The sequence below is a fragment of the Silene latifolia genome, chromosome 4, assembly GCF_048544455.1.
Source record: "Silene latifolia isolate original U9 population chromosome 4, ASM4854445v1, whole genome shotgun sequence".
NCBI classification, from domain to species: domain Eukaryota; kingdom Viridiplantae; phylum Streptophyta; class Magnoliopsida; order Caryophyllales; family Caryophyllaceae; genus Silene; species Silene latifolia.
In genome coordinates, this window is record NC_133529.1 from 97,876,708 (window position 1) to 97,948,796 (window position 72,089).

The 72,089-nt window shown below is 41.9% G+C and overlaps 1 non-coding gene and 1 pseudogene across 1 annotated transcript; one reads left to right on the forward strand and one right to left on the reverse strand.

Annotated features, from left to right (window-relative positions):
• Positions 1–6,996: 6,996 nt before the first annotated feature.
• LOC141654032 (small nucleolar RNA R71) lies at positions 6,997–7,103 on the reverse strand. The gene has a single exon (XR_012547614.1). It is a non-coding gene; the product is annotated as a small nucleolar RNA R71 (small nucleolar RNA).
• Positions 7,104–7,160: 57 nt separating this feature from the next.
• LOC141651813 (uncharacterized) lies at positions 7,161–34,271 on the forward strand (annotated as a pseudogene).
• Positions 34,272–72,089: the final 37,818 nt, after the last annotated feature.

The following is a 72,089-nucleotide window of genomic DNA, read 5'->3' on the forward strand; positions in this document are numbered from 1 at the left end:
AAGGTTAGCCTCTCATAAGTTTTTCTGTTATTTAGATGGATACTCAGGGTTCTTTCAGATACCTATTCATCCGGATGATCAGGAAAAGACTACTTTTGCTTGTCCTCAAGGTGTTTTTCCTTGTCGTAGAATGCCTTTTGGTTTGTGCAATGCCCCAGCTACCTTTCAAAGGTGCATGATGGGGATATTTTATGAATATATAGAGTCTATTATAACGGTCTAGACGATTTCAGCGTCTATGGGAGTGATTTTGCTAACTGTTTGTCTAACCTTGATAAAGTGTTGCAGCGCTGCAATAAGGTTAATCTTGTGCTTATCTGGTAAAAGTGTCACTTTATGGTCAACGAGGGAGTTGTCTTGGGGCACTTAGTTTCTGATAGGGGCATCGAGATTGATAAAGCAAAAGTGCTAGTTATTAAGCAATTATCTCCTCCTGTTAATATTAAAGGGGTGAGGAGTTTCCTTGGACATGATGACTTTTATCGCTGGTTCATCAAGGACTTTTCTAAGATTTATAAACCACTTACACAGTTTTTATTAAAGGATGCCCCATTTGTATTTACTGATGAGTGTCTTTCTTCTTTTAACAAGTTGAAACAGACCTTGATTTCAGCACCGATTATCCAGCCTCCCAACTGGGAGCTTCCATTTGAGATTATGTGTGATGCTAGTGATTATGCACTAGGAGCGGTGTTGGGCCAGCGGAAAGACAAAGGTTTTAGTGCGATTTACTATACGAGCCTAACTCTGGATGTGGGTCAAGTGAAGTACACTACCACTGAGAATGAGTTGTTAGCTGTTGTTTATGCGCTGGAGAAATTTCGATCTTATTTGATAGGTTCACAGGTTACTATTTTTACGGAACCATGCAGCGCTGAGACATCTTCTTGCTAAGAAGGAAGCTAAGCCATGACTGTTAAGGTGGATACTCCTTCTCCAGAAATTTGATCTGCAAATCAAAGACAAGACGGGCGCCGAGAATGTAGTAGCTGATCACTTGTCGTAGTTACCGCAGCAGGAGGGAAAGGATCCTTTACCTATTGATGATTCTTTTCCTGATGATTCTTTATTTTCGGTTGCTACTAACACAAATGTTGATTCGTGGTATGAAGATTATGCTAACTACGTTGTGGGTGGTGAGCTGCCACCTAACCTGTCTTATTAGCAGAAGAAGCGATTTATTCATGATGTGAGGTGATACTTCTGGGATGATCCTTATCTCTTTAAGGAGTGTGCTGACGGTCTTTACAGACGGTGTATTCCGCAGTGGGAGACCAAAGCAATCCTAGAGGGCTGTCATTCTTCCTTTTATGGCGGTCACCACGGTCCGTCGCGAACCGTGGCCAAGGTACTTCAGTCTGGTTTCTTCTGGCCTACTTTATTTGCAGATGCTAAAGTTTTTGTTTCAGCTTGTGATGCCTGCCAGCGCTCATGAAATATTTCTAGGAGACATTAGATGCCCCAAAATGGCATTTTAAAGGTCAAGATTTTTCATGTCTGGGGCATTGATTTCCAAGGACCTTTTCCCTCTAGTAAAGGTAACAGGTATATTTTAGTAGCTGTAGACTATGTGTCTAAATGGGTAGAGGCTATTGCTTCACCTAACTGCGATGCCAAGACCGTGATTAAATTGCTTAAAAAGATTATTTTCCCCCGATTTGGTGTCCCTAGGGTCGTCATTAGTGATGGGCGAATGCATTTTAAAGAAAAGAAACTTACAGCTTTACTGTCTAAAGTCGGTGTCCAACATCACAGAGGTCTGGAGTATCATCCCCAAACCAGTGGGCAGGTTGAGGTTTCTAATAGAGAACTAAAGGATATTTTGGCTAAAGTTGTTTCTAAATCACGGAAGGATTGGAATTTAAAATTAGATGACACATTATAGGTATATCGGGCTGCCTTTAAAACACCAATTGGTGCATCACCATATCGGTTGGTTTATGGGAAGTCTTGTCATTTACCTGTTGAACTAGAATGTAAGGCTTGGTAGGCTATACGTGAATTGAATTATGATTCTAAGTTGTGTGGTGAGAACCGTTTATTTCAGCTAGATGAGGTAGAAGAGTTTAGGCTGAATGCCTACGACAGCGCGCGTATCTACAAGGAGAAGACGCAGAGATGGTACGACAAAAGAATCATACCAGGATAATTTCATGTCGGGCATAAGGTGTTGCTGTTTAATGCCCGACTACGCTTGTTTCCTAGTAAGCTGAAGTCCAGGTGGAGTTGCCCTAGTGACTGGTGTCACCAAGTTTTGGTCCGTTGAGTTGGAGCATCCCGAGGGCAGAAGATTTAAAGTGAATGGCCATCATGTAAAGCATTACTATGGAACAGATGATTATATTGGCAACGTTGAAGTATTCTACTTCGACCATCTAGATGAGCAAGAAAATTGAAGCCAAAAGGTCGTGCGGGACCTCTTAAACCTGCGCTATCCGGGAGGCAACCCGGCTTGTAATTTATTGTACTTTGCTTAAAACTTTTAGTTAGTTTTGTGTGCTTAGTTGGTAACTTTACGGGCGATAGACTGGAATGTTTGAACTGGTGTCGTTAGTTCTATGGGTCATTTGTTGCGTGTTTGAAGGTGCTTCAAATGACGCCTAGGAGTTCGTGTATAAGAAGCTCTCGATCGAGTGCTTTACTCTCTCGATTGAGCCTTTCACCCATCAATCGAGTACTTTATGCTCTTAATCGAGCACCCTTAATAGATGACATCTCGATCGAGCACTTTACTCCCTCAATTGAGCACTTCCGCGGTCCCATTCTACTCGATCGAGCATTTTGTTTCCTCGATCAAGTTCACTTGTCTTGACTCGCATTCTGCGATGTTGTTATGGGGCTGTTTACGACCTCCCTTGTTGTTGGCTGGTTTGGGGAGGTCCTTACTTCGCGTTATCCTGTAATTTTTCCGAGGCTTCGCTTTTCTTTTCAGTTTGCATTTCCTTTCCCTATTTTTGGGTACAATGAGGGCATTGTACGGTTTGGTTTGGGGAGGCTGTATGAATCCATATCTGTGTCTGCATATCGTTTTTATTGCATTTCCGTCTGCACGTTTATTTTCGCATGCATTGTTTATTTTAATTTCAAAAATCCTATAAAAATTTAAAAAAAAAAAATCAAAAATATCAAAACTTCCACGTTTATTTTTGCATATAGGTTGAGTCGGAAAGTTGGAACTTTTTATGCTACATTGAGTCTTTTACCTTTACCCTGCAAATTTTTAGCATTTTTTGTTGGCATGGTTATTTGTATAATCTACGAGTTTTTGTTTAAACTTGGCTGAATGAATAGACTTGACTCTAATATTGGCAAACTACATATACATTCTAAGATTTAGAGCTTGATAAACTGGTGTCATTCATGACTAGTTTCATTTAGGATGTGAGTAGTACTCCTTATGAGACATGTAACATCAAAATTACACGAGCATGACACTCTTTTCTTAGTACCTGTATGCATTGGGTTTGTGGCGGCGACACATGTGGAGAGGTAACTTACGATCCCTTCTTTCATTTCCACCAATGAGTCTCACATAGACAAATTGACATGTTTTGACCCATTATTTAACTACGATCCTAAATTTAGCCTATCCTAGTCAAGCTAGTTCAGCATTTATTTTGGGTATGTTGTGATTATCAATTTGGTATTCCGTCTTGAATTAAGAAGATGAGGAGGAAGAAAAGAAAAGGAAGTGAAATTGAAAAGTTTGAAAAAAAAAAAAATAGGAAAATATGAAAAATGATGAAAGAAAGTTGGAGGAAGAAAAGAAAAGAAAAACAAAAGAAATGAAAAAATTCGGAATATGACTCCCATGCTTATCATTATTTTTCATGGGGAGTCTTTTGATGGTGTGAGTGATGTTTTGCCACAATGGCACGGTTTTATGTTTCGTATATTGAGTAGTGAAGCGCAATGAGTTCATTATTTGGTTACGGTTGTACTAATTTGGCTTTACCTCCACTTATCCAAATTGTTTTTGCCCCTTCTTACCCAATTACCACACCTCACATTATATGTAAGTCCTCGGCATGTGTCTTGGTCCTGATTGGTTGGAATGCATATGTAAGGTCGGTAGAAATCGGTTTCATGTTAGTTTGCATGCATGTTCTTATAGGTCGAGTTAGGTGAGCGACTTTATTCCTTTCTATCTCACAAAATTATACTCACCTTGTGCTTGATCTGTGTGATGAGCGACCCGTGAGAGTCCGATATATATGAGTCCTGCAAGGTCCACGGTTCAGTAGTTTCAAAACATTGATTTAACTCGTTTGCACTTGACCCACTGCCACTTTGTTGATTGTTGCATTAAATTGCTTTCGGTGGACAATTTTTAGCTGGTAAGCTGATCTCGTTTCGCTAGTTGTTTTAGTTTTATTTATAGTTTGCTTGGGGATAAGCAAAGGTTCGGTTTGGGGATATTTGATGCGTGCATTTTATATAAGGTTTTTACCCTATATTTACACGTATTTCTATGTTATTTATGTAGCATCTAGCTACAAATGCCCCCGAATACTCTACTTTGGTTTGTCTTGTATTATTTGCAGGTATGAGTCGGAAAGGAGCATAATTGAGCATGAACCTGCCCCGTTTGCATACATTTTGGAGATAGAGGAATCGGAGCCCGTAATTTGTCACCTAAGGATGCGTGAAGTGGCTTAAGAGGGTGTTTTGACTTCACCAACGCTGATACAGTGCTACTATGCTCAATCGATTAAGTTGACTTCTAAAACGGGTCGATCGAGTAGCCTTTGTTGCTGAGAACTCTCGATCGAGTGCTTTCCTTTGCTCGATCGAGAAGGGTATTTGCTGTGTTCCTCGATCGAGTACTTGCTTTACTCGATCGAGATGTTTGACCCTTATTATTATCGATCGAGTGGTTTATTTCTACTCAATCGAGAGGTTTTGACGATTACGCGATCTTTTAGATTTACCTTTTCAGATATTTTATTTGTATCTGAGAATAAATAAGAAGAGGAGAGAACGACTGAGTAGTCTAGTTTAGTATGGGTCAATAAAGGTTATTTTGATGGTTAATTGATAGGTTGAGAAGCATTTTAATGGATTTTGTTGCATATGTCTCTTATGTTGGGCTGGTTATGACTTGTGTGTTTTTATGGGATAATTGGATTGATTTATTGTTATGTATGGAGAGGGCTTCTTTAGAGGTTGGTATTGGGCTAAAGATGTCATATGAGTGTGGATTTTAAAGCAAGTCAAAGCCCAAAGATTAAGGCCAAAACAAGGAAGCATCACAAGGAAGTGCCACTCGGAGTGGCAAAATGCCACTTGGAGTGGCAAAACAAAGACTCTTGAACTTCTAGCCACTTGGAGTGGCAAAATGCCACTTGGAGTGGCTGAGCATTAGATTCCGCATTGGATTCCAACAAGTCCTTAATTCTCCTTTATTTTGGCAATTATGCTCATACTTTATGAGACTTTATGAGGATGCTCTTTGAAGACCTATATAAGGAGATGTTGTTGATTAATTCCACATACTTTTACATACTTTCTCTACCTTTTAATCATTAGAATACATAAACAATTTCCATTTTCAAGTTTGTTTTTATTATTTGTATGGAGGGCTAAGTTCTACATCTTGGAACAAGTTCTTGAAGCCAATAGTTATTGAATTGTAAGACTCTTATTTTATTTCTATTTCATTGTTTGAATATCAAGTTTAATTTGGATTATTGTTGGTTTTTTAATTATACATCTAGAATGATCAACTAGTTGTTATTATTTAATTAACCATTGCTAGATTAGGTGAATGAATCTTTTGTTTGTTTACCTATTCCGTTGTATCAATTATAATTCATCAAGTAGTATGCTAATTCATCATTGTTGAGTAATAAATGATTAAACTTGTATGAATCAAAGTGAATCATCGCTTGTATTCTTCATTTATTCATCTTTGCTAAATTCCATCGCTATATTCTACAATTTTGATACAATTAAGCGGTTGACTAAATTGACAACATTGTAAGGGTTATTTGTTTACGCTTGTAGCTAATAACTAATATTATGTGGAATTAGAAGTCGACAACTTCATAGCAAAGTATTCAATAATGAAATAGATTAGAAGAGTCAATTATCAATTCATAACTAGTTGGTGAAAATTACTTGGTCCAAGTATTATTATCATCATTTGTTTACATTAACAATTACTTATATTGTTTTTACATTTTCATTGCATTAGATTATTACTTTAGTAGACTTAAATCCATCAACATATCAAAACCCCCCATTTGGTTACTTAACTTTTGCACACATTAAATCAACATAAACACCTTCCTCGTGGGATCGATCCCTACTTACACTTGCTACTAGTTTGAGTTTGTAGTGGATAAAAATACTAATTTGGAGACTCGCGACAAGTCTAGCCAAATTTTGGCGCCGTTGCCGGAGAAAGGCTATTGTTTGTTTATTTTGTGCAATTTTTTTTATTTATTTCTCAATTTTATTTTAAGTGTTTGGTTTCTGCCGAACACCCGTTCTACTAACAAGAAATTATTGGATTTTGATCCAGAATTGGAGATAACTCTTTTTCGTGTTAGAAGAGAGATAAGGCGAAAACTTCAATTCGACAATCAAGACAAAAAGTAGGAGAAAGAAAACATCAAAATGGCAAGAGAAACCCGCACCTTGAGGGAGCCCACCGCTCCCGATCTCACTCAACAACCTTTATGCATCACCTTTCCGACCTTGGCGGAAGGCACTACATTTGAATTGAAGTCGGGTTTGATCCACTTACTACCCGCATTCCATGGGTTAAGTGGTGAGGATCCAAATAAGCATTTGTCGGAATTTCATGTGGTATGCACTATCATGAAACCAAATGGTGTCACCGAAGAGCAAATCAAGTTGAAAGCAATCCCGTTCTCACTCAAGGACACCGCTCGTGATTGGTTGTACTACCTTCCACCGGGTAATATCACCACTTGGGCTCTAATGAAGAAGGCGTTCCTTGAAAAGTATTTCCCCGCCTCCAAATATTCCCATCTTAAGAAGGAGATATCAAATGTGGAGCAAAAGGATGATAAAACACTCTATGACTATTGAGAGCGTTTCAAGAAGTTATGTGCAAGTTGCCCATACCATGGGTATAGTGACAAGATCTCATCCTCTATTTTGTTGGAGGATTATCGCCGGAAGATGCACGGATGATACATGGTGCTAGTGGTAGAGGCATGATCAACAAAAATCCGGATGAAGCTAATGAATTGTTGAGTGAGCTTCCCGAAAGTACGCGCCAATTTAGTGTGAGATCCAAAACAAGAAGGGTGAGCATGGCTAGTTCTAACCCTTCCTTGGAAAGCAAGGTTGAAGATTTAACTTTTTTATTGAGGGAGATGATCATGGGGAACAAGCAACAAGTGCACGCTTGTGGTATTTGTTCATCTAATGGGCATGTCACCGATCAATGCCCACAAATGCAAGAGGAGACCGAGGAGGTGAATGTCGCGGGTGCTTTTGGTCAAGTCCAAAAGAGGTTTGAACCTTACTATAATCCTATGAGAAGAGACCATCCCGGTTTCCAATATGGGAACTCACAAGGCGGCTTGCAACCGCCAAGCCAACAAAATCAAGGCTCATCATTTGGTCAACAAGGTCCATCTCAAAATTTTGGACAACAATTTGGTCAATCAAAACCAAGGTTCATTCCAAGGCCACAAGGTCCAAATTCATTCTCTTCTCAAGTTCAAACTTCCACTCCATCCATGTCTACGGAAGACACAATTCGAGCTCTTACTTCTAATGTGGCTACTATGCAAGCTAATCAAGTGCAATTTCAACAAGAGACAAAGGCTAGCATTCAAAACTTGGAAAATCAATTCGGGCAAATGTCTAGTGCTCTTGGGAGACTAGAAGCTAGGTATTCCGGGAAATTACCTTCCGAAACCATTCCTAATCCCAAGCCTAATGCAAGTGCCATGACTTTGAGGAGTGGGAAGGAGTTGCAAGGGTCAAAAGCAAAGATTAGTGAGATCATTGAGCAAGAGGAGGAGGAGTTGGTCATTGAGCCTAATATCGCCCCACCATTGGTTCAAAAGGAGGAAGTAACACCGGTTATCACACCTACTTATGTGGATGCTCCACCATTTCCCGAGGCTCTCAAGAGGAAAAGCCGCCCTACACAAGATAAAAATGTCTATGAGACCTTTCGCAAATGTGAGGTAACCATTCCTTTATTAGATTTATTGAAAAGTGTACCTAGGTATGCTAAGTTTCTTAAAGAGTTGTGTACCATTAAAAGGAATCAAAAATTGAAGGGTGTCCAAAAAGTTAAAAGTTAATGAACATGTGTCGGCCTTGTTTCAACATAAGCTACCACCTAAGTGTAGTGATCCAGGTATGTTCACCGTACCTTGCACCTTAGGAGACACCACTATTCCCAATGCTATGCTTGACTTAGGTGCTTCAATTTATGTACTCCCTTATTACTTGTACAAGTCTTTGAAATTGGGACCATTGATTAAAACGGGGGTGGTGATTCAATTGGCCGACCGTTCAAATGCTTATCCTAAGGGGGTGGTTGAGGATGTACTTGTGATGGTGGATAAATTAATATTTCCCGCTGATTTTTATGTACTTGAAATGGAACATGATTCACAAGCGGCTCCTATACTTTTAGGTAGGCCATTTTTGAGAACCGCAAGTACTAAAATTGATGTGTCTAATGGTTCTCTTACTATGGAGGCCGATGGTCAAGTGGTTAAGTTTAATATCTATGATTCCATGAAATATCCTCGTGATGACCATTCTTGTTTCATGATTGATGTTTTGGAGCCTTTAGTACAGGATGTGTTCAATGTAGATGGAGGAGATGAATTGCTTGTAACTATTGATAATAGTTTATCTTGTGATAATTTGGATTTCTCTCTATCTAATAATTTGAAGGAAGTTGTGGCTTTATTAGCCAAGATTGAAACTTATCCCATTATACCTTCATTTTCTAAACCACTAACACTAACGTTGCCTCGTGAGAAATTGTTACCTTCGGTTTTACAGGCACCCGTGGTAGAGTTGAAACCATTACCCGACCATTTGAAGTATGTTTTTATAGGTGTGTGGACATGGCCCACCTACAGGTCCGGTTCGATCTGCGGACATGCAGCGGTGTTTTTGAAAGCCACGCTCGGCGGCGTAAAGATGCTTTCGACCGGATCGTTTTTAGATCGGTCGGTTTCGTCTCGGTAAGGGTCTCGAAACAATTAGAGATGTTCAGAGTCGCCACCAAGCATTTGTGGGATGCCTGGAACCCGTTCAAATTCCACTTTATACCTCGGTCAAATCGAAGCACAAAGCAGCGTTTTGACATAGGTACTAAAGATAAGGAAATCGTCCCTCTTTAGCATCCTATCTCTAGAATGACTCTCGTACGCCCTGGATAAGGTCGTCCACTATCCAAAGTTTCTGAGTAAGAGGTGAAGGTACGTATTGGGAAGCCCTTTAATCAGACACCCAATCCCGCCCGCGTTTAGCGGCCTCTACTGATCGATCTTGGTTGGTTGAATGCAAAAGTTGATAAAACGGTTTAAATGCATGAATGCGCATCCAATGATTTAAACCTAACATGTGAGAGCTTTCTAAGTCGGTTGATTTAATCCAAGTATCAAGTATAAGATGTCGAGTTGGATTAATGATTGATTTGCATGCAAGACGGAAATTAAACATCCATTTACCGTATTAGGTGTAGGGTGCATAACATGATCCATTTGTCTTAGTAAGGCATTTTGCAAATGTGGTTTGAATAGTCATCTGATCCGTCCTATATCCGGGTTAACCGGAGTCGGGATCGTCCTAGACTAATCTTTGGAAGGAACAGGCCTGCACAGGACGGCTATAAGAGGCGCGAGCCAGCCGGCGGTGTAAGGGGCCTCCCTCTGGTTTTGAAAATGAGAAAGAAAAGGCCTGCTTGAGGCGCGGGTTAGCCAACGGCTGTATGCCGTGTTCTGACTGTTTAGAAAACGTAATGAAACATGTTGAAAATGGGTATTTGAACCCGGTTTGATTTTGAAAGGGTCGTTTAGACCGCATTTGTCGATTTGAAGAACTAGACTCGAATAATCATCATTATTTGATAATATTCGGTGTCGGGTTCGGTTTTGACAAGCTTGACATGAATAGTTTTGAAAATGATTATGGACTAATTGTTTTGAGTCCATTTTGAATGTAATTAGTCGGTACTCGTCATCGTACCCGGGTTAAAATCCGGCATGGTATATAGAACCAAGGATGACTTTGTGTTGGTGACTAATATGTTTGTTTGAAAAATGTAAAGAAATGAAATAAAAGGCTTTAAAATACCTCTTAAATGTCATTAACCAAATATTATCACCAAAACACGGATTTAACCGTCATGGTATGAAGAACCAAGGGTGAAAAATGCTTTATGGTTAAAACATGTGAAATGAAACAAAAAGGTTTCGAAAATACTTGAAATGGTAAAACCCGATTACAAATATGAAAAATGGGTTAAGGGAAATGACGAGAACAAACACGGTTGATCTCTAGTCTGAGCACCCCATTTAGGCGCGAGCCTGTTGGCGACCTAACGGGCTTCTGCCTCAGACCAAAAATCAGTTTTGGCTCGTTTATTCCATGTTTTGGTTCATGTTATGCATGTTTTAGCATGTTAAAGTCATGAAACAAATGAAAACATAATAAAAGAGGATTTTTACACCCTCATACTTACATGTTTGGTTATGGAGAGTGACCGACGCAAGTGTAACAACTTGTTTGATCGGAAAAAACTCGGTTTAAAACCGTTTTGGTAAGTAAAAGAGTGTTTTTAAAAGTTTAGTGATGGTGTAGTGGTCAAAGTGGTCGGACAAGTGGTTTAATGCACGATGACCGTACCAAACAATGTGTAAGGCTCGTGTTTACGATCGGTAGGTCGTAAACACGCATCGGATTGTGACTTTAAAAGTCGAGTCGAGAATTTTAAGGGAGAAAAGAGCGGGCGGACACTCGCGTAAGTCTCAAATGGGTGGCATTTGAGGGGTATTTATAGGAGAATGAGTGGTTGTGTGAGTTTTGAGCGACGTGGCCACCTGGGCTACTCAAAGAGGCGTGAGCCATGCCGCGGGTCTTCGAGTTGTGTTGTCGCTTTCACAACAAACTTAATCATGATTTGTTCTATCCTAGGTTTTGTAGTCACATGTTTGGAACTTGACCATTCATGAATCCGGGAAAACTTAGTATAGAAGGCTTGAGATATTTTGGTTTTTGTGTTTGACTCGGTTTGACTCGTTGTTGGAGTCGGGATTTGAATTTTTTAGTCGGTTTTTGGTCCGGTGTCGGTTTTGACTCTAGTTAGTGTCATCGCGACCCCGTCGTCGTGCATTAAACACTCCAGGTATTTTTGAAATGTTTTAAAATGGTTTGTTTTCGAAATCGTTTTAAGTTTTCCGACGTAAAGTTGTACACAAACTGTCGATCAAACGCTGCGATCCCAAAACATGTTGTAGTCCGATAATCATCTGGTGTTTGTTGGAGTCTCAGCAGATACTGGGTATCTACAGAGCCCCCACTTTCACTGAGGCTTGGACAGGGCGAAAGTCAAAGTAGTGTCCCCAGGTCAATCGAAGATTACAACCTGAAGACCCAAGCGACGTCGAGGCGGCTCGAAAGGATTCGGGCCAAGGACCTGCCGTCGGGAAGGGCGACGCCAAGACGACTCGGAGTACGAGTCCAGGACCTGTCGTCGGGAACAGTTTAGAGTCTGTCGACTGTCCGTGCGGGTCGTTTAAAGTCCATTAGACTACGTGCAAAGGCTCGCCAGCCATAAGAAGGAGTCATACCTGAGGCATCTTCGGATATGTCTTTGCATGGTTGCGGATAAATGCTCGCCAGTTGCGGTGCGTAGGTGACAGGGCTCGCCAGTCGCGATGCGTTGTAAGGCTCGCCAGCCGAGACAAGAAAATGTACCCGAGGCATCTTCGGGATGTGTCCTTGAAAGGTTGCGGACAAAGGCTCTCCAGCCATGGTGCGTATGTGAGGAGGGCTCGCCAGCCGCGATGCGTTGTAAGGCTCGCCAGCCGCGGTGCGTGGTAAGGCTCGCCAGCCATGGTGCGTACGTGAGGAGGGCTCGCTAGCCGCGATGCGTTGTAAGGCTCGCCAGCCGCGGTGCGTTGTAAGGCTCGCCAGCCATGGTGCGTATGTGAGGAGGGCTCGCCAGCCGTGATGCATTGTAAGGCTCGCCAGCCGCGGTGCGTTGTAAGGCTCGCCAGCCACGGTGCGTTGTAAGGCTCGCCAGCCAAGACAAGGAAATGTACCCGAGGCATCTTCGGGATGTGTCCTTGAAAGGTTGCGGACAAAGGCTCGCCAGCCATGGTGCGTATGTGAGGAGGGCTCGCCAGCCGCAATGCGTTGTAAGGCTCGCCAGCCGCAATGCGTTGTAAGGCTCGCCAGCCAATGGTACGGTCGGTTAATGGACCATGGGGGTAACCGCATCGAATGGGCTTGTTTTGAAAGTAGCGAACTCGTGATGCCGCTGGGGAAATAGTGGGTATGGATTCTCATTACCACTATTTTGGGAATGAGTGGGTTCCGCGAGGAAGCCCCCTGCTGGTATTTGAAGGAATAGTGAATTTGGAACTTTCACCATTCGTCGGCTTGAATTTGCAGTGGCGGTTTTAATCGCCGTTTGTTTTAATTTTGAAGGAAAATAGCAAATTTGAGTTTGGTATAGCGTTTGAAGTGACGGTTTATGTGCCGCCGTTGACGTTTGAAAGAAATAGTGAATTTGGAATCTTCACTATTGATTGAAGTGACGGTTTATGTGCCGCCGTTGACATTTTGAAAGAAATAGTGAATTTGGAATCTTCACTATTGATTGAAGTGACGGTTTATGTGCCGCCGTTGACATTTTGAAAGAAATAGTGAATTTGGAATCTTCACTATTGATTGAAGTGACGGTTTATGTGCCGCCGTTGACATTTTGAAAGAAATAGTGAATTTGAAATCTTCACTATTGATTGAAGTGATGGTTTATGTGTCGTCGTTGACATTTTGAAAGAAATAGTGAACTTGGAATCTTCACTATTGATTGAAGTGACGGTTTATGTGCCGCCGTTGACATTTTGAAAGAAATAGTGAACTTGGAATCTTCACTATTGATTGAAGTGACGGTTTATGTGCCGCCGTTGCTTGAATTAGCGATTTTTGAATTTTCGCCATTATTTTTGAAGTTGGCGGTTTTGATCGCCGTTTGCTTTACAATTTTTGAAAATAGCGAATTTGAATTTTCACTATTTGGTTTTGTTTGCTTTCGAGGAAATGACGACATTCAATACCGTCAACGAAAACTTTGAAGTTTGTTGTGGGAAATTGGGCCAAAGCCCAAATTTCGCTGGAAAAGAAAAGGGGAGGCCTGGTTTAGGCGCGAGCCACCTGGCGATGCAATCCGGCTTCCCTATTTTCTGTTAAAAAGACGCGAGGTTGAGTTGCGGATGAATATTCATCTTCAACCTCAAAATCTCGCCAAAATCGCCATTAAAGGACCTTCAAGCTTGCTTTTGTCTGTGCCATTACCAACAAATGTCATCTCAAGGTAAGTATTTCCTCTTGAATCCTTTCAAATTTGTCGATTTTAGCTTGATTAAATTAGGGTGAAATTTTGCCCTAAAAATCGAATTGGGCGTTTTTGATTGAGCCAATTCGAGTGAAATTGATGTTTGCATTAGGTTAGAAACCTGTTTAGGAGTATAAGGGTACTTTTAGTTTGCATTTTGGTCCCCGTTCCCGCTCCCTAGGCTCGAAAAACGTGATTGAGGCGAGAAACCGTCTCATTTCTCAATGCCAAGTTTATTTGCTTGGCTAGTGGGTCCCACTAGGTTGCATTGTAGTTGGGAAAACCCGTGTTTGCCATTTAAGGACCTTCGTTGGGTGTTTGTGGGCGAAATTGAATTTTTGCCTTTTGCGACGGTCTTACGTCTGACCAAACAAGCGCCTGTCTGGGCTTGAATTGAGTCAGTTTGCCTTGAAATGGACCTTATTTGTATTTTAGGTCACCTTGGGGCGTGATGAAATCACGTTTGCCTTTTTGCGGTCGTTTTTGGATTTTGACCGGTTTGGGGCTCAAATTAGCGTATGAATTGCCTTTTTTAACCGTAGAAAAATACCCCATTATGTCGGGAATGTATTTTGGGTTGTTGGCGGACCCTGTATGGGTCGTGAAATGCCGTTTTTGTGGTTTTTGACTCGTCTTTTGCTTGAAAAGAGGGGCGAGTCGTTTTTGTGTTTTTTGTATGTGAATGGTTTGGGGGCCGGATTGCCCCTCGTTTCTTGTATTGCAGGTTGTTATTTTGTTTTTGGATTTATCCATTTCATGTCGTCGTAATGCCGAAATTTCGGCTGACGTTTTTTGTTTGTAGGAGAGTGTTCGGAGCAGGCCGGGTTCATGGCTGCGACTTTTGAGGAGTTGTTCGGGCCGGGCCCGTGTAGTACTCCGGTTAGCACGCCCGCTGTGATCGTTGAGGATATTATTGAGGAGGAGAGACCTCTTGAGCAGACTGTTGGGGCCTTCGGGGCCGTCGAGGAGCGTGCAGAGCCCGTTGTTGGGGCTGTTAGTGCTGGTAGAGCTCAGACTGGGGCTGAGGCGGGTACCTCCGGGAGGAGGGTTTATTCGAGGGAGCGACGTCCTCGGGGGACTAGGCGGACGTTGCGGGACGTCAACAGGGTCGTTAACTTGGGCCCTGTCCACCACGTTGAGTCTCATTTGTCATAAGAGGCGAGAGCGAGAGACAGACGACCCAGATGATCGACGTCGCGAGTTTCAGAGCCAGGCGAGATACGGCCCCGCGGGGGTTGCTTTTACGAGCGGCGCCAGAGTGGGCTGAGGGTTTTGACGGTAGCCAGTTGTTGCTTCGACTGGACCGACACCTTTCCTACCGAGCTCACGAGGGCATGGTGAGTCGCGTTCCCCGGTTGAAATTGGTCATTCATTTTTGAAGTGTCGAGCCTAAATAGGCATTCTGACGTTGTCTGTTTTTTATTTCAGGAGATCGGCACCATGAGGACTTTCTCTGGCTACTCTACCTGCTTGGGCCTCTACGACGTTCTTCGAGCTGGGTCGAGGGTGTTGATAGAGAGGTCGGCGTTTGGGCCGTTGGTGGCCGCTTGGCAGGACATTCACAGGTCCTCGATTAGGTCGAACCTGTGTTTGATCCACGCCATTTTGGACCGGTACTGGGACACGACTTCGTCGTTCCACATGGAATTTGGGGAGGTTGGCGTGACTCTGGAGGACTTTGCCATGGTGTCCGGCCTTCCCTGTGGTGAGCTGCCCATTGAGTTCACCGCGACTCCAAAGAGAGTGTCCTCTCCTGCGGTCACTGCTTTGATTGGTACTGCTTTGCCGGAGTCTTCCGACGTCACTCCGTACCTGATTGCGAGTTCTTACGTGAAGGACCACTTCACTGAGAGGGTGGCGGGTGTTGTTCCGGCGCCGTTGGCGAGCCTGGAGGCAGAGGCTGAGGCCGACGCGAGGGAGGCGCGGTTGTGGTTGTGGTATTTCTTAGGTGCCACGTACTTTGTCGACAAGGGCGAGCGCTTGTCGACCAAGGTGCTTCCTCTTCTTGCCGACCTTGACGCTTTGGGTCGGTTTGACTGGGTTACGCCGGCTTTGGCGAGTTTCACCCGGTACTTGCACGCGGCGGTGCATCCGGAGACAGTGGGAGCGGGTAGTGCTCCTGCTCTGGTTGGTCCCGGCCTCATCTTTGAGGTACGAGTGCTTTTTTTTGGTAGTTTTTTTTTTTACTTTGATTTTGATTTTGACTTTGGCAATTTTTGAGAAATTGGCTAATTTGTGTTTGCTGTGTTTGATTACAGGCTTGGTTGTATGCTTACTTCACTCCTCTGCGTCCGGGGACTACAGGCGGTGTTCCCTCGGCTTACCCTGCTGTGAGGGGTTGGACGGTGAGTCGGAAGAGGTCGACTAAGTCGACCTACGAGGACTGCAGGCGTCGCGTGAACAAGCTTCAGATTGCTGATGTAAGTTCTTGCTCTCTTCCCCTTCTCCTTTATAGAGTTAGATAGAGATAGGATGACTAGGTAGCTTATGAAGCCCCGATTAGCCGAGTAGCTTGGTTTTGAATGCGATTTGTTGGGCGGCCTTGGGAGCACTACACGGGTGTGCCGGCTGCCGTCACGGAGCGTTTGCGACCTCGCGGCTCCCTGCGCGCCTGCACTGGAGAGACGGCGATTGAGCCGGTTTGGTACTTGGGCGAGCGTCTAGTTCGCCGGTGCTTTACCGAGACTTTCGTCGTGCCGGTTGACCCGCCTGGGGTGTTGTTCAGGAGTCGACTCGATGAGGTTGAGGAGCACCTTCACGGTCGATGAGGTGTGAGGAGAGCATTCTGCGGGACGCCGACTACGACACCTTCCGGTTGTCGAGGCTTGCTTGGTACCCGATCGAGGTATGTTTTCCTCTTTTCTTTGTTTTCATTGCCTCCCTTGATAGGAGGGTTTGTCATTTTGATGTGGATCCAAAATGGGAGTCGACCCGATGAGGACTCGGCCCCCCAGCTTTCCCGACGGAGACCACTTTTCGGGGCCGGGTGGCGAGGAGCTTGATTGCGCTTACCGGAGCCCGCGGTGGCCGATGTGGCCGATCGGCATGGAGTGGAGGTTGGATTACGATGGTGAGTTTCGACACGAACACTTTCTCCCATTATACTTTGCCTTGTATTGAAGGACATTTTTGTTTTGTAGGTGACGACTGTTAGCCACCAGAACTTGTGGCGGATGGCTAATCGCTGGAGAGCGTTTGCTGGTGACCTGGCTACGAGGGAGGCTCGGCTTTCTCAGGTACGTTTTGTGTGTTGCTTTTGTATATTTGGTGTTATATTTCACGTTTTTAGATCTTGAGGATCTGTTATTGTGTTTAGCAGGGCACAGCGGATCCGGTGGAGCTTGCTCGGGTCCGTGCTGAGTTGGAGGCAGCCAGGTCGACGATCGCAGGCCAGGAGCTGGGGATCATCCGTCGGGACCAGGACTTGAGGCGTCACGAGGACGGGCTGCGGAGCCGAGACGCGGAGATTGCCTCTCTGAAGGCTCAGTTGGCTGCAGCAGAGGAGCTTCACGTCGAGATGGAGCGTGAGACGTTGGAGAGTTCCCCGGAGAGGGAGTCTGAGCTGGTGGTGGTGTCTGCGTTGGCGGCGACTCCTAGTGAGACCAGGACTGGTCCGACGGGAGACGTCGAGTAGTTGTTGTAGCTTGTCCGTGTCTTGGACTCTTGCCTGTACATATTTACATTTTGCGTGAGGCGGTTTGTATATATGTGTTTTTGGACTGTGGTTTGTTTTGTGATTTTTGGCTTTTTTGTGTTGTGTTTCGGAGGAGAGCTTGTCGGCTGTTGATTCTCCATTTGCTTCGCACCAGTTCCTGCATCGTTAGTGTAGAAAAAAGGCAACATATAGCACGTAGGCATAAACGTAAACACGTAAAAGCATTTGATTGATAATCACGTAAAGCATTTGTTTGGAAATCAAAATTAACCAAGATTACCTGAAGTTAAGATTGAAATTTGAAAATTCCGTGACAAAATCGTCACGTTTGGAATTCACAAGGAATTGATTTGAAAATTTGAGCAATTAACTCGTGTCGTGAATTAAATTGCATCGAAATTTTGAAAATTGACTCGAAAAAATATAAAACTCAAACCGTCAGGAAAGAATTTTGGAAAAGGATTTTTGCGAGTATATTTGGCTTTTGAGGTCAAGACTCGAATTTGTGAGTGCTTGAATTTTGAGGAAAATTGATGTCGTGTTATCAATTTTCGATTTTGATTTTTGTGTTGCGAAAAAGCGAAAATTTTTCGGAATTTCGACTGATATGGAAACGATCCGTCGCGGATCGGGGCGACTAGCCCTTCCCCCTTAAAAAAAGAAAGAAAAATCCGTATGCTTAAAGCTGCGTCATGAAAACAGTGTCGGATTTCGTAAAACGCGAACATAAGGAAATGTGAGTGTGAAGAAACACAAAATTTCCCGGATCATCCCGAAGAGGCGCGAAGTTCCTGGCGGGAGGTTTGAGGTGTCAGGAGAAAACACATGTTGAAAGAGACAAGTCAACAACGGGAATCCTGGGGAAGCCTCAAAGAGGCGCGAGCGTCTTGGCGATGGAAGCCGGCTCTCCTCTTTTTCTGAAAAATGCGCTGATCATTTTGTATAAATAGGGACGTTTGCGCTTCATTGTTTCAGCATCCGAAACACAAAAACATCTCCACAAAACCTCTTCTTCTTCCACAAAAAAATTTCATGGATGCTTTTGAGAACGCATTGCGACAATGGTATCGGGATTTGTCGCCTCCCGAGAAGTATCAACTCGATTGCATGGGAGTTGGTCAATTGTTGGTGCTTCGTGAAGTCAAGGTGCAACCTTCGTTTCTTGAAGCATGTTCTCGGTTTTGGGATTCGAAACATCATGTTTTCGTTTTCCCGAAAGGCGAGCTTTGTCCTCTTGCCGAAGAAGTTGGAGTCATTGGTGGGTGGCCGGGTTGTGCTCCGGTGCTTCCTCCGACTCGGTTGTGCTACAAGGAGAAATTCCGTTCCATGTTGGGCTTGTCAACAAGCCAAGTCAACTTCCTTCTTGCTCCACATGGTGTGGATATGTTCGCTCTTATCAACATCTTTTCAAATCGATTAGATGCTAATGTCTCGGAGGTTGCTAGGAGAAGGGCTCTTGCATTTTGCCTCGTCCATGTGTACCTCTTTGTTGATGTCTTGAAGAAGGAGGGGCCGAGATGCCATGGTAGCATGACCCTTATCCATGTGATTGAGCAAATGGAGCATGGTAGAGATCCATCATGGTTGGTGCTTGGAGAGATTATCCAAGCTTTGGACAAGGAAGGCTCTTGTGGAGAAGCTCCCTCTTTTGGATCGCCAAGGATCCTCCAAGTGTGGTTATTAGAGAGGCTAAGGTATGTAGAGCCTCCGGTTAATCCTTCTTCTTATTCCTTCCGACATCTTACCATGAGGAAGAAGTTGTACCCGGATAGTTTTGCTTCCACCGAGGCCTATTGGGCCGCAAGATTGGCGGAGGAGGGTGGTCCTCATATCCGTTGGGTGGTGCCGTGGTGGCACTTGAGGTCCTTCACGGAGTTGCCCGCTTCGGGTGCTAGTCCTTGTTCTTTGATGGTTGTGGGCTTGAAGGTTGTTTCCTTCATTTATCCCGAAAGGCTCATGAGGCAAATGGGGCGTCAACAAAAGGTGCCCGCTCAAGATACTCTTGTTCAAGAGAATGTTTTTGGGAACTCCGAGCTTGTGGAGTTCTTTGAAAGGTGGTGGGCCACTCGGCCGCTTTGGGAGGTACCAAACCCCGTTGCCACGACATGGGTGACTCCTGCTTATGTCAAGTGGTCACGTGCTCCGTCTTTGGAAGAGAGATCCAAGTTTCGTAAGGACGAGGTTGTCGACTTGAAGTACCGAGAGGTTGGCAAGGCCAACCGTGCCTTCTTTGAGGAGTATGTTGATGGAGCTACTCCCAATGTGATGAGACCACCGAAGAGGAGGAGTTCCGGCCCCAAGAGTATGGTGGGCCGTGCATTGGCTCGTCTTGGGTCGAATATGGGGTCTTGTGCTAGACCGGAGGCCGTCGCCGTCTTAGATCCGTTTAGGATCCGTTCTGAGGAAGAAGCCCATGCTAGGCGGGCCAACAAGAAGAACAAGGGGATGATGTACCCCGAGGGACAAGGCAAGGGTAGAATGGAAGAGTGAAGACCTCCATTACCCAATTTATTATTATGTTGTATTATTGTTTTGAGTCTGTATTATGTTGTACTAGCTAGTTGTTGTGTGTTTTGTGCTAGTTTTACTATGTGAGGTGTGTTAGTTGACACCTTGGCTTTGACAAGTTGTAGACTCGTCGAGCCTTATTTGTTGTTGAAATTGTAATCCCTCCCATTATTAATTAAATAAGAGGATTGCTCGTGTCGAAAGTTGTGAACGCTTGTTTCTTCCATCCATTTTGTAAAGGCGATTCAATTTAAATCGTCCCAAACAATTGCACTTGGGAAAGTGGTATTTTGTGGAAAGGGAGAAAGGCTCATTTTTGTATTTTGTGGGGAAAGGGAATGGTTTTCCCGTTTCTCCTGTTTTGATGGGGGTGTTTTTTTTTTGTGTGGGTAATGTTTTTTTGATTGCGGGAATGGTTGTATCCTTCTTGTGTAAGAAAGGACTGCCTACGTATCCACCTGGAGAGGTGAAATCAAACCATGATCGTAGTTCGAAATGTTTTGTAAATTTGAATTGGGTTTTGTGGTTGTATCCCTCAAGCATAGGAGGGACTGCCTACGTATTCACCTGAAGAGGTGAAATCAAACCATGCTCGTAGTTCAGGGGGTTTTTGTTTTTGTAGTGCAAATGGACGTTGCCTTTGACGGATCAAAGGACATTTGAAACGGGCAAGGTGCCGCGGCTTAGACTCGATAAAACATGCAATTTCAAATCAGAACACATTGAGGAACTTGACTTGAAAAGGGGTCGTGGTCGGTGCTAGTTGTAAAACTAGGCTAGGTTGTTGGTTGATAGAGTTCAAGGGTAGTATTTCTTGAGTTGGTCGGGTTTGTGAAGTCCTCCCCATCTAGGTCACTCAGTCTCACTGCGCCCCCCGAAAGTATTTTCTTGACCAGGTATGGCCCGGCCCAGTTGGGTTTGAATTTTCCCATCGGATCGACGGGTAATGGTGCTCGGACTGACTTGAGGACCAAGTCGCCCTCCTGGATGTTTATGGGTTTGACCTTCTTGTTGAATGCCCGTTGTATACGTCGTTGGTATAGTTGGACGTTGTGCAAGGCGTTGAGTCGCCGTTCGTCTAGAAGAGTGAGTTGTTCGTACCTTCGACGGGTCCATTCCGCCTCAGGGACTTGACTTTCTAGTAGGATGCGTAGAGATGGGACCTCTAACTCCACCGGTTGAACCGCCTCCATACCGTATGCTAGGTAGAAGGGTGTGGCGTCTGTCGGTGTTCGAATGGAGGTTCGGTATCCCCAGAGTGCGAATGGGAGTTTGCTCGGCCAATCGCGGTAGTTGTCTTGCATTTTCTTGATAATGGTAACAAGAATTTTGTTCGCTGCCTCCACCGCTCCGTTGGTTTGGGGACGGTAGGGGGATGATCGATGTCGTTTGATCTTGTATTTGTCCCAAAGCCCGAGTTTCCGCCGGAAGTGAGAGCCTTGATCGATGATTTCATGGGGTACCCCATATCGGCGAGATGATGTTGTTTTGAATGAACTTGGCCACTTTTTGGCGGTCAGATCGCATATGATTTGTGCTTCCACCTATTTGGTGAAGTAGTCGATGGCGGACGAGGATGAAGCAATGCCCCTTGGTGCCCCGGGTTGACTTTCCGATGATGTCGATGCCCCCAGGTTGAGAATGGCCAGGGTGACGTCATGGTGTATAAAAGGGATGGTGGTATATGTTGTATATTGGCGAAGATTTGGCAATTGTGGCAATGTTTGACGTAGTTACGGCAATCGGCTTCCATGGTTGTCCAGTAGTAACCTAGCCGCATGATTTTCCGTGTAAGCATCATTGCACTCATGTGAGGGCCACATTCTCCGTCGTGAACCTCTCCCATGATTTTCTTGGCTTTGTGATGGTCAATGCAAAGGAGGAGAATTCCTTGGGGTGTTCTTTTGTAGAGTTGATTTTGGTTTATCACGAATTGTGATGCAAGTAAACGGATGGCTCTTTGTCCTCTTTGATCAGAGTTGGGAGGGAATTCGTTTTTGGTTTTGCAATTGAGGATGGCTTGGTACCAAGGTTCATCATGGCTTTCCTCGTCGTCGATAATGGCACAAATGTGAGCTGGCTCGCTCCTTCTCTCGACACAAAGGGGCATCGATGTCATGTCGTCAGGTATGTTGACGAGCGCGGCAAGTTTTGCCAGGGCATCAGCAAATTGATTTTCTTCTCGCGGCAAGTGGAAGTAGTCGACTTGGTCGAAGAACTCGGCCTCTTGACTGATCTTCGCTTGGTAAGGAGCTAGGCTGTCAGATCGGATTTTCCATGATCCGGATACCTGATTGATGATGAGTGAGGAATCGCCATGGACCCTCAATCTCTTGATGCCAAGTGTGATGGCAGCTTGTAGGCCGATGAGACATGCTTCATATTCAGCGGCATTGTTGGTGACGGCGAAGTCTAGCTTGACCGAGATCGGAACATGTTCTCCCTCTGGTGAAATTAGAAGGATTCCTACCCCAAAGCCTCTCAGATTAGATGCACCATCAAAGTATAGGTCCCATGCGTCGGAGTCAGCACAAAGGATGTATTCGTCGGGGAAGTGACCATGTGTCGGTCGTTGGATCCTCGCCGACGGGATTTTACGCTAGGAAATCGGCAAAATCGCTCTTCCTTGATAACCTTGAGGGGTACGAACTTGAGGTCAAACTCGGACTGACATCGGTGTCCACCTAGACAGCCTTCCGTTTAGTATGGGTTTTTCGAAGATGTATTTGACTGGGTCCATCTTGGAGTAGATGTGGATCGAGTAGCTGAGCATGTAATGCCGCGGCTTCTTTGATGACCAAACTAGGGCAAGGCATGTCTTTTCCAGTTGGGTATACCTCGTCTCGTACTCAATGAACTTTTTGCTGATGTAGTAGATGGCTCGCTCCTCGTTGCCAACTGTTTGTGCTAGCATTGCTCCCATGGCATTTGTGTTGGTTCTGATCAAGTATAGGGATAGAGGAATCCCGGTTGAGGTGGCATGAGGACAGGAGGTTTGGATAGGATTTCCTTTATCTTGTCGAATGCCTTCGACGATCGTCGTCCCAATCGGTGTGATCGGAGGCGCGAAGCTTCTTGAATATCGGTTCACAAATCATAGTGAGCTTGGCGATGAACCGCCGGTGATGTCTTTGGACCCGACCGAGAAATCCCGAATCTCCTTCTCGTTCTTAGGCCGAGGCATTTGTTGAAGGGCTTTGATTTTGGTTGGATCAATCTCAATGCCTCTTTTGCTAACGACATGTCCCAAGAGTTTTCCGGAGGTGACCCCGAATGCACACTTCTGAGGATTTAGTCTCATGTTATATTTCCGCAGACGAGCGAAGAATTTCCGGAGGGCATTGATGTGGCCGTCCCGTTCTTTTGATTTGACGATCATGTCATCGACATATACCTCTACCTCCTTGTGCATCATATCATGTAGGAGAGTGGTATCGGTTCTTTGATAGGTTGCTCCGGCGTTGATGAGGCCGAAAGGCATGACCGTGTAGCAATATGTACCCCACTGCGTAGTGAACGCAGTTTTGTGCATGTCTTCCTCAGCCATTTTATTCTGGTTGTACCCGGCATACCCGTCCATGAATGATAGGAGAGCATGTTCGGCAGTGTTGTCTACCAGAATGTCAACATGTGGCAAAGGGAAGTCGTCTTTTGGACTTGCCTTGTTCGGATCCCTGAAGTCGACGCAAACCCGAATTCGTCCGTCTTTCTTTGGTACCGGCACAATGTTGGCCACCCAGTCAGAGTATTCAGACACTTTGATGAACCCAGCCTTGAACTGTTTGTCCACTTCTTCTTTGATTTTTAGGGCCCACTCAGGATGCATCCGGCGTAGCTTCTGTTTCACAGGTTTAGCCCCGGGTTTGATGGGTATCTGGTGCTCTGCAATTTCTTTGTCAATCCTAGGCATGTCTCTGTAAGACCAGGCGAACACGTCCTTGTATTCGTGGAGGAGGTCAATGAACTGTTGTCTTTCCGAGGGGTCCAGGGTTGTCCATATCCTAAGTTCTTGAGGTGTATTGTCGGTTCCTACGTTAATAGGCTCGGTTTCCTCAATGATGGGGGTTCTGGTTTCCCGTTTGTCAAGTTCTTTGGCTAAGTGAGGTGGGTAGTCACTCAAGTCAAATTCCTCATAATCATTCGTAATCGAATTGCATTGCGATTAATTCAGATGAGTCATAAGCAAACTTAGCGTTCATTAAGTTGACACGAGCGAAAAGCTCGGAGAGGACAGACATCTCGTGGTCAGTCAGAGGCGACACGACAGAGGAAGTGGCCCTTGGAACAGGCTCCAGGTTGTCACCTTTCATGGGAGTGGGGGTGACCTTAGTAGACTCAGCCTCTGAATCAGCCACGACTTTGTGATAAAACAGTGGGAAGGGGACCTTGACTGGGACATCTGGAGTGTTAGGAGCTATAACAGACTCTGACTCCGACTCAGACTCAGATCCTTCGTCACTTCCCTCCTTGAACATAGGGCCTTCTCCAGTTGTGATCTTGAGAATGCGGCCTTGGCGATCGATCCACTTGATGGTTTTCCTCCAGCCTTGGGTGGCTTTCTCCGGGTCAGTATCGGAGATCAAGGCGGTTGGATCAAACTGATTGTCTTTCAGGGCGATGTTGATGATGTCCTCATAGTCGAGGCGTTTGATGTTATCTTCCCCAAAGAGTAGTGTGACAGCTTGTCCGTCGAGGCACGGTGACGGTTTAGACTCAGTTGATGCGGCTTCGATGTTGTCGGGGATAAAGTAGCAGTCCTGGAAGACTTCCACTCCCGGGTATCTAGCCCTGGCCACATAGTCATAGATAGGCTCCGGAAAGCCGTGGTAGAGTTCAGACTCTCCCTCGGGGACAAAGTATCCGTTGAGAGTCAGGTGGTAGGGACGGAGGATGACTCTGTGCTTCTTGCGTTTTCGGATTAGGAGGTTCATCTCCTGGATGTCTTTGTCAGTAGGTTCATATCCCAGCCCAAAGGGAATGTTAGGGACCTTAGCCTGTTTCAAGGGAGGCAATGGGTCCTTTAGTGGATTGAGCGGCAAACCCGGGAAATAACCCTGACGCATCATGATAAGGTTGATCGTGAGGTTGGCGAACGGGTCACATTCAGAGGTTGTTAGTTCATCAGTTATGGCGTTCACGGCTTGGAAACCCCACATTTCATTGTCGTCCTCCTCAATGGCTTGGGAGGCTACCCCTCTTCTCATGACTGCTTTGATTGGGGAAGCGGGGATCGTGATCGTTTTCCCGTTGAAGGGGACCTTGATCTTTTGGTGGAGCGTTGAGGTGACCGCCTTGACAGCGTGAATCCAGGGACGTCCCAGGAGCATGTTGAAGGATGCGTCGATGTCGACCACTTGGAAACTGGTTTGTCTTTCTAGTGGCCCGGTTGCGACAGCTAGAGTGATAAGCCCAGCGACCTTGCGATGAGTGCCGTCGTAGGCGCGTACTCCTTGATTTGTTGGGATTAAATCAGATTCCTTAATACCCAGCCTGTGGGCAGTTTTGAGAGGGATGACATTCACGGCGGAACCGTCATCCACAAGGACCATTGGTACATTCTTTTGGAGGCATTGCATGATGATGTACGGGGCAGGTTATGGTTGGCTCGAACAGGGGATATCCTCGTCGGAGAAGACAACCGGGTTGCTCGATCGGGCGTCTCTTGTCATGTGTGCCACTATTTCTTCTGGGGAAGAGGTGGAGGGCACGGTTAATTTTCCCAAGGCCTGCAGCAGGGCCTGCCGATGCTCAAATTGAGATCAGTTGCCAAATTGAGATCTCGGCCTTTTCTTTCTGAAGTTGTTTGAGCATTGAGTTCTCAGGAGCCTTTGGTTGAGTGTCCGCTTCTGGGACAATTTGGTCATTCGTTGTTGGAAAGACCGTTGGGTTGCTCGGATTTTGAAAGGGCGTCCGGACCGGGTAAGATGTCCGATTTCTTTCGTCCGCTTCTCCTTTCCTGGGACGACATAGATATCCTCAACATCATCCCGCCATATGCCGTTAATTTCAGGGTCTCGAGGATACCTCGGAGGGGTATTCCTCGGTGGGTAGTTCTTGTGGGGAATATTTTTGTGAGGGCGATTTTTGTGGGGGTAGTTATTTTGAGGGTAGTTATTTTGAGGGTAATTCTCGTGAAGGTGGTTATTTTGAAGGTGATTTTCGTGGGGTCTATGCCAGAATAGTCGCGGGAGCAATCCATCCTGGGGTGGGTAGTTTTGAATGCTTGGGGAATTCTCTCTCGGACGTGGTGCCGGGGGATTGAAGATGAGTCGACGATAGGCGTCGTCGAGTCGGGTGATTCTCTCAGAAAGGCTGGCAATGGCCTCCTCAACTTGCTGAAACATAGTGAGCATAGTGGCAGCACTGAACACGAACACTCCGTCTGAAGGGTCCTTTTCCAGAACATTCACCTCGTCGTCAACTGACAAGATGAGATGAGAGCAGTCTAGGGTCGGCTCATCATCAGAGATGGCGTGAATTCCTAGAGGATTCGTCTTGTTGTTTGGCTTAGTTGGTGGGGGTATAGGCAAATCTCCCTTCTCAATCATGTCTTGAATGAGGCGCTTGAGTTTGAAGCAATTTTCGGTATCATGCCCTTTCCCTCGATGATACTGGCAGTAGGCGTTGGGATTCCAAAACCGGGATTTCTTGGCGTCGGCCGGGTCCGGGGTGGGCCCGATCGGTTGTAGCTTCCCTTGGTCCATGAGCCTTTTCAGGGCACTTGCATAAGTTGACCCTATGTTGGTGAACACTCTCTGGGGGTGTTCAATTTTCTTGGCAGATGGTTCGACGAGGTTAACCTCATCAATCTTGTTTGTCTGACCGTAAGGGCGAGATCCGGTTAAGGTGGATCCTTGATAACCCCTGCCGGTGGTCTTTGCTAAGACACCCTTTCGGAGGTCGTCCTCAATACGTGTCCCCAGAATCTGCAGATCTTGAAAAGTTTTGATATTCTGATACCTCAGCAGGTTGGCATAAACCGGGCAGAGGTTGTTGACAAATTTTTTCACCATAGTTGACTCACTCGGCTTACTGACCAACTGAGTACTCACCCTCCTCCAACGGGTTAGGAACTCAGTGAATCCTTCCTTGTCGTTTTGGGTTAACACCTCGAGAGTACGGGTGTTGGCCTGGATCTCGACATTGTCGGCATACTGTTTGGCAAATTCAACTGCAATCTCATCCCAAGTGGTAAGGTTTTTCGGGTCCAAGGAGTAGTACCATTGGCGAGGAATCGGTTCCAAAGAGGATGGGAAGATCCTGGTAAAAAGCTCCTGTTTGACCCCCTTAATGGCCATGTAGTCTTTGAAAGCACGGATGTGGTTGAGTAGGTCCTCCACTCCCTTGAACTTAGGCACATCGGTCAGGGTGAAGTTGTCAGGTAACTGGTCCCCGACAGGTTCGAACCTTCGGTTGTTTTCAAGGTGGATGTTGTTACCCCGGGCTAGGAGTTGTTCTTCCAGAAGTTTCAGCCTCTTCTCAGTCTCAGTCAGAGGTGGGGTATTATGTTCCCCAATTTCCTTGTTCTCCAGGGCGTCGATACGGGTCTCGACGCGATCCAGGGTGACCTTAAGAGCGGTAAGCAGGCTGGCTAGCTGATCAGTTGTGACATCTCTATTGTTATCATTGTTGTTGTTGGACGAAGCTGAAGACGGGGCCATGGCTCTGAGGCATAAAAATGGCTCACATTACAACTCAATCCGACACGGTTCCAAGACTGAACGCAGACAACATAGAGGACGTGTGTGGTCCCCTGGTGCCGACTCGATTTATGACGTGATGGTGTTTGACCAAACCTTTGACACGAGTCCAATCATGACGGCATGATGCCATTGGACGGGTCTCGTGGTGAGACGACTCATAATTAAAGACCCATAAGTACGTTTGCTTTGACTATCGTTAGACACGAGGCGGAATTGGAATGGTGGACTGAAGTTTTCGAAAATAGAAATTTTCAAAAGATTCATTTGTCGATTTAATGGGCGGCTTCCGAAGATAGAGATCTCCACAAGTCGATCAGTTGAAAAGGGTTGTCTTAAGTTTATTTGCAAAAGACGGTTTGAGTTCGAGTGGGCTCGGAAAGCAGTGTGTTGCTTCCCAAGACGGTTTTGAAATTGAAAATTGTATGTTTTGAAAATCGAGTTTGAAATGTTTGAAGAGGTCTCGGGGATGGTGTACGGTCCTCAGGATCCCGAAAGTGTTTCGAGAAAAGGGTGTGTGCTTTTCTCGGGTTTTGAAAGAGCCATTGTCGGCGCGAAACGGGTTAAAATCCGTGTCTAGACGCGGCGATTATAACGGCGTAAAAAGGTGATTTTGAAATGGTTATACAAAATCGGGTTTGAAAATCGTCATTACGACGGCCTAGAAAGGCGTGTTGAAATGGTTGTACAAAACCGAGTTTGAAAAATCGTCATTACGACGGCCTAGAAAGGCGTGTTGAAATGGTTATACAAAACCGGGTTTGAAAATCATCATTACGACGGCCTAGAAAAGCGTGTTGAAATGGTTATACAAAACCGGGTTTGAAAATCGTCATTACGACGGCCTAGAAAGGCGTGTTGAAATGGTTATACAAAACCGAGTTTGAAAATCGTCATTACGACGGCCTAGAAAGGCGTGTTGAAATGGTTATACAAAACCGAGTTTGAAAATCGTCATTACGACGGCCTAGAAAGGCGTGCATCGGTCGGCGAAAGACCGAGGTTTGAAATGGCCATTATAACGGCGGAAAAAGGTGTTTTGAAAGTTTGAAATGACACGGGAGGACTTATGATCAAGCAGCACATAAGCACTCACTGTTTCATTATATTATGCTTCATGCTGACACGGGTTTTGGCTTAAAAGGGTGAGTTACACACCAAGCAATCAAACCCCGATTTGCGAGAGAGATACCAATCCAAACAAAATGTGTAAGGAGGGTGCCCTAACCTCGTGCTCGAAAGTGATGAAAGCTCTTTGACGAAACAGAAATGTGTAACGTCAATGGTATGCTTGACTCAATCGGGATTCGAAACGCGGGGATGAGAAAACTCACGCCGACGGGACAAGCCAATTGGTCGAAAAGGGTTAGGTTGTGGGCCCGGACAAGGAACCCGACCGTGACCGTAATATCAATTAATGCATTCCAACCAAGACCTCGTTCGAGTCTCACCATCTAGGGATCACAAAGACGTAAGTGTCCTAGTTATCCCCAGCGGAGTCGCCAATCTGTGGACATGGCCCACCTGCAGGTCCGGTTCGATCTGCGGACATGCAGCGGTCTTTTCAAAAGCCACGCTCGGCGGCGTAAAGATGCTTTCGACCGGATCGTTTTTAGATCGGTCGGTTTCGTCTCGGTAAGGGTCTCGAAACGATTAGAGATGTTCGGAGTCGCCACCAAGCATTTGTGGGATGCCTGGAACCCGTTCGAATTCCACTTTATACCTCGGTCAAATCGAAGCACAAAGCAGCGTTTTGACATAGGTACTAAAGATAAGGAAATCGTCCCTCTTTAGCATCCTATCTCTAGAATGACTCTCGTACGCCCTGGATAAGGTCGTCCACTATCCAAAGTTTCTGAGTAAGAGGTGAAGGTACGTATTGGGAAGCCCTTTAATCAGACACCCAATCCCGCCCGCGTTTAGCGGCCTCTACTGATCGATCTTGATTGGTTGAATGCAAAAGTTGATAAAACGGTTTAAATGCATGAATGCGCATCCAATAATTTAAACCTAACATGTGAGGGATTTCTAAGTCGGTTGATTTAATCCAAGTATCAAGTATAAGATGTCGAGTTGGATTAATGATTGATTTGCATGTAAGACGGAAATTAAACATCCATTTACCGTATTAGGTGTAGGGTGCATAACATGATCCATTTGTCTTAGTAAGGCATTTTTCAAATGTGGTTTGAATAGTCATCTGATCCGTCCTATATCCGGGTTAACCGGAGTCAGTATCGTCCTAGACTAATGTTGGAAGGGAACAGGCCCTGTACCAGACGACTATAAGAGGCGCGAGCCAGCCGGCGGTGTAAGGGGCCTCCCTCTGGTTTTGAAAATGAGAAAGAAAAGGCCTGCTTGAGGCGCGGGTTAGCCAACAACTACATTTGTATGCCGTGTTCGATTTGTTTAGAAAACGTTATAAAACATGTTGAAAATGGGTATTTGAACCCGGTTTGATTTTGAAAGGGTCGTTTAGACCGCATTTGTCGATTTGAAGAACTAGACTCGAATAATCATCATTATTTGATAATATTCGGTGTCGGGTTCGATTTTGACAAGCTTGACATGAATAGTTTTGAAAATGATTATGGACTAATTGTTTTGAGTCCATTTTGAATGTAATTAGTCGGTACTCGTCATCGTACCCGGGTTAAAATCCGGCATGGTATATAGAACCAAGGATGACTTTATGTTGGTGACTAATATGTTTGTTTGAAAAATGTAAAGAAATGAAATAAAAGGCTTTAAAATACCTCTTAAATGTCATTAACCAAATATTATCACCGAAACACGGATTTAACCGTCATGGTATGAAGAACCAAGGGTGAAAAATGTTTTATGGTTAAAACATGTGAAATGAAACAAAAAGGTTTCGAAAATACTTGAAGTGGTAAAAACCGATTACAAATATGAAAAATGGGTTAAGGGAAATGACGAGAACAAACACGGTTGATCTCTGGTCTGAGCACCCCATTTAGGCGCGAGCCTGTTGGCGACCTAAGGGGCTTCTGCCTCAGACCAAAAATCAGTTTTGGCTCGTTTATTCCATGTTTTGGTTCATGTTATGCATGTTTTAGCATGTTAAAGTCATGAAACAAATGAAAACATAATAAAAGAGGATTTTTACACCCTCATACTTACATGTTTGGTTATGGTGAGTGACCGACGTAAGTGTAACAACTTGTTTGATCAGAAAAAACTCGGTTTAAAACCGTTTTGGTAAGTAAAAGAGTGTTTTTAAAAGTTTAGTGATGGTGTAGTGGTCAAAGTGGTCGGACAAGTGGTTTAATTCACGATGACGGTACCAAACAATGTGTAAGGCTCGTGTTTACGATCGGTAGGTCGTAAACACGCGTCGGATTGTGACTTTAGAAGTCGAGTCGAGAATTTTAAGGGAGAAAAGAGGGGGCGGACACTCGCGTAAGTCTCAAATGGGTGGCATTTGAGGGGTATTTATGGGAGAATGAGTGGTTGTGTGAGTTTTGAGCGACGTGGCCACTTGGGCTGCTCAAAGAGGCGCGAGCCATGCCGCGGGACTTCGAGTTGTGTTGTCGCTTTCACAACAAACGCAATCATGATTTGTTCTATCCTAGGTTTTGTAGTCACATGTTTGGTACTTCACCATTCATGAATCCGGGAAAACTTAGTATAGAAGGTTTGAGATATTTTGGTTTTTGTGTTTGACTCGGTTTGACTCGTTGTTGGAGTCGGGATTTAAATTTTTGAGTCGGTTTTTGGTCCGGTGTCGGTTTTGACTCTAGTTAATGTCATCGCGACCCCATCGTCGTGCATTAAACACTCCAGGTATTTTTGAAATGTTTTAAAATGTTTTGTTTTCGAAATCGTTTTAAGTTTTCCGACGTAAAGTTGTACACAAACTGTCGATCAAACGCTGCGATCCCAAAACATGTTGTAGTCCGATAATCATCGGGTGTTTGTTGGAGTCTCAGCAGATACTGTGTATCTACAAGGTGATGGCGAGACTTTACCGGTGATCATTTCTAGCAAGCTCACCAAGGAGCAAGAGGTAAAGTTGGTGGAGGTTCTTAAAGAGAATAAGCTTGCAATTGGGTGGACTATTGCCGACATTAAGGGTATTAGTCCGACCACTTGTATGCACCACATATTCTTGGAAGAAGATGCCAAGCCGGTGAGGCAACCGCAAAGAAGATTGAACCCACCTATGATGGAGGTGGTGAAGAAAGAGATTCTTAAGCTTTTGCAAGTGGGTATGATCTACCCAATATCCGATAGCAAGTGGGTGAGCCCTACACAAGTGGTGCCTAAGAAGAGTGGAGTGACGGTAGTAGAAAATCAACATGGAGAGTTGGTTCTCACCCGAGTGCAAAATGGGTGGTGTGTTTGTATTGACTACCGAAGACTCAATGCAGTGACAAGGAAGGATCACTTTCCCCTACCTTTCATTGATCAAATGCTTGAGCGGCTTGCCGGTAAGCCTTATTATTGCTTTTTAGATGGTTATTCGGGCTATTTTCAAATTGCTATTGCGCCCGAGGATCAAGAAAAGACCACATTTACTTGCCCATTTGGCACCTTTGCGTATCGACGGATGCCATTTGGGTTATGTAATGCTCCCGAAACTTTTCAAAGATGCATGGTTAGTATATTTTCTGAATATGTTGAGAATTTTATTGCAGTTTTCATGGATGATTTTACCGTGCATGGTGATTCATTTGATAGTTGTTTGTCCCATTTATCTCTTGTGCTTAAGAGATGCATTGACACTAACCTTGTCTTAAATTCTGAAAAATGCCATTTTATGGTGGAGCAAGGTATTGTTCTTGGGCATGTGGTTTCATCTAAAGGTATTGAGGTTGATAAAGCAAAAATTGATACTATTCAATCTCTTCCGTATCCTACTAATGTTCGTGAAGTTTGATCTTTCCTTGGTCATGCAGGTTTCTATAGAAGATTTATCAAAGCCTTTTCAAAGGTAGCTTCACCATTGTGCAAATTATTGCAAAAGGAGGTGGAATTTCAGTTTGATTTGGCTTGCAAGGAGGCATTTGACAAGTTAAAAGAGAAGTTGACATCGGCCCCAATCATACAAGCTCCAAATTGGTCTCTTCCATTTGAGCTTATGTGTGATGCTAGTGATTACGCGGTTGGTGCCGTCTTGGGTCAACGAGTTGGGAGAGTACCTCATGTGATCTACTATGCCTCTATGACTCTCAATGAGGCCCAAAGGAACTACTCGACTACCGAGAATGAGATGTTGGCGGTATTATTTGCTCTAGAGAAGTTCCGATCCTATCTACTTGGTACTAAGGTGGTGGTGTTCACCGATCATGCCGCTCTTAGGTACTTGATGACAAAGAAGGAGGCTAAGCCAAGACTTATCCGTTGGGTGTTGTTGCTAAGTGAATTTGACATTGAGGTTCGGGATAAGAAAGGAGCCGAGAATGTGGTCGCGGACCACTTGAGTCGGCTATTGAATTTAGGAAGGCTTGAAGGGCCTATTCGTGGCACATTCCCCGATGAGACACTCTTTGCCCTTACTTCCGTTTCTCCTTGGTATGCTAATATTGCTAACTTTCTTGTTTCCAATGAATTTCTTACAGGTTTTTCAAAGTCCCAAAAGGACAAGATAAGGAGTGATGCCAAATACTATATTTGGGATAATCCTTACTTATGGAAGCATTGCTCGGATCAAGTGGTAAGGAGGTGTGTTCCCGAAAAATGAGATGAGTTCTATTCTAACTTTTTGTCATTCTTATGCTTGTGGAGGTCATTTTGGAGCTAGAAGGACCGCAAGGAAGGTGCTTGATTGCGGTTTCTATTGGCCAAGCTTATTTCGGGATGCCCATGGATTTGTCAAACTTGTGACAATTGTCAACGAAGTGGTAACATTTCTCGTCGTAATGAGATGCCCCAAACCCCTATGCTTTATTGTGAAATTTTTGATGTGTGGGGTATAGATTTTATGGGTCCATTCCCCACGTCTCATGGTTTCTTATATATACTTCTCGCCGTTGATTATGTGTCAAAGTGGGTGGAAGCTAAACCCACTAGGACTAACGATGCTAAAGGTGTTGCAGATTTTATCAAGTCTAACATCTTTTCTAGGTTCGGAATTCCAAGAGCATTGATAAGCGATAGAGGCACTCACTTTTGTAATAGGGCGGTAGAAGCACTTTTAAAGAAATATTGTGTCACTCACAAGGTATCTACCGCTTACCATCCTCAAACAAATGGTCAAGCCGAAGTGTCCAATAGAGAAGTGAAGTCCATCGTGGAAAAGACGGTGAATCTGAGTCGGAAAGATTGGAGCTTGAGGTTAGATGATGCATTGTGGGCCTATAGAACGGCCTATAAAACCCCGATTGGTATGTCACCGTATCGGTTGGTGTTTGGTAAGTCTTGTCATCTCCCGGTCGAGCTTGAGCACAAAGCTTTTTGGGCGGTAAAGACTTTGAATATGAGAATGGATGAGTCGGGTGAGTACCGGAAATTGCAATTACAAGAGTTAGAGGAGATTAGGAAAGAGTCGTATGAAAATGCGGCGATTTTCAAAGAGCTAACAAAGGCATGGCATGATAAGATGCTTGCTAGAAAGACGTTCACCGTTGTTCAAAAGGTTTTGCTCTACATATCTCGTCTTCGATTATTTCCGGGTAAGATAAGGTCAAGATGGGTTGGTCCATTTATTGTTACTCAAGTATTTCCACATGGAGCGGTGGAGATTTGTAGTCTGTCTACGGAAAAGATTTTCAAAGTGAATGGGCACCGTCTCAAACCATATTATGAAGGATTTCAACAAGAAGCGGTCGAGGGGATTGATCTTGTCGACCCAATTTATGACGATTGACCTTCTCATTTTCATGCCGAGCCACGACATTAAATAAGGCGCTTTACGGGAGGCAACCCGATTTATTTTCGTTGTTGATTTATTTACATTTTAGATAGTTTAAGTTTTATTGTTATTCCGTTAGTTTAATTCCGTCTAATATTTGCTTGTGTTTTGTAGGTACCAAAAAATTACAAAAAAAAAAATTAATAAAAAAAAAACACAAAAACAGTACGCAAGAAGGAAACACGGGAAGAGAACAAGACAAGTACGACTCAGCAACACAAACCAGCCACTCTCCTCGGCAACCACCAACACCAGCGGCGCTATATTCTGTTCTCCAGGCCGCTCCTCTCGGCCAACCCGACTCTCCCGCGGCTGCTCCTCCTGCTTCACCTACCGCGCTTCTCGGCCACCAACAGACCCCAGCGGCTCCTCGGCATAGGTACAATTCCGTCATCCTTCTCTTGTCCCTTTCCCTTCTCCATTCATCACACAGACAAAAAAACACCGACATCTCCATTGTTCTTCATTCAATTTACTGCCTTATCCTTTTCAAATCACACAAACTTGGTTCTAAATTCTACTTACCCATTCCAATCACCCATTTTTCCTTCTTATTACTTCGAAATTTGTTGCAAATTCGAGTTTTTGGAACCTTAGCAATTGGGGTTTCGGAAATTTCAAGCTGTGTTTTAATTGAAGACGAATTTGGGTATAATTTCTGCAAAACGGAGTATATCCCTATTGAAATTGTTGACAATTTTCGAATTTATGGAACCCCAGTAATAGGGCTTTCGAAAATTTCGAATTTGGGGGTTATTTGAGTCAAAATTGGGTTTGATTTCTGCAATAAGGCATTTTCCTCGTCATTTCTCATTACAAAGAGGCAAAATTTCATCTTTTGGTAAAAATTTTCATACTTTGTCTCTTCCTTTGAATTATTTGTTTGAATTTTCGTTCTAACTTTGATTTAAAGGCTTTATGATTGTTCAATTGAGTATTTGTTGGTGATTTATTGGAACTTGGGATTAGAATTGTTGAGCTTGTTCATTGTTGAGGGGGATTTGGAGTTGTAAGAGAGCTTTGTTGTTGTTGTTGTTGTTGTTGTTGTATACTTTGAGGGTGTTCTTTGTTGAGCATTATTGTCATTGTCGGAATGAGGACCACTAAGCGTCAAACCACACCCGCTACCACCTCAAAACAACCCACAAAAAAGCAAAAGACTACCCCCACCACGTCCAAAACACCCACTATTATTCCTAGAAAAATCCACATTCCCAAACCCGCTACTTTAACCGTTAAGCAAGGGGATATTTGGGATGATTTGCATGAGCGTCGTATGGTGGAAACACGATTTCTTTGTCCCACCACACTAGAGAAGTTGGGTATGCTTGATGTAGTGAAGTCTTTGTTGAAGAATGTTGGTTTGGAGGATTTCATGGGGAAGGGGGCTCACACGTATAGGAGATACACTTTAGAGTTCTTATCCACATTATCCTTGTCGGGAGCGTCCACTAAAATTCCTAAAATCACCTTCCGTTTGAAAGGACAACCTCATTCTATGACTTATGCGGGGTTGAGAAAGGCTTTTGGCATTAAGGAGATGAGTAAGGTGAAGTATGTGGGACTTGATAAGGACTCTAGTAGAATATGGTGGAAAGAATTGACGGGGTTGGATACAAATGACAAGCAAGGTGAACTTAGCTCTTATATCAATCACCCATGCCTTCGAGTTGCTCACCGTTTGATAGCCAATACATTCCTTTGTAAGGGAGATCCCACCAAACTTCCTCGTGTTCAATTTGGTTATTTGTGGGCTATGACTCCGGAAGGTGTGGGTGTACCTGATTGGGTTGATCTCATTGTACAATCTTGTTTGAAATTGGGTACGAATTTTGGAGCCAAGATTGGTGGTGGGGGTTTGGTGACTTTTATAATGCAACATTTGAAGATAGGTGTGGATGAGGATGAGATACCATTGATGGATAGCTACCTTTTGAATGTCCCTTGTTTGATACAATCACATATGTTACGGCCACGTGCGGTAGAAGGAACATACTTTTAGTGTTGGGGTTCTAAGAATGACATTTATTTGAAATTACCTCGCCCGGTTGATGATCCCTTGACTTATGGAGATGTGACGGAAGATTTCCATATTTGCGCCGACCCCGACCTTGACCCTTTAGATGATGGGAAGAGTGATGAGGATGATGAGGAGGATGAGAAGGATGAGGGTGATGGTGCTAGGAGTGGTATTGATGACACAACAAGCCGGCCCGTTACTACCACTCATGTGGCTACTTATGACCAAGTTTGGATGAAAGAAGTTGATGCTTGGAGGAAGGAAGTTGATGCTAAGCAATCTAAGACCGATGATAAGCTTGAGGCACTTACTAATGTGCTTTTGGAGACACGTGAGCTTATTCGGTCTTTGGTTAGTGTTGCCAAGTTGGGTGAACATGCTACAACCCAAGATGTTAGGAAGGAGAGTCATGCCTCTAAGAGCGATGGTAACGGAGATTCCTCTGGTACTTAACTTGTGTTGGTATGTATTCTTTTACCTTTTCCATGTCTTACTTTTTGTTGTTCCTCACATTGGGGGCAATGTGAAGATCAAGCATGGGGGAGGGAACTCCATTTGTATTTACTTTACTTTATTTTGCATTCAATTTCAAAAAAAAAAAATAATAATTAAAAAAAACGAAAAAAAGAAAGAAAAACCCGGCTAGGTGAAAACCCGAAAGGGCGCCTAGGCAAGATTGGGTATATGGCCGAGGACGGAGTGAAAACCTGAAAGGGCGCTCCGGGTAAAATGAAGAATTGAGATGCGTGCCATGAGAGTAGTGTAAAGAATAAAAGCTAGATTGAAAACTCGCAAGGGCGGGCGATCTAGGCAAAATGAGAGATTAGGAATAAAAAATAAAAAATAAAAAATGTTACTTGGTTACTTGTTCTTTCATCTTGGAGGTGGCGACATAAGGAGGTTTGAAGGGTGGTTTGGGATAGAACATTTGAAGAAATAAGGGGGGATGGATGGTGAAGTTTGATGGTTTGAACTACATTTTGTTTCACATTTTCATATTTTAAGATGTTGTTTGTTGTTGGATATTGTTGCTTAGTGGAGGATTGGGTGACATGGTCATTATGTTGGAGTAGTAGTGGTTAGTTGTAATGTTTGGAGTTGGAGCAAGCTACTCACGTTTCGCTTTGTAGACCTTGGTGTGGGTTATTTTTTACTTGTCCCTGAGTTTTACTCGAGGACGAGTAAAGGTCTAAGCGTGGGAGAGTTTGATTAGTCTAGTTTAGTATGGGTCAATAAAGGTTATTTTGATGGTTAATTGATAGGTTGAGAAGCATTTTAGTGGATTTTGTTGCATATGTCTCTTATGTTGGGTTGGTTATGACTTGTGTGTTTTTATGGGATAATTAGATTGATTTATTGTTATGTATGGAGAGGGCTTCTTTAGAGGTTGGTATTGGGCTAACGATGTCATATGAGTGTGGATTTTAAAGCAAGTCAAAGCCCAAAGATTAAGGTCAAAGCAAGGAAGCATCACAAGGAAGTGCCACTCGGAGTGGCAAAATGCCACTTGGAGTGGCAAAATGCCACTTGGAGTGGCAAAACAAAGACTCTTGAACTTCTAGCCACTTGGAGTGACAAAATGCCACTTGGATGCTCTTTTCAACAAGTCCACATACTTTTACATACTTTCTCTACCTTTTAATCATTAGAATACATAAACAATTTCCATTTTCAAGTTTGTTTTTATTATTTGTATGGAGGGCTAAGTTCTACATCTTGGAACAAGTTCTTGAAGCCAATAGTTATTGAATTGTAAGACTCTTATTTTATTTATATTTCATTGTTTGAATATCAAGTTTAATTTGGATTATTGTTGGTTTGTTAATTATACATCTAGAATGATCAACTAGTTGTTATTATTTAATTAACCATTGCTAGATTAGGTGAATGAATCTCTTGTTTGTTTACCTATTCCGTTGTAGCAATTATAATTCATCAAGTAGTATGTTAATTCATCATTGTTGAGTTATAAATGATTAAACTTGTATGAATCAAAGTGAAGCATCGCTTGTATTCTTCATTTATTCATCTTTGCTAAATTCCATCGCTATATTCTACAATTTTGATACAACTAAGCGCTTGACAAAATTGACAACATTGTAAGGGTTATTTGTTTACGCTTGTAGCTAATAACTAATATTATGTGGAATTAGAAGTCGACAACTTCATAGCAAAGTATTCAATAATGAAATAGATTAGAAGAGTCAATTATCAATTCATAACTAGTTGGTGAAAATTACTTGGTCCAAGTATTATTCTCATCATTTGTTTACATTTACAATTACTTATATTGTTTTTACATTTTCATTGCATTAGATTATTACTTTAGTAAACTTAAATCCATCAACATATCAAAACCCCCCATTTGGTTACTTAACTTTTGCACACATTAAATCAACATAAACACCTTCCTCGTGGGATCGACCCCTACTTACACTTGCTACTAGTTTGAGTTTGTAGTGGATAAAAATACTAATTTGGAGACTCGCGACAAGTCTAGCCAACGACGGCTGATCATCTCTTTTCTGGCTCTTTTACTCCTTAGACCTAAAACTCTACTTTCTTCAATTGGTTGTATTCGGTATTCTTTGATCTTGAATTTTGTTTATTAATTATTGCAATTATCATTATTCCTATTATCTCTTGCTCTACTTATTCAACTCTTGTTTGCTTTATTAATTTATTATCATGTTCAAGTTATTTATCTCGTTTGTTATCATTGATTTCTCAACAATCATTATGCATAGCTAATTTCTTTATGCTAGGACATAAGGGGAGCCATGGTAATTAGGGAGATTAAGATTAGGTGATTAGACTTGGCTAGAATTAGGTTTGTATTGTTAATCACCGCATTTAATAGTAATTAGCTGCTTGAGACGACGCGTTTAGCTAGTTGAATTGATACGCCTTGACCTATATCGAAAGATTGGAAGGGGTAAGACCTGCAGTGAACTTTAGGACATTCTAATGAGGGCGGAAGCTAAGTTAGTAATGTTTTAGGGCGAATAGCGGACTGGAAGGACCTTTTCACTTCCTTGCAGACCGAGTTTAAGCCGACCTTTGACCTTAGATTGGATCCCTAGAAAACCATGGTGAACCGATTGTCCTGGCTATTTCTCTCTATCTGGTAATTTCATTAGAATTTATTGGTTGTTCTTTTATTGTTCCTTTTCTCTTTTTTCTCCGTAGTTTAGAATCAACCATCAACCCCCAAAGAAACGGTTACTTAGGCAGACTTAGTTTAGCTTACATTATTCTCATCTCCCTGTAGATTCGATACCCGGCTATCTCTACTACATTTTATAGAGACCGGTTGATTTTATTTTTAATAGGGTTGCGACAGCCGTGTCAAGTATTATGTATAAGATGAGAAAGAATAAAATAAAATTGGACAATACAATAATGATGTCTTTTCCTATTCCTAAAAATCAAGTCATCAACATTAAGATATACTCCTATATCGTTTTTATATATGCGAATTATGAAATCGATTTAAGTATACTTTAGATTTCATTATTTTTCTGATCGATCGAGGGGCAGAAAACATAGTAGATCGATTCATCGCCTCCTGTCACCTAACCCTAATTCTATCGTAATTCGTACATGCAAGCTCTACTTTGAGAAGATGAACAAACTTTTAACTTAACCCATTACACACCATTTTATAGTGCCTCGATTTTTAATCGTATTAGATAGAATTTTATTTATTTATTTATTGTTTTCGTTTAATGAAAATACTCGTTTAATATACCGAGTATTAAATAAACGTATAAAAATAAAATGAATGGATGGACGGGAACTATTTCCGCTTATTATTATTGGTTTCAATATGAGTTTTTTTTTTTTTTTTTTTTTGATAAGGTAAAGAAACTAGGTTAATCAGAATCAACCTATAGCATCCTCTCGGATGTGAATGGTAAACGGAAGTGAAAAACTTTCAAAATACCAAATAAAATCATAAAAAGATAAAGAAAAAATGAGGGCAAACAAAAACTCAAACAGAAAAGGCTAACTTTTCAAAAGCCCATGAGACAATTTAACTTTAATAAAACTAAAACAAACAAGTCTAGAGATCTAATTAGGCTGTACAAGATTCTACCCGAACCGGCAAACCGGAAAGAGTCAGACCGAACAAAAAGGTATGCTTTCCAACTTCCAGTCATGCTTTAATGGCGTTAAGCTGCAAAGCTTCGACATTGAAAACGCATACAAATAAAATAATAGACACAACGAATTTCAATTGTCGGTCCATTGGTAATGTCTACGGGTTTGCACCAGACCTCTGGATCGGTCCGGACCGGTCTCACCTAAAACAGGTCCGGTTTTCGGGTTGCATTAACAGGTCTCCAGTCCGAACCGGGTCGGTCCGGTTTAAACCTTTGAACAGACCTGGACGAAAATGCAAGAATAATGAAAGAAGGTTTTCAGAAAAATGGTTACAGATCTTCATAATGCTATTGTTTTGTTCTAATCAATCAACAGATAATAGATCTAAAAAAGTTCTATTTAAAATTCTTGATTTATACCATCATTCTTAAGATATTATGACTCAAAAAGCTCTCATATGCTAAATTAGGGAGCAAATAGAGTCAAATCTTATAAAGGTAAAAATCAAGGAATTTTGCTCAAGAATTTCTAAAGAAAATGATGAAGATGAAGTCTAGATGGAAAAGAAAACCAATGAAGGAATTCAATACCTATGATTCATTTTTTTTTTTTTTTTTTCTTTTTAGAGAACTCCCTCTCTCTAAAATTAGAGAGAGAGCGATTTTTTTTATTAATACTCCCTCTCATTCACTCTTTTCTTCCCCTTTGAATTGGGCACGGAGATTAAGGGTTGGGAGTATAATATTGATAAAGATATGAGTGGGGTTTGGGAATTGGAGAGAGGTATGAATAATTAAGATTAAATATAAATAAAGGAGATGGGTGGGGTTTGGTTATTGGAGAGAGGTATGAATAATTAAAATTAAATATTAATAAAGGGGTTTGATGAGTGGAGAGAGGTAGGAGTAAAATATTAATAAAAACTTTCTCAAAAAGGAAAGGGGAATAAAACTTAAATAATCCGTTTTAAGAAATAGGGAAGAAAAGAGTGAATGGGAGGGAGTATGAGTTTTGTTTTGATTATTTAACACAAATTGTTATATAAGACTGTCTTATAGCATAAGAGCAGCATATAACCTTAAAGCCCAAACAATTAACTTATAACTCTCTTTTTTAATCAAATAGCCAAAAGCCCCGAAAAATTAGTTAATACACTTGTAAAAAAATATTTTATTTTGATAACCTAGAATTTTATATTAATAACTTTTATATTTAAATATATTAGTTTTTATCATAAAATGTCGTGTTGTTAAAATAAAAATAAAAATAAAATTAAAATTATCTTTGGACTTCTCTTCTTTTGGGCTAGTTCTATGCTATAGAACGGTCATATAGAAAAGTTGCTGCTTAATCAATGTCCACGAAAAAACCATGAGAGAAAATCAGTATAGCCATTTGATTAAACAAAATAATTTGTCCGATTTCAAAACACATGGCCGAGAGGCCCGTACTTTGTTGTAAGCACACTGCCCTACATTTTGGTTTCAACTCTTTTTGTACGAGTACAACGTTTTCATTAATGCACGCCTGCCTTACCTTAGATTTTTCTCTGCACTATAGTTTCAAATTTCATCAAACTTACGCTTTCGTTTTAAAATTTCATTTCTACTCTCCTAAATTCAATGAACTAGAAACTACGGAGTAACTTAATTACCAGTTTAGGTGCTGTTTGGCCAAGATTTACATGCTTTTACAATTGAAAAAATAGAAACTAGGTCAAACACTACAAATTAGATGGGTGCAAAACTACTTTTAAAAAGTTAAAACTTAAAAAAAAGTCACTAAAAGCAGAAGTAGCAAATACCTACTTTACTTTCCATTTCTTTTTGGGATGAAAACGAATATGATCGAATCGAATCGAACTTATAGGATCTCGAATCGAATCGAACTTATAGGATCTGAACTGAACTTATAGGATCTGAACTAAACTGAACATATAGGATCTGAAATAATAAGATCTGAACCGAACTTATAAGATCTGAACTTTTTTTAACTGAACTTATATGAGCCGAACTTAAATTAACTTAATTTAGTTTAATTTAATTTTATTTAACTTAACTATTATTACCGTTATTATTATTTATTTATTTTTATTATAAACCGGAACTTGTATTAAAAATAATCAAAAAATTTACAAGAAATTAGTGGGCAGCCGAGATACAATCTGGGTGTAATACTCGTATTTATGGTCTTGGGGGTACTCTATCGAGTAGCCCTTACTCTGTCGAGTAAGGGTATGTTGCAGAATAAAATAGTTTCTGACCTGTTGGGCACTCGATCGAGTAGTTGGGGCACTCGATCGAGTAGGGGGTACTCGATCGAGTACCTTGGGTACTCGATCGAGTGTCCAGGTTTGACGGGGAGTTTTTCGCGGGTTTTGTTAATTATGCGATTAGGGTATTTAAACTTAATCGTCGTTGTTTTAATTCACTTTTACCAAAACCTAAAACCTGTTTAAGAGAGAAAGCGATCGAGTCATCTTCCTAATCGCATCCTTAACAATTCCGGAGTTGAGACGGTCGGTTCGTGTCGTAGTTCGTGTCGTTGGATTCCTTGCGTCAAGGGTAAGCTTTTAATATAATTTATATAATGTTTTGCTAGGTTTGGTCAAACCCTAATTTGGGATTTGGGGTTTTATGAATAGTAAGTAATTGGTAGTCTTTATATGTTATATGTTAGGAGGAGAATTCATAGAAGAGGCGTTTTGAGGCATTTGTAGATACCGTCTGCGTGTTGTGCTTTCCGGGTAGGATTTCTACTCGGTATTAATCCCATAATGGGATATTGGTGATGTGCTGTAGTTAGTTATTTGATATGTTGATTGTGATTGTGATTGTGGTTGTGTTTGTTGATGGCTCTCGAGATGCGTTCTCGGCTGAGTGGGGTCACTTGCGGGAGTGATCTCACGCCCTAGTTTCGCCCTTCGTGGAACCCGCCACGAAAGGGGATGTGCACATTAATGGACGGGGTTATCGCTCGTACGATGAGCGGGGCTTAGGTGGGAACGGTTGCGGTCCCCCATGGCGGTGGTCCGGTGGACGATCAAGTATTGAGATGATGGGAGTTGGTGGTGTATGTGTGTGTGTGTGACAGGTGTTCAATTGTCTGTTTGTCTTATTGTTGTTATCTATATTGGTTGTGTGATTAGTATCGACCCGGTGTTGTTTTGTAAAACTGCGGTGATCCATTCGGGGATGGTGAGCAGATATTGAACAGTATAGAGATGATCTTTGGGATATTTGGGATGGCCACGACATGACGATAGAGTCTTCATTTGTAGTTTAGCATTTATTTACATTTCAATTGAGAACGAGATAGTTTGGAATAATGTATTGTACTTTCAGTTTGGTTTCGAGGATTGTACTTATTCATTAAACTACTTATAATAAATGTTGTTTCTGTTTTGTCTATTTGATTATCATACCTCGGGCAACCGAGATGGTGATGTCTTCATACCTGAGTGGTCCTGGTAAGGCACTCGGAGTATGGGGGTGTTACAAATGGTATCGAGCGACGATCCGAAACCCGTAACCAATGAACTTAATGAACATAGGGAGTCAATTAAAATGAACCCGGGGTAAAAGTTGTAGGAGCTAGTGCAAAGGCTTGGGAGACGTCCTAAAGTCGCGGGGTTCGCCCTACAACTTTGAACCGGTCACATGGGGGAAATGTGTGTTGAGTCATGTGTGTCTTTGAGTAACTTGCGTGACAATGTGATGGAATGTGTGATTTGATTGTTGGATGTTGAAGGAGAAGTTGAGAATGTGAAAGAAAAGTAATATATATATGTAGACGTGATGATGGAATAATATGTTGGATGTTTACAATGCGGCTTTAATGGCATGATGAATTGATCTTGTTGATAGTAGAGTAAATGCGTAGCATATTTATTATGATATCATATGATTTTATAAAGTTAGCATGTTAGTATGTGACGTAATATGCGGGTAACTCTTACGTATTGGTGGTACTTGATCGAGTGAGGCTGACTCGATCGGGTAGGTTTTTAACGATTTTGAGTCCAGAATCGAGTTTTGGGGCACTCGATCGAGTAACTAGGGTACTCGATCGAGTAGGAAGTCACTCGATCGAGTAGCCTAGATACTCGATCGAGTGGGTTAGAGATCGAAGGTCCTGTTTGGTTCGGAGTTTGGGTACTCGATCGAGTACATGGGGGCACTCGATCGAGTAGCCCGTTACTCGATCGAGTGGGTTTGGATACTCGATCGAGTAGGTTCTGGGCAGCGTGTTTTCGTGTTTTGAGGTTTAGTACGCGTGTTTATGTTTATCCCTTTCTTATATAGCTTCAAGATGCCGCCCAAGAGAAATGCTTTGTACGCGAGAGCTGAGCTTATGACTACGGATGACATCGTCAAGATGTTAGAGCACCGGGACGCTCTTCTCGAGACCCCGAAGAGAGTGAATGAGGACAAGGATAAGAGTAAGGAGAAGGAGGTTGACCATGCTAAAGTCAGCCTCTATATTGCGAGGTTTAACCCGAAGGAGTACAAGGGAGTTGAGGAGCCTAACCATCTTGATAGTTGGTTGAGGGAGATGGAGAACATACTAGATTTAGTTATTTGTCTTGATGAGATGAGAGTGGATCAGGCTGCATTCTATCCGAGGGAGGCGGTGGCAAATGGTGGGATTCGGTAAAAGTGAGCGCCAAGGAGATATATACCAACCGGGGGTTACCGCTATATCTTGGGAGGAGTTTCGTATTTGTGAGGAAGGAGTTCGTACGAGAACATGTGAGGAGTAAGTTGAGAGAGGAGTTCGACAAGTTTAAGATGACGATTTGAGATGTACGTGTGGTGAGTACTACAGGCGGTTCAATGAGAAATCCAGATATGCCGAGGATATGGGTTTGAGTGAGGAGAATCTGGCTTTGAGGTTTGAGAGAGGGCTAACCACGAAAATTATGGATAAGTTACCCGTGGGAGTCCTTGCGATGTGAAGGAAGCATATGAGAGGGGGGAGAGCCGAGAGGCTAGTGGAGATGGCTCGGGAGAGGTCGGGTGGAGAGAAGAGGAAGTCCGAGAGCGAGGGTGGTGGCCAATCTAATTTCAAGAAAGGCAACCACAATCAATCTAAGGGATTTTCTTCGGGTCCGGGTTTAGTCTTTGGAACTTCCTTTGGGCGAGGTCGTGGGAGTGTGAGCAACGGTGGGGAGTGACTGCTTTGGTTGTGGTGGCGTAGGCCACAAGAGACATGAGTGCACGAGCGCAGGGATCCTTTCGAGAGACTGCGCAGAGCTTTGCAAGCAATGGACCGGTGGATCATGGCCAAACCGGGAGGTCGAGCTATCGAGTGGAGGCAACCGCAACGGCGGTAATTCTTATCGAAGACACCGATGAACAACAACAACAATCAAGGGTCGGGTGCTAAGCCGACCGTATCGCTAGTCTTGTCCAGGGAGGTGGGCGGAAGACCGATGGCAAGTTGTTCATGATGGACAAGAAGGCGGTGAGGAGGATGCGCACGTTATCACCGGTACATTCCTTGTTAATGGTATTCCTACGTTTGTTTTGTTTGATTCGGGGGCTTCTCAATCGTTTGTGTCTTCAAGTCATGTAAAACAGTTGGGTTTGAGAGTATATGAGTCTGTTAGGGAGCAAGTTTTCATACCTTCAGGTGAGTCTGTATCGTGTGGGAGGTTGTTTAGAGATGTATCTTTGATAGTTGGGCAAGTCGATTTCCCTGTAGACTTGCTAGAGTTTCCTTTTAATGGTTTTGAGATGATAGTTGGGATGGATTGGTTAGGAAAGTATAAGGCTAAGATAGAGTTTGTCATCAAAGAGAGTGTCCCTTAGAGGTCCTAAGGGTGTAAGTGTGTCTTATCGTGGGTTTCTAGTCAAACCCAAAGTTAAGTTGATTGCAAATTTGTCACTTTGAAGTCGTATCGAGGAAGGGATGTCCTCGATTTTGTGCCATGTGAGAGATGACCGGATAGAGAGCCCGGCGGTTGACGAGATACCAGTGGTGGGAGAGTATGCGAGATGTTTTTTCCAGAGGAGATTCGGGGTTGCCACCGAAGAGGGAGATAGATTTCACCGTTGAGTTGAAGCCGGGGACGGGGCCAATCTCTAAGGCACCGTACCGTATGGGTCCTAAGGAGATGGAGGAGCTTAGGAAGCAGTTGGATGATTTGATAGAGAAGGGATACATTAGACCAAGTGTATCGCCTTAGGGAGCACCAGTTCTTTTCGTGAAGAAGAAGGATGGAACTTTGAGGTTATGCATAGATTACCGGGAGGGAGTGAACCGTGTGACGATAAAGAACAAGTATCCTTTGCCAAGGATAGATGACCTGTTTGATCAGTTGAGTGGTGCAACGGTCTTTTCTAAGATCGATTTGAGGTCGGGGTACCATCAGGTGAAGATTAGAGATGTGGACATACCGAAGACAGCTTTCACGTCGAGGTATGGCCATTATGAGTATGTGGTGATGCCATTTGGGTTGTCTAATGCGCCGGCAGTGTTTATGGATTTGATGAATAGAATCTTCAGACAGTTCTTGGACCAGTTTGTGGTGGTGTTTATCGATGACATCTTAGTCTACTCTAAGACTAAGGAGGAGCATGAGGAGCATCTGAGGATCGTGTTGCAGACTTTGAGGGATCATGAGTTGTATGCTAAACTGTCCAAGTGTGAGTTCTGGTTGGAGAAAGTTGCCTTTCTGGGGCATGTAATCTCTAAAGATGGGGTAGCTGTGGACCCGGCGAAGATTGAGGCAGTGACAAAGTGGGAAGCACCGAAGAATGTTGCTGAGGTTAGGAGTTTCTTGGGTTTAGCTGGATACTACAGACGGTTCGTGAAAGATTTCTCCAAGATAGCTAGACCAATGACGGCGTTGATGAGGAAAGAGAACAGGTTTCGTTGGGATGAGAGTTGCGAGACGGCGTTCCAAACCTTAAAGGAGCGTTTGACCACAGCTCCTGTCTTGGCATTACCTGAAGGGAGCGAGAATTTCGAGGTCTATACAGATGCCTCGAAGAATGGGTTGGGATGTGTGTTGATGCAGAATGGTAAAGTAATTGCCTATGCTTCGAGGCAGTTGAAGCCTTATGAGGAGAACTACCCTACTCATGACCTGGAGTTGGGTGCAGTGGTGTTTGCTCTCAAGATTTGGAGGCACTACCTTTATGGAGCAATCTTTAAGGTATTTTCTGATCACAAGAGTCTCAAGTACATCTTCACGCAGAAGGAGTTGAACATGAGACAGAGGAGGTCGATGGAGCTGATTGGTGATTACGACATGGAAATCATCTACCATGAAGGAAAGGCCAATGTTGTTGCTGATGCTTTGAGTAGAAAGAGTGTACATTCCTTGTGTACAGCTCTATCTTTGATGAGGCTGAGGGATGAGGTAGCGAGCTTTGGGATTCATATGATGCAGAAAGGAGATGCTATGGGTGATATGACGGTACACATGGAGTTTTATGATGATATTCGAGGCAAACAGGCTTTGGATCCTAAAATAGTGGAGTGGAGAGCTGGAGTAGAGAAAGGGACAGTGTCCCGGTTTTCCATTCATACAGATGGTAGCTTGAGGTTTGATGGTAGGTGGTGTGTTCCTAATGACGAGGAGTTGAAAAAGACAATCATGACAGAAGCGCATTGCACACCATATTCAGTTCATCCGGGTGGAGACAAGCTTTACAAAGATTTGAAGAAAACGTTTTGGTGGCATGGGATGAAGAAAGAGATAGCCGAGTTTGTGTCCGTTGTTTGACATGCCGAGAGAGTTAAAGGGGAACAGAGAAGACCACAAGGTAAGGTTCGGTCTTTGGAGGTGCCGGAGTGGAAGTGGGAATCCATTTCCATGGATTTCATTGTGGGTTTACCTAAGAGTCAACAAGGTAACAATATGATTTGGGTGATAGTGGATCGGTTGACCAAGTCAGCTCACTTTGTTCCAATGAAAGATACATGGACTAAGGCACAATTGGCTATGGCCTATCGAAAGAACGTGCTTAAGTTACATGGAGTCCCTAAGGACATAGTGTCTGACAGAGATGCGAGGTTTATATCAAGGTTTTGGAAGGAGTTGCAGGAATCGTTGGGAACGGCTTTGAAGATGAGTACAAAGACATTTCATCTGCGACGAGATGGGCAGACGAGAGAACAATCAAGACTCTTGAGGATATGTTGCGAGCTTGTGTGATGGATTTGGTGGTAGCTGGGAGCAGAGGTTGGACTTAATAGAGTTTTCTTACAACAACAAGCTATCACACAAAAGTATTGGTATGGCACCGTTTGAGGCTTTGTATGGGAGGAGATGTAGGAGTCCGATCTGTTGGGACGATAGTCTTTGAGGCGGTGGTTTTAGGACCAGAGATGGTACATGAGATGGTGGAACAGATTAAGATGATCAGGGAACGGATGAGAGCGGCTCGGGATCGACGAGAAGAGTTATGCGGATCTACATCGTCGGGACATAGAGTTTCGGGTTGGGGACAAGGTTCTTCTGAAAGTGTCTCCTATGCGAGGAGTTATGAGATTTGGGAAGAAAGGCAAGCTAAGCCAGAAGTTTATAGGGCCTTATGAGATCTTAGAGCGAGTTGGGGAAGTTGCTTATCGTCGGCTTTACCATTTGCTTTGGAGAGAGTGCATAATGTGTTTCATGTATCGCAGTTGCGGAAGTATGTGAGTGACCCGTCACATGTGTTGGAGGCAGAGAGCTTAGAGCTGGATGAGTCTTTATCGTACCTTGAGGTGCCTAAGCAGATCCTAGACCGAAAAGTTAGAAAGACCGGGGAGTGGTGAGACAATTTTGCTTAAGATCCTTTGGTCTAACCATGAGGCGAGGAAGCTACATGGGAGGCGGAGGATATCATGAAAGAGCGTTACCCTTTCCTTTTTGATCGGGTATGTATGGTTACGGGGACGTAACCTTGTTTCTTTTAGGGGGTAGGAGATGATCGCGAGAGTTTTTAAGAGTTTTTACACCCCTTTTATATGTTGTGTCGGTATGTTTGTCGGGATAAGTTGGGTTAGTAGCATGGTTTACGTTGTGTTTATTTTGACCTTTGAGTCGGGAAGCTTATGGGAGTACCTTTGTTTAGTAGTGGTTTGAACTTCGGGGACGAAGTTCCTTTTAAGGAGGGAAGACCGTAATACTCCGTATTTATGGTCTTGGGGGGGTACTCTATCGAGTAGCCCTTACTCTGTCGAGTAAGGGTATGTTGCGAGAATAAAATAGTTTCGACTGTTGGGCACTCAATCGAGTATTTGGAGCACTCGATCGAGTAGAGGGTACTCGATCGAGTACCTTGGGTACTCGATCGAGTGTCCGGTTTCTGAGGGAGTTTTTCGCGGGTTTTGTTAATTATGCGATTAGGGTATTTAAACTTAATCGTCGTTGTTTTAATTCACTTTTACCAAAACCTAAAACCTGTTTAAGAGAGAAAGCGATCGAGTCATCTTCCTAATCGCATCCTTAACAATTCCGGAGTTCGAGACGGTCGGTTCGTGTCGTAGTTCGTGTCGTTGGATTCCTTGCGTCAAGGGTAAGCTTTTAATATAATTTATATAATGTTTTGCTAGGTTTGGTCAAACCCTAATTTGGGATTTGGGGTTTTATGAATAGTAAGTAATTGGTAGTCTTTATATGTTATATGTTAGGAGGAGAATTCATAGAAGAGGCGTTTTGAGACAGTTGTAGATACCGTCTGCGTGTTGTGCTTTCCAGGTAGGATTTCCTACTCAGTATTAGTCCCATAATGGGATATTGGTGATGTCTTTGTAGTTAGTTATTTGATATGTTGATTGTGATTGTGATTGTGGTTGTGTTTGTTGATGGCTCTCGAGATGCGTTCTCGGTACCGAGTGAGGTCACTTGCGGGAGTGATCTCACGCCCTAGTTTCGCCCTTCGTGGAACCCGCCACGAAAGGGGATGTGCACATTAATGGACGGGGTTATCGCTCGTACGATGAGCGGGGCTTAGGTGGGAACGGCTGCGGTCCCCCACTGGCGTGGCGGGTCCAGTGGACGGTCGGTATTGAGATGATGGGAGTTGGTGGTGTATGTGTGTGTGTGTGGTTCATTTGTCTGTTTGTCTTATTGTTGTTATCATATTGGTTGTGTGATTAGTACGACCCGGTGTTGTTTTGTAAAACTGCGGTGATCCATTCGGGGATGGTGAGCAGATATTGAACAGTATAGAGATGATATCTTGGGATATTTGGGATGGCCACGACATGACGATAGAGTCTTCCGCTGTAGTTTAGCATTTATTTACATTTCAATTGAGAACAGATAGTTTGGAATAATGTATTGTACTTTCAGTTTGGTTTCGAGGATTGTACTTATTCATTAAACTACTTATAATAAATGTTGTTTCTGTTTTGTCTATTTGATTATCATACCTCGGGCAACCGAGATGGTGATGTTTTCATACCTGAGTGGTCCTGGTAAGGCACTCGGAGTATGGGGGTGTTACACTGGGCCCCCACTCCCTTAGCGATAACAAAGCTAAATTTAGTAAAAATGTAAGCGGCCGCGCGAGCCCCTGCATCCCGAGAAACAGAGAATTTCTGAATCCGCTTGAGCAAAGCCACAACATCCATATCCAGCTCTCCCAGCGAAGAAAAAAAAATTATTACGATATAATATTATTATCATTATTAATATAATAATATTACTTGCCAAGAGAGAACATTGATAAAAAAAATTATAGTATAAAACACAAGGTAAAATAATAACATTATTCCGCTTTATATACATTGGTTTGTTCATACATTATACTACAATTACATTACGATAACAAATAAATCACATATTATATCTTTTTATCTAACCATTTATTTCCATATTATTATAATCCTCATCACTTTCATCTTCACTATCACTCTCAACAACAGATCCATTGCCTCGCCAAATGTTTTTAACTATGTTGTTTCGTACCTAATATATGACCTTATTTCGCTTTTTGTCAAACATGCCCGAATCTAATGTGACGCTGAAATTATTAATGAGAGGAGTGATTTTTTTTTAAATAATAATGTATGTATCGAATAATTAATGTCAAATATTTTTGTATCGGTCTTTAAAAATAATACTCCGTATATAGATTTTCTGAACTAAATTTATAGGATCTGAATTTTTCTGAACTGAACTTATAGGATCTGAACTGAACTTATAGGATCTGAACTGAACTTATAGGATCTGAACTGAACTTATTAGATCTGAACTGAAATGAACTTATATGATCTGAACTGAACTGAACTTATAGGATCTGAACTGAACTTATAGGATCTGAAGTAACTAAAATTAAGTGACTTTAAGTCCAAAAGAATAGGGCCTTCTACTTCTACTTCTCACAATCTCTACTAGATGGGCAATTGTTTTGCTTTTTTATTGTTTGTGCTCTATAATTTTAATAGTTTTCACTCTATTATTGCTTATTTTTTTTGTTAATCGGCTACTTCTAATTGTAAGTTCTTTAAGTCAGGTGGTCATTGATTATTGCTATGTACTCCGTATATTGCTTATGATTTGTCTTATGGTATTTTTTAAAATATAAGCTCAATATTAATTATATAAAAAAGGAAAAATAATTTACGGTTTGAGATGAAAAGAGTATGAGACGATCATTTCAATAATGTATAAGACGGTCTTTCTGTGTGAGACGATCCTTTATATGTAAAAATTGAATGTTTGACTTATAAAAGTAATATCTCATAGTATAAGACTAAAAGACGGTCTTATTTTATAATTATTTTTTCTTTGGCTAAGTACGTAGTAATTGTTCGTTAGTTCAAGTACCCACCAATATAAATGCTTAATGCTTTTGTTTATAGTTTGACTAATTGATTATACTTGTAGGTGAGTTTCATCATCTTGTAAATGAGTTGATATTGCAACTTTCTAATCGAGGAGATAACATCGGCTATGAATACCATGATTATGAGTATTACACAATATAAAATTGCGGTTGTAACTATGACATTACATAATTTTTATTAGAAAAAATGCGTTTAAAGGTGAAAAATTTGACAAGTGTGACGCAGACTCAAATTATATAGTAAACAAAAAATTCAAAAAAGTTGAATAAAGGTAATTAGGCCAAACACATCAAATTTAGAAAAACTATTTTTACAAAAGTTAGGCCAAACAATCACAACTTTTTCAAGAAGTAGCTTGTGGAAAAACTCATTTTTAAAAGTAAAAACTCTTTTAGGTAAACTTGGCCAAACAACACCTTAATTTGTCACACGAATATGTTTATTGATGAGTAAAAAATGATTATCGTGATTATGGATAGAGTTTAATTAGATAATTGACTTGATAGAAATCAAATGTTACATAGTAATGAATTGCATACATATTCTGAAAACAAGCTAAGAACTACTTACATATTTGGCCTTGATTCTCAAAAATGAGTTTTTGTTTTTCAAACTTAATTTTTCAAAAGTGTTTTTTAAAAGCAGAAACAACAAATAGCTGCTTCTATTTCTATGGGCAAAAATATGAATTTTTAGTTTTTGAGAATTTTTGTTTAACTTTTAGAAAACGATGTATTTGGCCAAAAAGTGTTTTTGAGTCCAAAAACACGTTTACAAACTAGGCCAAACACACACTTATAACTATAATAATAAGATGAAAAAGAGATGCATGGTTTTATGTGGAGGCCGAATACGTGCTTCATGTAATACAATTACATTTTGGTTTACGTCTTTATACATCCTCCCACTCAGAATTACATTAGTCTGAAGAGTGAATAATAATACACATGCACGACCCATATGCTTAAATTACACTTACTCCGTATTAGATTTTGGAGGCTCCAATTCAAGGAGTTAAACTTGGAACTTGTTGAGGATATGACATCAGCATAACTGAATTAGTTACATGACAGCTCATGTCAGCTCATGTCCAGCTAATGTACAGCTAACAAACTACTTTGTATAGCTAACTACTTTGTATATAAATAGCAATGTAAATATCTGACATTAATTATTAGTAAATAAAATCACTTTTATTTTGTTGTGTGTTTGAGAGCTAAGCTCCAACCTCCATTAATGGAGTTCTGAGTTTCTTACTTTTATCATGGTGTCACTCACTCGGTTCTTTGATCCTGCGAATTCTTACTAATTCTTCATCGATTTTTTCTTCTCAATTGATATAATCCTCCATTTTTTCCTTAAATTCTCAAATCAAACACATATAATTTTCTAGGTTTACTATCAAAATCACAAATTCTTCCAATTTTTTCCTTAAATTTTCCTCAAATTCAAACGTTTTTCTTTCCGCTGTGCTATTTCGATACATTTTTACGAAATGTCTGAATCAACTTCAACCTCTGTTTACAAGAATCCTTTTCATCTTACAAATGGAGATCAATCTATCCTACAGATCATTCCGCATGTTTTTGATGGTCAGAATTTCTTACATTGGTCCAGAAACATGCGAATTGCACTTATTTCCAAAAATAAGCTTGGTTTTGTTAATGGCGGTTGTCTGAGCCTACGAAACAAAGCAGCTACTCATGGAGACTGGATTCGGACTGATTATACGGTTTTGAGGTGGATTCAATTCTCTTTAGATGAGAAAATTGCGCGTCCTTTCAATTACATCACTTCTTCGAAGCAACTTTGGGAGGAATTGAACGAAAGGTATAATCAATCAAACGCTCCTCATTTGTATAAGCTTCGCAAGGAAATGACTCAAATCTCTCAAGGTAACGATTCTGTTGCTGAATATTATGCTCGATTGAAGTCTGTTTGGGAAGAGCATAGGTTAATTGATCCATTGCCTGATTGTACATGTAATGTAATTGCTGCGTGTTCCTGTCAATTGTTGAAGCGTATTGTTGAAAGAGATAATAGGAACAATTTAATTGATTTTCTTATGGGCCTTGATAATAAGTATGATCAAATTCGAGGTCATATCCTTACTTTAGATCCCCTGCCTACTGTTAATCAGGCCTTTGCAAAGGTTCATCAGACTGAAGTGCAGAAGCAGATCACTGCCATTGATGTTAAGGTGGATTTGGATGGAGTAGCCATGGCTGCTACACAAGCTCGATCACCAGTTGCTCCTTCTTCTTCAAGTGCTTTTCATCCAAGCAGTTCTCAGAATATTGGAGGTCAGAATGCTGCAAATACTTGGAAGAGAGATGGAAAGAAACAAAAGATTATCTACTTTTGTGAACGTTGCCAGAAACATGGTCATACTCTTGCTTACTGTTGGTTTGGCACTCAAGGGAGAGGTAGGGGCAGGGGAAGGTCATCTGGTCCTTCTCACATGTCTTCTGCTGGTAGAGGATATGCTGCCAATGTTGAGGAGATTTCTTATGAAGACGATACTCCATGTGAGACTCCCACTGATCACCAGAATTCCACTGTGGATACTCCTGACCCGTTGTTTGTTCAGGCTGTTGCTAAAGAAGTTTTTAGGCTGCAGACTCAGAATGCTAATGATCAACCTGTAGCCAATTTCGCAGGTATATCCCTAGCATCTACTGTACTGCATGATCCTCCCATTTCTGAGCATATCTGGATTATGGATTCTGGTGCTTCTAATCATATGACTTATGATTTTAGTCAATTTTTGACACACAGACAACTAAACAAACCTGTGGTTATTACCTTACCCGATGGTCAGGTCAAAATGGTCAAATATGTAGGAGAAATTAAACTGACAGAAAAACTCCGGATTTATGATGTGTTCTATCTTCCTGATTTTAGACACAATCTCTTGTTATTAGGGAGACTTTTATCACACAATGGATTCCATGCTAATTTCAATCCTGCTGGTTGTCATATACAGGACCCTTCCACTAAGGAGGTGATCTGTACTGGCTGGAGAAATGCTGGAATCTATCAGTTAAATGCAAGTACAAGACACCATAGTGTAGTCTCAAATAAATGTACTAATGCACTTTTGTCTGCTGCTGTGCATTGTGATGATCTATTGTTGTTGCATAGCAAACTAGGTCATTCCTCTTTGAATGCTTTACAGCATGTAATACCTAGTACTATCTCAAATAAAGGAAGTTTTCATTGTGACACATGTTTACTTGCCAAGCCTCATAAAGTTCCCTTCCCTGTTAGCACTTATGTCACTCAATTTCCTTTTCAGTTGTTGCACATGGACTTATGGGGACCATATAGGCAGAAATCTTTGAGAGGTCATTCTTATTTTTTCACTATAGTTGATGACTTCACTAGAATAACTTGGACCATTTTACTTAAGGACAAGGTAGCACTTTCTGAAACCTTGGTCCATTTCATGGCATATGTTAAGAATCAGTTTGACACAACCATTAAGCACATTAGGAGTGATAATGGTAGTGAGATACTACAACATGAATGCAATCAACTGTTCTCTGCCAATGGCATAGTGCATCAGAGGTCTATCCCTGGTAATCCTCAGCAGAATGGAAAGGTTGAGCGAAAACATCGTCATTTATTAGAAACAGCGAGGGCTTTAAGGATCCAAGGGTCTCTACCTAAAAGATTTTGGGGGAGAACTAATCTTGGCAGCCACTCACCTGATAAATCTCATGCCTACTGCTGTACTGCAATGGAAGACCCCACATGAAAAGTTGTTTGGAGAGGTCCCAGATTACACAAATCTAAGGACTATTGGATGTTTGTGTTATGCATCTCATAAGGGTCCAGATAAATTCGAACCTCGAGCTTTTAGATGCATTTTATTAGGGTATCCTTTTGGACAAAAAGGATACAAATTATATGATATAGATCATCACAAGATTATTCTTAGTCGAGATGTTGTCTTCAAGGAAACTATTTTCCCATATGCTCCTGGTTGTAAACATTCCATTTCACCTGAATTCACTAAGAAACATCAGTCTTTGCAGCACTTGCCTCAGACTACTGATATATCATCAGATGATGAAATTTTTTCTCCACATGTTGATCCATCTCCAACCACTACTATACCTACAAATAATACTTCACATATACAACTGACTTCTCCCAATATTTCTAATACTACTCCTACTATAACATCAAATAGTGCAACAAATATTGTCCAAAATTCTAATGTTGTCACACCTGATGTAGATCATCAAATTCTACCTAACAATGTTGTTTCTAAAAAATCTCAAAGATCCAGACAGATATCCAGCAAACTGCAAGGTTACATTTGTAAAGGCATACCCCCTTCTATTCTGCAAACCCATATGACAAATGCTGCCACTGATAACATCAGTCTTAATAGCAACCTCATTGCTGAAGCCATTGACTTGGCTGGCTATTCAGCTGACTTCCAGCAATCTCTCCAGAACACACTGTCCTTATATGAACCATCAACTTATACTCAGGCACAAACAGATCCTAACTGGCAAGCAGCTATGCATAAAGAGTTGTTGGCTCTGGAGCAGAATAAAACATGGGTACTTACATCTTTGCCTCCAGGAAAGAAAGCCATTGGGGCCAAATGGGTCTTTAAGATTAAATTCAATCCAAATGGCACTGTAGAACGTTACAAAGCCATGCTTGTGGCTAAAGGATACAATCAAATTGAGGGCAAAGACTACAAGCACACATTCAGTCCTGTGGCTAAGTTGACCACTGTGAGGGTCCTTATTGCATTGGCAGCAATACGGGGTTGACATCTGCATCAATTGGACATTAATAACGCTTTTCTCCATGGATTCTTAGAAGAGGAAGTTTATATGACTAAACCAGAGGGTTATGAAGCTGATAACAAAGATGATGTCTGCCTTGTGAAGAGGTCATTATATGGCCTCAAGCAAGCTTCACGTCAGTGGAATCTGGAGTTGTCCAAGTTTCTCATTAAACATGGATTTCACCAAGCCAAGTCAGACTATTCTCTCTTCACAAAGAGTGATGCTCTTGGCAATTTTACTGTCATTATAGTGTATGATGATGATTTATTGGTGACAGGTAATAATGAGCAACACATATCTCTTATCAAACAACAGCTTCACCAAGCCTTCACCATAAAAGATTTAGGGGAGCTGAGATATTTTCTTGGAATTGAGGTTGCCAGATCTTCTACTGGGATTTTACTTAACCAACGTAAATACATATTGGATATTCTCAGGGATAGTCAGATGGAGGGTTGTCTCCCAGCTAAATTTCTCTTACCACGAGGCTTAAGGCTAACTACTGATGAAGGGGACATCCTCCAGCACGCTGATGTTTACAGAAGGATTATTGGCCGCTTGCTGTACCTTAATCTTACACGTCCAGATATTTCATACAGTGTACAACAATTAAGTCAATTCCTAGCTCAACTCAGACTACCCCATCTACAAGCAGCATTACACCTGGTCAGATACCTGAAAGGGACGATCAATCTGGGCCTGTTCTATCCTTCTTCTGCTGATCTCATAGTCACGGGATACTGTGATGCTGATTGGGGCACCTGTGCTTTCACGGGACGATTTTTGACAGGTTATTGTGTCTTCTTAGGGTCATCTCTCATCTCTTGGAAGACCAAAAAATAGGCCACCGTGAGCAAGTTATCAACTAAATCAGAATATCGTAGTATGAGCCAAACTTCAAGTGAATTGGTCTGGATCAATGAATTACTTCAGGAACTACATATTTCAATCCCCCTGCCTATCACACTTCATTGTGATAACAAAGCTGCCCAGCATATAGCAGCTAACCCTGTCTTCCACGAGAGAACCAAACATCTCAAACTTGACTGCCATTACATTCGTGAGAGGATACAGGAGGGGCTCATTCAGACTGCACATATTTCTACTCATTCACAAACTGCTGATATTTTTACCAAGGCATTGGGAGAGCAGCAGCATTTCCATTTGGTATCCAAGTTGGGACTTATAGAGTCTTCCCCAAGTCCCACTTGAGGAGGGGATGTTGAGGATATGACATCAGCATAACTGAATTAGTTACATGACAGCTCATGCCCGCTCATGTCCAGCTAATGTACAGCTAACAAACTACCTTGTATAGCTAACTACTTTGTATATAAATAGCAATGTAAATATCTGACATTAATTATTAGTAAATAAAATCACTTTTATTTTGTTGTGTGTTTGAGAGCTAAGCTCCAACCTCCATTAATGGAGTTCTGAGTTTCTTACTTTTATCAGAACCATTGAGTCATTAAATTTCAATGTTACGTGAAAAGAGTCAAAAGACCATTTTTATCAAAAGTTTAAATTGATGATTGAAGCGGTACATCACAAAATATACTCCGTAGTTTATCGTCGTCTTAGAGTAAACTGAAAATAGCATATAATAAAGGGTTTTGGACGAAAGTAATACATATCGGCGTAGCAAGGAAATGTATATAATCAAGCTAAACCTCGAAATGAGACCGTGGGTTTACAGTAAGTCTCTTTTATGATGAACATATTTGTTATAAGATTGTGATGGGATAAATGCTACTCATGTGAGTAGATAAGATAAACCAAATTGCTACTTCTTACGTATTCTACTCTTGTTTTATCTATTCTATATGGGTAATTTTTAACTTATCGCAAATTTATAATAGATATGCCCATCACAAATAAAAATTTAGGGCGAGTTTAAGTGTAATGTAGCATGTGAAAGCACAGTTGAGGTTGATATAAAGCAACTACTCTTTTTTGAAAGAAAGCCAACTACCATGATGCTCCTAATTTACGAGTCAGTGGACTACTATTATGTATCTACCTAACAATATTAGACATAATTTAATACAAGTACTTAATCATATAGGTGGTCCATTCGCTATATACACCATATTAGTACTACTCGTATTATATTTTTACATTCCAAAATTTGATAGTTTTGAGGATTGTGCTTTGTACCTAAACCTAATCTATCCATTATTATTTAGATTAAACTACTCCTTTCGAATTAATTACTACTCGTAATTTGTTTACCTTGTAATAGGTATTTCCTTTAATTAGAGGTAAATAAATAAGTTAGACGGAGAGAGTATTACACTATGAGTGTATTCGTTTTAAAATGTGGAAGTTTATTTTTGTTATCTTATAAATTGTCTTATACAGAGTAACTATGTAAAAAAAACAAATAATATGAATATAGCATGTACGGTGTAAAATTTACCCTTCGTATTACTAGATTCAGAGCAAAAAATTACTACTTTATTTCTCCATAACCTGTTTTCTTCCCATTTCTCTAATATATGTAAGAACTATTTTAATGAAATGGAAAGAAAACAAGATTTTATGGAGTATAAATGTACTCTAATTTTTAGTTTTTACTCTTATATCTATAAAAATGGTGAAAATGAACAATATGTATCAAATTATGAGAATAACTTTTGTTTGAAGAAAACAAATTGATTGATATAATTAAATTAAGGGGGTGTTTGTGTGGACATGGGCCACGGGGGCGCTTGGGAAACAGAACAAGCGTTTGCATTTGTTGAAGTCGCCACCAATTTTTATGGGAAATTGGAACCGTTCGAATACCTCGTGTCATGTCAAGACACAAAGTAGAGACATGAACACTAAGCAATCGTTACCCTTAGCATTCTATGTCTAGAATGACTCTCGTGGATGCCAATGAACACGGATGTTCACAGAGATCTGGAGTAAGGGGTGAGGGTACGTATTAGGAAGCTCTTTTGATCGAACACCTAATCCCGCCCGCCTCGATAGCGGCCTCTACTAATGATTAGGGACATCATCTATACTTGATATATCGTCGATTATATGCATGCAATGCAACATCCAAGTTTTAATCCTAGCATGTGAAGAATTAGACTAAGTCGGTGAACACGCAAATTAGCATACAATTAATGTCGAAGTAGGATTTAATGCTCAATTACATGTGAAGCCATACAAATGATACAAGATTCAATGATAAATACAATAGTAAAATTACGATAATAAAAATTACAATAATTACAATGGGTTTCATTGATTTATGTCGAAAATACCTTTAAAACGGATAATTTTGAGAAAAAGAATAAAAGAAAGGATAAAAGAATTAACGAACAGATCAGTGGGTGATAATACGGATAATAGTCAATCATACGTAAGCTAATTAAACTAGGTCAAGCAACAACGGAGTTCAGAGACAGAACTCAATCTGGAATAGGCGCAGCAAGACTGCGTCCTTTGGAAGAGGCGCAGCAGTTGCTGCGTCTGTTCCAAGGGTGAGTTCTGGCTGTGAAGCCGGAACTGCAAATCGTTAATGTAAATTGGTGATTTTAAGGGTTAATTAACATATTTACTCGGATAAAAGTGATTAATAGGTTATTTACATATGATTAATGGTCATAAAAGCAATAAAACATGGATAAGACGGATGCAAACGGATTATTTACATGAATGAACGATCGATTAGTGACACGGGTGAACAAAATAGGTTAGATAAGACAAATTAATGACAAATTAATGACGAATGCGACAAAAGACAGATGAAAATATATCAAAGATCGAATTCCAGAAACCCGATATGAACAAATCGAATTCCTACAACCCGAATTGAATTTAATGACGAAAACCCGCAAATATGAGATTATAAGGGATTTAAGTCGAATTTTAATGATGAATTATACGTGTTAATGATGAATTATACGTGTTAATGATGAACAATAATATACATGTGATTATTAGACTATTGTATCGAAGAATTAAATAGAACAAACGAAAACAAACAAAGAACGAACGAATTACAGAGGACGAAGGAAGAAGAAAGGAAGCAGGAACTGCGGTAGCCTCACGAAGAGGCGCAGCAGGAACTGCGCTCCTTCGAAGAGGCGCAGCAGTTGCTGCATCCTTTCTCGACGGTTTATCTTCTGGAAATCCGTAAAAAGAGGTTTTAAAGCACGGTTTTAGAAATCGGTTTTAATGATATTTTCGACATAAACCTTACATTAGTGATGATACAAAAAAGTAAATAACAATAAATAAAATAGGATTATACACCCTCAGACTTACATGTTTGACGAAACGAGAAGGACTAAGTTATCGATTAGTGATGCTCGACTCGAATGTAACGAAAGTGCCCTCGTAAGAGGAAAACGATTAGATTAATTAAGTTGATTGATGTGGAGTTGGTCAAATTGGTCGGTCATGCAAACGAGGCTGGTACTCAGAAGGATCCGAGCTTACGTGGTCGAATGTTCAAGCACGTATACGCCAAAAAGTAAGAACAAAGGTCTAGAATGCAAAGGGAGAAGAGAAGGGCGGACACTCGCGTGAGAAATATGAGGAGCGAAGGCTCCTATTTATACTAATCATGGGATTAGGGTTTAGGAAAGGAGAGAAAGATCCGGAAATAACCGACTTAGGTTAAACACGGAAACTTGAACAAAAAGAAAGCCTTGAGGAAGAGGCGCAGCAGGTGCTGCGTCCCTTGGAAAAGGCGCAGCACTTGCTGCGTCCTTTCGTCAGCGGGTTCCTCCTGCGCAAGAAAGCGCGTTTAACAGCCTATCGTATTTTAGGCATAACTTTCTCTACAAGACTCGGAATAAGGTGATTTCAGTGGCGTTGGAAAGCTAAAAGAAAGATCTAGAACTTTCTGTGAAATAGGCCTGACCCAAAAAAGTTGTTATGACCTCGTAAAACGGGCCTAAAGGTCGGGTTGTCATTTTAGCTAAATGAAATGCACATTTTGTAATGTAAAGTTTTAGTTTAGCCTAATGAAGTGACATGAGACTCAAAATAAGATATAATCTCAACATTTTATGACATCCTAACCTTAGGTAGACAAGCACATTGCTTTGACTCGGGATTTGACGGTTTAGGAAATGAAGACGGTTTTTGACCCAGACTCCAAATGTACTCTAATTACTGCCAAAACGACCGTAATGACACCTAGATGACGAATAAGGGGTAGACACAATTGTTTGAGCGACCACTTAACGATAAACTTACGAACTGTCACAAATCGTTCCGTATACCAAACATGCGGCCCAATCATCACCGGGTGGTTTGCGGGGGGTGCAGAAATGAGGTGTCTACAGAGCCCCCACTTTGACTGAGGCTTGGACAAGGCGAAATTCAAAGTATAGCCATCAGGTCAATCGAAGATTACAACCTGACGACTATGGCGACGCGAGGCGCTTCAAGGGGTCTGAACCAAGGACCTGTTGTCGGGAACATTTCAGAGTCTGTTGACTATCGGGAAGGGTCGTTTAAAGTCCATTAGACTACGTAAGGAAGCTCGCCAGCCATAAGAAGAGACCATACCTAAGACTTCTTTCTCGAGATGTTTCCGGAGTTGCGTAGGAGTTAAAGGTAAGCATATGAGCTAAGGGTAAGCGTAGGAGCTAAGGGTAAGACCTAAAAGATATATAAGGATTGTGCTAGGGTGTGGGACCCTAAAGGAAAGCATCGTCGGGAAGGAGGCCAAATATAAGTTCAACTTAAGGGGTAACCAAGGTTTGAGTGTAGGAACTCTAAGGAAGTGATGATCCTAAAGGAATATGATCCTAAAAGGAAAAGGTGATCCTAAAGGAATATGATCCTCAAAGGTATAAGGTGATCCTAAGGAATATGATCCTAAGGGTAGAAGTGTATGAACTCTAGGGAGTTTGGGAACTTAAAAGAAGCTAGGTGTGCGAACCTGGGTATATGAACCTAAAAGGGCGGCTGGTATGGGAACTTAAAGGCTTGTGAACCTAAAGGAATTGGGATCCTAAGGTTAAGTTTAGGAACTGTTGGGTTACTAATTCTTGTTTTAAACGCGTGCGCTTAAGCTTTCTGAGGTATGAGAACTCCAAAAGGATTTATGGGTTTATGAACCTAAAGATGTTGGTGTGGGAGCTTAAAGGCTTATGAACCTATGGGAAGCCATTTTGGGATCTAAGAATCTAGGGGTCACATGGATTCTGAAGAAACTTCTTAACACTTCCGAAGGCTAACTCTGAAGGCTATCTCTCACTAAAGGAAAGGCTGAAGGACAACTCTCTCTAAAGGGTGAAAGGGGACTTAAGCGAAAAGGAGTTATCGAAGGTTCTTGAAAGGATTATCTGAAGTGTCGAAGAAATAAAGGATTATCGAAGGGAGGAAGGCTCAAGGAAGGATTATCCCAAAGGTTATCTAAAGGGTTGTCTGAAGGATATGAAGGTAAGTTTGTAAAGATCGAAGGGTTTATCCTAAAAAAGGGTTACCCGAAAGATATGAGGGTTTATCTGAAAAGGGTTACCTAAAGATATGAAGGATCACCTGGGGGGGTATCTCGCCTCTCTCTGTCCTCAAGCAAACTCTCACCGGGGAATAAAACGATGATTTTGGGGAATCGTATGTTTTGTCCTCAAGCAAACTCTCGTTGGGTGATTACTCTAGGGAATGCATGTTTCGTCCTCAAGCAAACTCTCGTTGGGTGATTACTCTAGGGAATCTGCATGTTTCTGTCCTCAAGCAAACTCTCGTTGGGGAATAAATCTTGGGAACTGATCTCCATGTCTCGAAAGGGAATGTCTGTCCGTGTACTCTCGTTGGGGGAACAGAATAGAGGTTTGTCGAAACACCTGTTAAAGAATATTCGCTCGTTGTGGGAAGCGAAGTCTTGAAGAAGTACTGCTTCTGATACTTACCTGCATGGTTAGTAGCCACACAAGAATGCAATCTAATATATGCACGTAAGCAATTATTACATGGACCTCGAATGAGGAAACACATAGGTTTGCAAAAGTCGTTTCTTTTTAAAAGTCGTTTAAAACTTGTTCAAAGAAGTTTGTCGTTTGTAATGCGTTATGCATATTCAATGGGCTTTAGACATGGGACTTGACCTGACACAGACCTTATATGGACATGACGCGAAATGTAGACTTAGGTTTGACTGACGCGACACTAACTTAGATTTGACGCGACACAGGGATGACTTTGACAGACTTTGTTTAAGTATGCGCAACCCCTAGCCAAGTGTGGGTGACAACGCATATCAGTTCCAAAGGTATGAGAATTGCAATAATGATGAAGGCATATAAAGGCAAGGCATGAGCCATATACCCTCTGTCTACTTGGACATCTTTTGCTGCCACTTGCTGTAAAAGAGAGCCCTCTTGAGACACGAAAACTTCGAGAATCGATCCAAGACCTTTGTCATTGCCCGGACCGAGCACTAGTTTGACTTAGAGGAATAAAGGAAGGGTGGCATCTTGGAAGAGAAGCCCCCAGGATGAGAAGATGACTCTGGACTTTAGTAAAAAAAGAGGCTGGGCGACAATAAGGAGCCCTCAGTATAGAGGTGTTGGTTGTGGAAGGGATGTTAATTGAGGTTGGAAGGTTGAAAATAGAGGTTGAAAGTTGATGGTTGAGGTGGTTGATAATTGAGATAGAAAGTTGGAAGTGGGGATGGTTGTGTCCTTGAGGACTGCCTACGTATTCACGTGAAGTGAAATCAAACCAGATCGTAGTTCTGAGGTTTGGTTAATTTTGTTTGGGTGTTGTGGTTGTATCCTTCTTGGGTAAGAAAGGACTGCCTACGTATCCACCTGAGTAGGTGAAATCAAACCAGATCGTATTTCAGGTGTGTGCCTAAGCTATGTTGTTAGGGCCTTAAAGTGCATGGTCACAAGGGTGTGTTCCTTTGGTGACTCGAAGAACTGATTTGAGATAACTCCTTTTGATCATAGACCAAAGAGGTGTAACTAATTTTGTAAAAATTTCCTTGTCATGTGAGCACACTTAGTGGACCCTAAGGATGAATATGGGTATGTCCCGTTCTGGTAGCAAAGTACTTGAAGACTCCGTGTATGGGTCAAGGTGAAACTGGATTGGATATTTGGAATGTGGAGCTTGGAGATAAGAGGCTTTGATGAAACAAATCTCTGGAGCTTGATTTTGTGGAGTTAAGGCTTGATGGGATTATGGCTTGTGATGTGGCTTGGAAATGGAGTCTCTTGGCTTGATGTAGCCTGAGCACATAAAGGTGGGTTAAATGACGTGGGATCAAGTTTCCATGTCTTGGCCCTAAAGGATAGGTATATTTGACGAGCTCGAGAGGATTCTCAAAATTCCTAACTATCTCCCCGTAACGGTCTCGAGAAGGACTTAGGGTGTGTGATGTGTGAAAGGCTTAGTTGGGTGCTAGCCGACCATCTCGATTGATGTCTTGATTCTACCTAGACTTCAGCAGTATTCTGTATAGCATTTTATTCCAGGCTTGTTCTTGATTCAGATTTGGATTCTTGGTCTAGGGTATATCTTGGATTTCTGCTCAGATTTTTGATCAGGTTTTGAAGGATAACGTTGTCTTTGGATATTGACTTGACTTGCTTGATTGAGCTTTCTTCTTTTGTCTCTTTTGTCTTGGGCTATAGGCATAACTACGGCTTCGGATATTGATCTTGGGTATTTCTCTTGATTGAGCCTTTGTCTTTGATCGTGGCTCGTATCATCTTGAATTTGATTGTTACCATGGATTTGGGTTAGACTAGAGCCTTTGGTGTGAAATAGGGTTGGTCTTTAGTAACACGGGTTGTTTATTGTGGAGAATGGGCTTGCCTTCCGTCATGGATTGGCAACAAGGGAGATGGTCTGGATTCGTCCTAGAATCTCTTGAGATAGGCTCGTCCTAAACTGGAGTATATTGTGGTTTCTATTGCCAGACATGGAATAGGTAAGAAAAGAACGCGGAGTTTCAGGTCCTCTACAACTTTGAACGGAACATCATATAAGTGCACTCACATTGACTGTCATGTGTTGTTGTTGTCATTTTAAAAAATGTCTCAAACCAATTCTTGTTGTCACAGGAAAAGGGTAGAGGAAGAGATATGATAGAATATGTGGATTGAAAAGTGTGCTTTTATTGAAATGGATAATAAATGTATTTAACATAGATATGAGAAGACATGTGACTCATGGGACAGCCCCCAGGTTGTCACTAGGAATGAAAATGGAGAAAGATATTAGAACAAATATGAGATAGAAAGCCTAAGACTCGGACTCGGACCCGGACTTTGACGCGATTTTAGACCTAGACTCGTAATCATCGGCCCATGCTTGAGCATTTTCTCTTCCAGCAACTGGCTTCGGCATCTGACTTTGAGCATTCACCCATTTGAGCACCTCATCTTCGTCATTGGGAACATTGAAAGGGTAATAGTCAAGAAAAGTTTCTTGATAAGTGGTATATCCATGAGGATTGCCTAACCTTCCATGTGGGTTAAAAGTTGAGAGGGACAACTTCCCGTTTTCGATCATATCCTGAATGTCGTTTTTTAATTTGTAACATTTCTCTGTATCATGCCCTTTGCCTCTATGGTATTTGCAGTAGGCATTCTCATCCCAAAACTTGGATTTCTTCTCTGGGTTAGGCGTAGGCCCTATAGGCTTCAACATTCGTCGCTCCATGAGTCTCTGAAGGGCATCGGTGTATGTAATACCAATGTTGGTAAATTTCCTAGGAGGTGTGCCCTTATTTTCAGAAGCCTTTATAAATGACCCCGAAGGCTCCATGAGGTTGCCTTTGTTGATTTTGATTCTTGGATGAGAAGAACTAGGAATAGATTGTCCATTTGTTGCTTTCTTCTTAAGACTGTCAAGCTGAGGGTTTGTCTGGACACTTTTCATCTTGAGAGGTCGGGCATCAAGCTTCTTACTCATTTCAGCAAACTGTTTCTCCATGTTGGAAAGTCGGAAGTTTAGATTATCAATGGCTCCTTCTATTTTGGAGAATTTATTGTTGAAGGTAATTGAAAGCATGAGCATTCCATTTTGGATATCTTCATCTTCGAGGACATTGATTTCTTTATCATCATGATGATTGAGGAGATGAGAACAATCTAGAGATGGTTCTTCATCATGCTTAATGATATTAGACCCAAGAGGGTCGATTTTCTTGGATTTTTCGACAGAAGGTAGCTTAGGAAGCTTGCCCACTTCGATCATATCTTGGATGGTGTGTTTCAAGAGAAAACACTCTTCAATATCATAGCCTCTACCTTGGTGATATAAGTAGTATTTGTTGCCCTTCCAGAGGTTCACCTGTTTCTCTAAAGGTGGATCCGGAGTTGGCCCTATTGGATGTAGCTTGCCTTGGGCAGAGAGTCTCTTCAAAACATCGGCATAAGACATGCCTAAATTGGTAAGCACCCTTTGATGCCTCCCAGGTTTCCTTTCAGCTGTTTTCGGCTTTCTAGGACGATGGTTATTGCAAGAGGTAAGCTTTGGATGACCTAGACTAGAGGTTTCCCTAGTTGGCATGTTCTTTTCCACCACTCCATTTTCAAGGGTGAGGACGCGAATGCTCAAATTTTCCACTGTAGCTTGAACTCCTAGGACCATGGCATAAACATCTTGGAGAGACATGGTGATGGTGGCTTGATCTGCTTCGTGACTTTGCTGATTGACAGAATTTGCTGGATTCCTACTCGACAGAAATGACGCACATTACAACTCGATTTGACATGGGGTCACGCATACTAAGGCAATAAACAAAAGGAAAGGACAAGATGATAAATCTAGACGTCGACTTGTGAATTCATGAAATGTCGTGAGCGACTTCTCGTGTTTGAATTCACGGTGCTTGACTATAATTTTAGACTCGAGTGTTGACTTTGACGGAGTGACCTTCATATGATTGACTTTGTTGACGGAATTGATGACACATGTTAATTCTAATTTGTGTTGTTTAAGACAGACTTGACTCGAGGTTCGGGTATGTGTATCCCGAACGTGTCACTAGGGGAATTCAAGAAACAGATATGGGAATGACTCGATGTGTGAGTCGAGATGTGGAAATGTTTAGCTCCTAATTGAATTGGGGTAGGGGGTCCAAAATGACGGCGTGACGCCTTAGGACTTGACTTGAATTTTTAAAAGACCCAAAATGTAAAGGAAGACGGGTTTATGACTCGACAGAGTTCCGACTAGGACATAGTCGGTTTGAACTTTGACTCTAACTTAGCCCAATTGAATTTACATATTCGCATTTACATGGATTGAAAATCCTTTGATTTAAAAAATGTTTTTGGTTTTTTGTTTTTTTTTTTTTTTTCGGACTTTGTTTTGTTTTTTACACGGATTTTGAAATGGGTTTGAGGCCCGAAGTTTGACTCGATATTTGGACAGAGTTTCGGCTTTGTTTTGCGCTATTTTGAAAATGTTTATATTTTGAAAAGGATTTTTGATTTTACAAAATTTCGTCATGGTTTCGTTTACAAAATGGTGATCACGTATTTATACAAACATATATACAGGCATTATAACGGTATGCTGAGTGCATTTAAAAGGGTTTTGGTTTAAAGGGTGGGTTGCCATACCGAACAATCAAACCCGGGGTCTGTGGAGAGGCTCGTACCAAACAAGAGTAAGGCCGATTCCTAGTCCATTTCCTCAAGTAGTGAAAGTCCTTGATACAAACAAGAGTAAGGACCATGGTATGGATGACGTCAATCGCTATCCATCCTTAGGCCCAAATAAGAATTAGGACCGTTTAGACGGGACGATTGGTCGAATGGGTTGGGTTGGGCCTAGGAAGGCCGAGTGAAACGATATAGGAAGACCGAGTTATGAAAACCGACAATTGTCTTGTACAAACTATTCCCTAACCTTGTTCAAGTTTCACCCTTTTGGCTACACGTAAGTGTATTGTCCCCAGCGGAGTCGCCAAACTGTGAACATGGGCCACGGGGGCGCTTGGGAAACAGAACAAGCGTTTGCATTTGTTGGAGTCGCCACCAATGTTTATGGGAAATTGGAACCGTTCGAATCCCTCGTGTCATGTCAAGACACAAAGTAGAGACATGAACACTAAGCAATCGTTACCCTTAGCATTCTATGTCTAGAATGACTCTCGTGGATGCCAATGAACACGGATGTTCACAGAGATCTGGAGTAAGGGGTGAGGGTACGTATTAGGAAGCTCTTTTGATCGAACACCTAATCCCGCCCGCCTCGATAGCGGCCTCTACTAATGATTAGGGACATCATCTATACTTGATATATCGTCGATTATATGCATGCAATGCAACATCCAAGTTTTAATCCTAGCATGTGAAGAATTAGACTAAGTCGGTGAACACGCAATTTAGCATACAATTAATGTCGAAGTAGGATTTAATGCTCAATTACATGTGAAGGCATACAAATGATACAAGATTCAATGATAAATACCATAGAAAAATTACGATAATAAAAATTACAATAATTACAATGGGTTTCATTGATTTATGTCGAAAATACCTTTAAAACGGATAATTTTGAGAAAAGGAATAAAAGAAAGAATAAAAGAATTAACGAACAGATCAGTGGGTGATAATACGGATAATAGTCAATCATACGTAAGTTAATTAAACTAGGTCAAGCAACAACGGAGTTCAGAGACAGAACTCAACCTGGAACAGGCGCAGCAGGACTGCGCCCTTTGGAAGAGGCGCAACAGTTGCTGCGTCTGTTCCAAGGGTGAGTTCTGGCTGTGAAGCCGGAACTGCAAATCGTTAATGTAAATTGGTGATTTTAAGGGTTAATTAACATATTTACTCGGATGAAAGTGATTAATAGGTTATTTACATATGATTAATGGTCATAAAAGTAATAAAACATGGATAAGACGGATGCAAACAGATTATTTACATGAATGAACGATCGATTAGTGACACGGGTGAACAAAATAGGTTAGATAAAACAAATTAATGACAAATTAATGACGAATGCGACAAAAGACAGATGAAAATATATCAAAGATCGAATTCCAGAAACCCGATATGAACAAATCGAATTCCTACAACCCGAATTGAATTTAATGACGAAAACCAGCAAATATGAGATTATAAGGGATTTAAGTCGAATTTTAATGATGAATTATACGTGTTAATGATGAACAATAATATACATGTGATTATTAGACTATTGTATCGAAGAATTAAACAGAACAAACGAAAACAAACAAAGAACGAACGAATTATAGAGGACGAAGGAAGAAGAAAGGAAGCAGGAACTGCGGTAGCCTCACGAAGAGGCGCAGCAGGAACTGCGCTCCTTCGAAGAGGCGCAGCAGTTGCTGCATCCTTTCTCGACGGTTTATCTTCTGGAAATTTGTAAAAAAGAGGTTTTAAAGCACGGTTTTAGAAATCGGTTTTAATGATATTTTCGACATAAACCTTACATTAGTGATGATACAAAAAAGTAAATAACAATAAATAAAATAGGGATTATACACCCTCAGACTTACATGTTTGACGAAACGAGAAGAACTAAGTTATCGATTAGTGATGCTCGACTCGAATGTAACGAAAGTGCCCTCGTAAGAGGAAAACGATTAGATTAATTAAGTTGATTGATGTGGAGTTGGTCAAATTGGTCGGTCATGCAAACGAGGCTGGTACTCAGAAGGATCCGAGCTTACGTGGTCGAATGTTCAAGCACGTAGACGCCAAAAAGTAAGAACAAAGGTCTAGAATGCAAAAGGAGAAGAGAAGGGCGGACACTCGCGTGAGAAATATGAGGAGCGAAGGCTCCTATTTATACTAATCACGGAATTAGGGTTTAGGAAAGGAGAGAAAGATTTGGAAACAACCGACTTAGGTTAAACACGGAAACTTGAACAAAAAGAAAGCCTTGAGGAAGAGGCGCAGCAGGTGCTGCGTCCTTTCCTCAGCGGGTTCCTTCTGCGCAAGAAAGCGCGTTTGACAGCCTGTCGTATTTTAGGCATAACTTTCTCTACAAGACTCGGAATAAGGTGATTTCGGTGGTGTTGGAAAGCTAAAAGAAAGATCTAGAACTTTCTGTGAAATAGGCCTGACCCAAAAAAGTCGTTATGACCTCGTAAAACGGGCCTAAAGCTCGGGTTGTCACTTTAGCTAAATGAAATGCACATTTTGTAATGTAAAGTTTTAGTTTAGCCTAATGAAGTGACATGAGACTCAAAATAAGATATAATCTCAACATTTTATGACATCCTAACATTAGGTAGACAAGCACATTGCTTTGACTCGGGATTTGACGATTTAGGAAATGAAGGCGGTTTTTGACCCAGACTCCAAATGTACTCTAATTACTACCAAAATGACCGTAATGACACCTAGATGACGACTAAGGGGTAGACACAATTGTTTGAGCGACCACTTAACGATAAACTTACGAAGTGTCACAAATCGTTCCGTATACCAAACATGCGGCCCAATCATCACCGGGTGGTTTGCGGGAGGTGTAGAAATGAGATGTCTACAGTTCGGTACGGGAAAGAGTAAGAGAATGAAATCAAGAAAGGGTAAGAGAGGGAAATGAATGGGATCACCCATATTATACTTAGGTGTTTGGTTGACAATTAGAGGGAAAGGGAATTAAAAGTCAACATCCACCACCTCCACCACCATTACCCACCACCTGCCACCATTATCTACACCGACACCACCACAAGTAGCGGCGCCGACGATCTTCCTCACGGTACCCCACGGCGAACCTAATCACCGCGCCTCACTCCCTCAACAAACACCACAGTCTCGACCCCAAACACCTTATTCATTCTAAAAAATCCACACAACCCTTCGAAAACCCCTCCCCCACCCCTTAAAACACCAGATCTGGTATGGCCGGCGTCAGGCGGTTGCAGTGGTGTGGCCGAGGAAGGTGTTGGTGGTGGTGGTTGGTGGGGTGGGAGAGTTACTGAATGTGTTGGTGTGGTGTTTAGTGGTTGAGGATATGGGGTAGCGTGGACAGGCGGCGTCGCTGGTGGTGGTTGTGTCGGTGTGGTGGGTGTAGGGTGTAGGTGGCAGCGGTTGACGGTGTGAGAGGGCGTGGTGGGTGTTGGTGGGAGTGGTGGAA